Source organism: Loxodonta africana, chromosome 1, assembly GCF_030014295.1.
Source record: "Loxodonta africana isolate mLoxAfr1 chromosome 1, mLoxAfr1.hap2, whole genome shotgun sequence".
Taxonomy (NCBI): domain Eukaryota; kingdom Metazoa; phylum Chordata; class Mammalia; order Proboscidea; family Elephantidae; genus Loxodonta; species Loxodonta africana.
Genome location: NC_087342.1, coordinates 240,070,670 through 240,142,758, shown reverse-complemented (window position 1 = coordinate 240,142,758; position 72,089 = coordinate 240,070,670). Strand labels below are relative to the sequence as shown.

General features: G+C 39.1%; 1 pseudogene; it reads right to left on the bottom strand.

Annotated features, from left to right (window-relative positions):
- Positions 1–22,098: 22,098 nt before the first annotated feature.
- Positions 22,099–45,969, bottom strand: LOC135232924 (uncharacterized; annotated as a pseudogene).
- Between the last annotated feature and the right edge of the window lie 26,120 nt (positions 45,970–72,089).

Here is a 72,089-nt window from a genome sequence, read left to right as displayed (position 1 = left end):
ATTCTTGGCAGGGAATTTTTTTCCTTCGATTTTTTAAATATGTCATCCCATTGCCTTCTTGCCTGCATGGTTTCTGCCAAGTAGTCTGAGCTTATTCTTATTGGCTCTTCTTTGTAGGTGACTTTTCATTTATCCCTAGCTGCTCTTATAATTGTCTATCTTTGGTTTTGGCAAGTTCGATTATGATATGTCTTTGTGACTTTCTTCTAAGATCTACCTTATGTGGAGTTCAATGAGCATCTCGTATAGATATCTTCTCATTTTTCACAATATCAGGGAAGTTTCCTGCCAACAAATCTTCAACAATTTTCTCTGTATTTTCTGTTATCCCTCCCTGTTCTGGTACTCCAATCACTCGTAGGTTATTTCTCTTGATAAAGTCCCACATGATTCTCAAGGTTTCTTCATTTTTTAAATGCTTTTATCTGATTTTTCTTCAAATATATTAGTGCCAATAGATTTTTATTTGAGTTCAGAAATTCTAGCTTCTACTTGCTCAATTCTGCTCCTCTGACTTTCTACTGAGTTTTCTAATTCTGTAATTTTATTGTTAATCTTCTGAATTTCTGATTGCTGTCTATGGATTTTTCCAGCTTATTAAACTTTTCATTATGTTCCTGAATAATCTTTCTAATTTCTTCAGTTGCTTTATCTGTGTGTTCCTTGGCTTGCTCTGCATATTGTCTCATTTCCTTCCTGATGTCTTGAAGGGTTCTGTATATTAACTTTTGTATTCTGCACCTGGTAATTCCAGAAATGCACTTTCATCTAGAAGATCCCTGGATTCTTTGTTTTGAGAGCCTGTTGAGGTGATCATGGTCTGTTTCTTTATGTGACTTGATATTGACTGTTGTCTCCGAGCCATCTATAAGGTATTACATTAGTTTATGCTTGCTTACTGTGTCGTATCTGCTTGCTTTGTGTCGTTTTGGTATACCCCTATGGGTTGCCTGAGTGAGCTCTGATGTCCTGTCCCCAGCTGGCTAGGGCTGTTACCAGCTATATCAGCCTAGGAGTCATTTCAGTTTTCTTGAATGAATTCAGCTCTGGTTTCCAGGTAGCTGATCATCAAGTGCGTGGTACAGGCTCTGTCCTACAGTCTTAGAAGGGCAGGGGTGATTGGAGTATATACCGGTATCTGATTGCAGCAGGGGGTCACGCTCTGAACAAGGCAGGGGCTGAGAACCAACCCCCAAGTGTCTCTGAGGAAAATGCGTCTCTGTTCCCTAGAGCGTGCTGGTGGATGGGTTCTGCAGACAGACCATGGGAACCCAAAGTTTTTGGTTGTAAGGACTGGGAAGTACTAGCTATCTTTGGACCCCTCTTGCAGGTGGCTGGGTAACCATAGTGGAGCTACCAGTCCTTAGGTCTCTGATGTCGGTAGGTGAGGACTTTGTTTAATAGGCAAAGCAATGTGAAACATCAAACACCCACCTCTCCACTGCACAGGTGAAATGGTTGGAGTTTGCCAACAAGGGCCTATTCTTCTGAAATAGCCCCACACAGGTCCATGCAGAAGGGAAAGGTGCTCAGGGTCCATGGATGGTTTATGCCTGGGCAGGAGCCGCTTCTGTCCTTAGCTCCCCTGGTTAATGGAGGTAGCATATTATCTTTTTCCCCCAACTGCAAATTTTTTCCTTCCCCAAGGCCAGAGGATGGCTCTAGGTGCTCATCAGGTTCTATCTCAGGCCCAGGGATTCAGCTGCTGAATCCAGCTTGGGGGTTGGGGGAGGGGTGCAGTAAAATATATGCAAATACTTACCTTTTGCCCAGAACACCGTTCTCCTTAGGTTCCAGAGGTGTGAGTAGGCTGTGTGGCTGGCTGCTTCTCCCTGAGGAAACTGCGGCCGCAGGCTAGTACCAGCCCGCTGCCGCCACCGCCCCTCCGGGAATGGTACCTGAGGGCTCCCCACGATTTAAGTCCAGTAACTCCTCTCCACTTCTGAATGGCCTCTTCCTCCTCCTGCCCCTCAGTTCGTTGTCTAAGCTTGCCTTTGGTGCTCGGGGCTCCCAGCTTGTCACAAGTATACTGGTTTCACTTGTTTTTTCTTGTCTTTGTTGTAAAGAGGTCTCTCCGGAAGCGTCTGTCTATTCCGCCACTTGGCTCCTCCTCCCAGAATATTTTCTTAATGAACTTTGTTATTCCAATTGACCTAGATGTCCCCTGAAACCATGGTCCCCAGGTCTCTGCCCCTGCTACTCTGTCCCTCAAAATGTTTGGCTGTATTCAGGAATCTTCTCAGTTTTTGGTTTAGTCCAGTTGTGCTGACTTCCCCTGTGACGTATGTTGTCCTTCCCTTCACCTGAAATGTTTCTTGTCTACTACCTAATTAGTGAATACCCTTCTTCCTCCCTCCCCACCCTCATAACCACCAAATAATGTTTTCTTCTGTGTTTAAAGTTTTTATTACGTTCTTGTGATAGTGGTCTCATACAATACTTGTCCTTTTGCAACCGACTAATTTCAGTTAGCATAGTACCTTCCAGATTCTTTCATGTTATGAGATGTTACATGGATTCATCCTTGTTGTTTATCATTGGGTAGTATTCCATTGTGTGAATATACCATAATTTGTTTATCCATTAATCCTTGATAGGCACATAGGTCGTTTCCATCTTTTTGCTATTGTAAACAGTGCTGCAATGAACATGGGTATGCATATATCTATTCATGCGAGGGCTCCTATTTCTCTAGGATATATTCCAAGGGGTGGGATTTCTGGATCATATGGTAGTTCTATTTCTAGCTTTTTAAGGAAGCTCCAAATCGATTTTCAAAGTGGCTGCACCCTTTTACATTCCCACCAGCAGTGTATAAGTGTTTCAGTCTCTCTACAACCTCTCCAACTTTACTATTTTTTGTTTTTTGAATCTATGCCAGCCTTGTTGGGGTGAAATGGTATCTCATGGTAGTTTTGATTTGCGTTTCTCTAATGGCTAATGGTGGTGAGTATTTCCTCATGTATCTGTTAGCCTCCTGAATGCCCTCTTTGGTGAAGTGCCTGTTCATACCCTTTGTCCCTTTTTAAGTGAGCTATTTGTCTTTTTGTTGTTCAGGTTTTGCAGTATCTTGTAGATTTTAGAAATTAGACACTGATTGGATTTGGCATAGCCAAAAACCTTTTCCCAGTCTGTAGGTTTTATTTTACTCTTTTGGTGAAGTCTTTGGATGAGCATAAGTGTTTGATTTTTAGGATCTCCCAGTTATCCAGTTTCTCTTCTGGTGTTTGTGCATTTTTAGTAATGTTTTGCATACTGTTTATGCCATGTATTAAGGCTCCTAGCACTTTTCCTATTTTTTCTTCCATGATCTTTATCATTTTAGATTTTATATTGGGTCTTTGATCCATTTTGAGTTAGCTTTTGTGCAAGGCAGGACATATAGGCTGTGTTTCATTTTTTTGTGGATAGATATCCAGTTTTGCCAGCACAACTTGTTAAAGAGACTGTCTTTTTCCCAATAAAGCTACTCATAAATGGGTGAATTTATGCCTGGATTCTCAATTATGTTCCATTGTTCTATGTTTCTGTTGTTGTGCCAGTTCCAGGCTGTTTTGGTTACTGTGGTGGTATAATAGGTTCTAAAATCAGGTAGGGTGAAGCCTCCCTTCATTCTTCTTTTTCAGTAAGCTTTCCTTATCCAGGGCATCTTTTCTTTCCATATGAAGTTGGTGATTTCTTTCTCCTTCTCATTAAAAAATGCCATTGGAATTTGGATTGGGATTGTGTTGTATCTGTAGATCACTTTGGGTACAATAGACATTTTGACAATGTTGAGCCTTCCTATCCATGAGCAAGGTGTGTTTTTCCACTTATGGAGGTCTTTTTTGGTTTCTTGCAGTAGTGTCTTGTAGTTTTCTTTGTAAAGGGCTTTTACGCTTCTGGTTAAATTTATTCCTAAGTATTTTTATCTTCTTGGGGGTTATTGTAAATGGTATTGATTTGGTGATTTCCTCTTCGATGTTCTCTTTGTTGCTGTAGAGGAATCCAACTGATTTTTGTATGTTTATCTGGCACCCGGAAACCCTGATAGCATAGTGGTTAAGAGCTAAGGCTGCTAACCAAAAGGTCAGCGGTTCGAATCCACCAGGTGCTCCTTGGAAACTGTATGGGCCAGTTCTACTCTGTCCTATAGGGTTGCTATGAGTCAGAATAGACTCAACGGCAACGGGTTTGGTTTTAGTTTGGATCTTGCATCCTGATACTTTGCTGAAGTCATGAATTCAACTGATTTTTGTGTGTTTATCTTGCATCCTGATACTTTGCTGAAGTCTTCTATTAGTTCTAGCAGTTTTCTTATGGATTCTTTAGGGTTTGCTGTGTATAAGATCATATCATCTTTAAATAGAGATACTTTTACTTCTTCCTTACCAATTTGGATGCCCTTTATTTCTTTTTCTAGCCTAATTTCTCTGGGTAGGACCTCCAGCACAATATTGAATAAGAGTGGTGATAAAGGGCATCCTTATCTGGTTCTCATTCTCAAGGGGAATGCTTTCAGACTCACTCGTTTTAGGATGATTTTGCCATTGTCTTTGTATAAATAAGTGCTCTTTATTATGGTGAGAAATTTCCCTTCTATTCCTATTTTCTTGAGAGTTTTTTTCATGAATGGGTGTTGGACTTTGTCAAATGCCTTTTCTGCACCAAAGGATAAGAGCAAGTGGTTCTTGTCTTTTGTTTTATTTATGTGATGGATTACATTGATTGTTTTTCTTTAATTTTGAACCATCCCAGCATACCTGGTATGAATCCCATTTGGTAATGGTGAATTATTTTTTTATTATGTTGCCGAATTCTATTGGCTAAAATCGTGTTGAGGAGTTTTGCATCTAAGTACATGAGGGATATTGGTCTGTAATTTTCTTTTTTTGTGATGTCTTTACCTACTTTTGGTATCAAGGTTATTCTGGCTTCATAGAATGAGTTTGGGAGTGTTCCATCCTCTTCTATGCTCTGAAACATCTTTAGTAGTGGTGGTGCTAACTGTTCACTGAATGGTAGAATTCTCCAATGAAGCCGTCAGGGCCTGGGCTTTTTTTTGTTGGGGGTTTTTAATTACCTTTTCAATCTCTTCTTTTGTTATGGGTTTATTTAGTTGTTCTACCACTGTTCATGTTAGTTTAGGTAGGTAGTGTGTTTCTAGAAATTTGTCCATTTCCACTAGGTTTTCAAATTTATTAGAGTACAATTTCTCATAGTATTCTGTCAGGATTCTTTTAATTTCAGTCGGGCCTGTTGTGATATCGCCCGTCTCATTTCTTACTCAAGTTATTTGGTTCCTCTCCTGGTTTTCCTTTGTCTCTTTGGCCAATGGTTTATTGATTTTATTGATCTTTTCAGTCAACCGGCTTTTGATCTTGTTAACTCTTTCAATTGATTTTCTATTCTCCATTTCATTCTGCTCTAATTTTTATTATTTGCTTTCTTCCGGTGCCCAAGGGATTCTTTTGCTGCTCTCTATTTGTTCAAGTTGTAGGGTTAATGCTTTGATTTTGGCCCTTTCCTCTTTTTGGATGTGTGCATTTATTGCTATTAATTGACCTCTGAGCACTGCTTTCACTATGTCTCAAAGATGGAATGTGATTTCATTCTCATCAGATTCTATAAATTTCTTTATTCCTCCCTAAATTTCTTCTATAACCCGATAGCTTTTGCACAAGGTGCTGTTCAGTTTCCAACTGTTCAATTTCTTTTCCCTACTTTTTCTGTTATTGATTGCTATTTTATGGCCTTATTGTCAGAGAAGATGCTTAGTAATATTCCAATGTTTTGGATTCTGTTAAGGCTTTCTTTAACGCCTAATATGTGGTCTATTCTGAAGTATGTTCCATGCGCATTGGAAAAGAAAATATACTTGTCTGCTATTGGGTGGAGTGTTCTGTATATGCCTAAGGTGTCAAGTTGGTTGACTATGTTATTTAGGTCTTCTGTGAGCTTCTTTCTGGATGTTCTGTCCTTCACCAGAAATGGCATGTTGAAGTCGCCTACTGTTATTGTGGAGCTGTCTATCTCCCTTTTCAATGCGGTTTGTTTATGTAGTTTGGAGCCCTGCTGATAGGTGCATAAATATTTATTATGGTTATGTCTTCCTGGTGTATTGACCCTTTAGTCATTATATAGTGTCCTTCATTATTCTTAGTGATGGATTTGACTTTAAAGTCGATTTTGTCAGAAATGAATATTGCCACTTCTGCTCATTTTCAATTGTTGTTTGCTTGACATATTTTTTTCATCCTTGAGTTTTAGATTTTTTTTGTCTTTAAGTCTAAGGTGTGTCTCTTGTAGGTAGTATATATACAGATTGTGTTTTTTTAATCCATTCTGCCACTCTCTGTCTCTTTATTGGTGCATTTAGTCCAATTACATTCAGTGTAATTATTGATAGGTGTGAGTTTAGTGCTGTCATTTTTATGTCTTTTGTGTGCATGTTTTTGACAGTTTCTTTGCTCCACTTAATTTTTTGTGCTGAGTCATTTTTCTTTACCTATTTTCTGTTCCTCTTTTTCATTTTGATTTTGTATTTGCTGAGTCTTTACCTTTTTTTTTTTTTTTGCTGTGATGTGTATGGTTGTTGGTTTCCTTTGTGGTTATTCTAATATTTATCCCTATTTTTCTAAGTTTAACCACTCTTTTATTTCTCTATATTGCTTTGACTTCCTCGCCATATGGAAGATCTATGACTGCATTTTTTAATCCCTCTCTTTTGTTTTAATGTTGTCATCTTTTACACAATGAAGTCTTTTTTCTCCTGTTTTGAGCATTTTAGCTTTGATTTACTTTTATGGTTTCCCTATCCAGGTTGATATCTGGTTTCTTTGTCCTGTGTTCTAGCCTTGGGTTGTTATCAGGTGTTATTGATTTGCTAAACAGAGGACTCCCTTTAATATTTCTTGTAATTTTGGTTTGGTTTTTGTAAATTCCCTAAACTTCTGTTTATCTGGAATGTCCTAATTTCACCTTCATATTTGAGAGACAGTTTTGCTGGATATATAATTCTTGGCTGGCTTTTTTTTTTTTTTTTTTTCTTCAAGGCTTTATATATATCATCCCATTGCCTTCTTGCCTGCATGGTTTCTGCTGAGTAGTCTGAGCTTAATCTTCTTGACTCCCCTTTGTAGGTGACTTTTCATTTATCCCTAGCCACACTTAAAATTCTCTTTATCTCTGCTTTTGTTAAGTTTGATTATAACATGTCTTTGTGACTTTCTTTTTGTCTCTACCTTGTGTAGCGTTCAATGAGCATCTTGGATAGGTATCGTCTCATCTTTCATGAGATCAGGGAAGTTTTCTGCTGACCAATCTTCAACAGTTCTCTCCATATTTTCTGTTCCCCCTCCCCCCCTTTTGGTACTCCAGTCACTCTTAGGTTATTCCTCTTGATAGGGTCCAACATAATTTTTACAGTTTCTTCATTTCTTTAAAAATTCTTGTATCCGATTTTTCCTCAGATCTATTGGCGTCAAGGGCTTAATCTTTAATCTCGCTAATTCTGACTTCCATTGCCTCAATTCTACTCCTATGAGTTTCTATTGAGTTGTCTAATTCTGAAATTTTTTGTTGATCTTTTGGATTTCTGTTTGATGTCTTTATACAGATTCTTGCAGCCTATTAAATTTGTCATTATACTTTTCTCTATTCTTAAGTTCCTCTATTGCTTTTTCTCTGCGATGCTTGGCTTATTCTACATTTTGCCTGATCTTCCTGATCTCTTGAAGAGTTCTGTATATCAATGTTTTGTATTCTACCTCCAGTAATTCCAGAAAGTTCTCTTCATCTGGAAGATTTCTTGATTCTTTGCTTTGGGAGCTCCCTGAAGCCATCATGGGCTGCCTTTTTATGTGATTTGATATTAACTGTTGTTTCTGAGCCATCCAGTAGTTATCATATTTATTTATTTTATGTTTGCTTACTGTGTCCTAGCTTTTTCTTTTGTTTTGTTTGATATGCCCAAATAGGCTGCTCACATTAGCTACTTTGATTATTGATGCCTTTGAAGTGCTAAAGTCCTGTCACCAGGTGGTTAGAGGTGTTACTAGGTACGTAAACCAGGAGTCCATTTAATTTTCTTTTATGGATTCAGCTCAGGTGTCCAGTAGTTGGTTACCAATTGTGTGATGTAGGCTATCACCTACAGTCCTAGATGAGGAGAGGTGATTGGTGTAGGCACTGGTGTTTGGCTGCAGTAGGGGGTCATGTGCTGAGCAAACAAGGGACTGACAACTGCCCCGAGTGTCTGTGAGGAAAGCATGTCCCTGCTCCCTAGAATGCATACGTGGGTGTGTTTTGCAGCCAGACTATGGGTATCCAATGCTTTTGGCTCTAAGGACTAGGAGACACCACTTATTCTTGGACACCTGTTGCAGGTGGCTAGGTGATATGGGTGGACCCACCAGTACTCAGGCCCCTGATGTTGGTAGGTGAGGACCCTGCTTAATAGGAAGAGTGAGGTCAAATGTCATGAACTTGCCCTCTACCATATAGCTGAAACAGTTAAAGTTAGACTTCAGGTACGTACCCTGTTGTATTGTGCTAACGAGGGCCTACACTGTTGAAATGGGCGCACACAGATGTATGCAAGTGTGAAAGGCATTCAAAGTCCCATGGACCCCATATGCATGTGCCTAGGCAATGGAGCGCTTTCTGCCCTGAGGTCCCAGTTTAGGAGAGCCAGCAGATTATTTTCTCCCTGTTTGTTAATTTATGCCTCTCCATAGACAGAAGAATTGTTCAGGGTATGTGATGGGTCCTACTTCTGGAGCAGGGGATGTGGCAATCTCTGAAGCCAGCTAGGCCCCAGTGCAGATGGGGAAAGGGACAGGTAAGTGGGAGAGAGGTTTTTCCAAAAATGGTGTTTTTTGATCCATGCAGTAGGTTAGACACATGTACTTACCTTTGCCAATGGAGCACCACTTTTTGCTGATTCGGGAGGCATGAGTAGACTCTTCACGGCTTGGTCTCTCCCGATGTGGAAAATGCATCCTGAATTCTACTGCTTGCCTTACTGCTGTAGCTAGCCAATCCCACCTACAGGATGCCAGGTCCTGCCAGGTCAGGTCTGGCAACTCCTCACTGCTTCTGAACTGTCTCTCTCTCCCCCTGAAGCTCAATTCCTCAGCTTTGCCTTTGATGTTCAGGGCTCCTAGTTTGTCATATATAATTGATTCACTTGTTTTTTCTAGTCTTTGTTGTAAGAGGGACTGCAGGAAACATCTGACTACTTTGCTGTCTTGGCCCTGGGTCCTTGAATTTTTTCTTCAGTTCTTTCAGCTTAAAAAATGCTGAGTGTGCTCTTCCCTTTTGATTTTCTATCTCCAGCCCTTTGCACATGTCGTTATAATACTTTTCTTTGTCTTCTCTAGCTGCCCGTTGAAATCTTCTGTTCTCTTCTTTTATGTCATCATTTCTTCCTTTTGCTTTAGCTACTCAACCTTCAGAGCAAGTTTCAGAGTTTCTTCTGACATCCATTTTGATCTTTTTTCTTTCCTGTCTTTTTAATGACCTTTTACTTTCTTCACAGATGATGCCCTTGGCTTCATTCCACAACTTATCTGGTGTTCAGTCATCAAGTGTTCAAAGCATCAAATCTATTCCTGATATGATCTCTAAATTCAGGTGGGGTATACTCAAGGTCATACTTTGGCTCTCCTCAACTTATTCTAATTTTTTCAGTCTCACCTTGAACTTGCATATGAATAATTGATGGTCTGTTCTGAAGTCAGCTGCTGGCTTCATTCTGACTGATGATATTGAGCTTTCCCATTGTCTCTTTCCACAGGTGTAGTCAATTTGATTCCTGTGTATTCTATCTGGCAAGGTCCACATGTATAGTTACCCTTTATGTTGGTGAAAAAAAGGTATTTGCAATGAAGAAGTCATTGGTCTTGCAAAATTCTATCATGTGATCTCTGGCATATTTCTATCACCAAGGCCATATTTTCCAACTACCGATCCTTCTTCGTTTCCAACTTTTGCATTTCAATCCTCAGTAATTATCAATGCATTCTGATTGCATGTTTGATCTATTTCAGACTGCAGAAGCTGGTAAAAATCTTCAATTTCTTCATCTGTGGCCTTCGTGGTTGGTGGGTAAATTTGAATAATAGTTGTGTTAAGTAGTCTTCCTTGTAGGTGCATGGATATTATCCTATCACTGACAGAGTTATACTTCAAGATAGATCTTGAAATGTTCTTTGTGATGATGAATGCAATGCCATTCCTCTTCAAATCGTCATTTCCAGCATAGTAGACCAGAAGATTGTCTGATTCAAAATGGCCAATACCAGTCCACTTCAGCTCACTAAATGGCCTAGGATATTGATGTTTATGTGTGCCATTTCATTTTTGATGACTTCCAATTTTCCTAGATTCATGCTTTGTACATTCTACCTTCTGATTATTAATGGATGTTTTGCAGCTGTTTCTTCTCATTTTGAGTCATGCCACATCAGCAAATGAAGGTCCCAAAAGCTTGACTCCATACACGTCATTAAGGTTGACTCTACTTTGAGGAGGTAACTCTTCCCCAGTCATCTTATGAGTGCCTTCCAACCTTGGGGGCTCATCTTCTGGCAGTATATCAGACAATGTTCTTGTGCTTTTTTTTTGTTTAATTGTCTTTTAAGTGCAAGTTTACAAATCAAGCCAGTCTCTCATACAAAAACCTATACACGCCTTGCTATGTACTCCTAGCTGTTCTCCCCCTAATGAGACAGCACACTCCTTCTCTCCACCCTGTATTCCCCATGACCATTCAACCAGCTTCTGTCCCCCTCTGCCTTCTCATCTTACCTCCAGGCAAGAGCTGACCACATAGACTTGTGTGTCTACTTCAGTCAAGAATCTCATTCCTCATCTTATTGGCTAATTGTTTTCAGAAGTAGGCTGCCAGTTCCTTTTTCCTAGCCTGTCTTAGTCTGGAAGCTCAGCTGAATCCTGTTCACCATGGGTGTCCCTGTTGGTATCTGAATACCGAAGGCACAGCTTCCAGCATCATAGCAACACACAAACCCCCACAGTACAAGAAACTGACAGACAAGTGGCAGCAACAGGCCTTAGTCTTCTCCAATTTCAATAGAGAATGAAGAATTCTACTATGTCCTTCAGTTGCTTCTTTTTAGTGCTGTGATCCTAAAATTAATTGTTCAGAGATGGGGGAGTCTTCAATGTGTGTATTTTTACAAAACTTAATTCAGCGCAATTCTGTTAGTCTTTTTTTAATGAAAAATAAACACAATTAATGAACTGTTTGCTTTAGGAAGTGTATAGGTCCTAAAATCCTCAGCATTGGAGACACCAAGTCAATAGTTTATGTACTCTAGGAGTGAAACATGCACCAGTAGGCCATGGGTAAGATAGCATGAGAGGTTCTTCCCTCATCTTGATGTCTGTTTCTCTTTGTTTACATATCCACAATCTCTTGTAGTTGGGTAACAAGAAAAATATACTTGGTTGTCTGAATTACTTTTCTGTAAAAGCCTTTAGAAACCATTAAAAATAATATGCTTTACATCATATTATCCAAATTCCAAATACACCAAGTGGCTTAATGTATTTTTATCTGTTAAATTACAGACAGGGAGTTATATATGCTTTTAAACAATTTGCAAAGTTATGGTACACACACAAAAATCACAAGAATATAAAAGATATATGCTTTTCCAAATTTTTTATTCATTTTCAGTTAAATACATTTCTAATGAAACACAAGATCCCTAAATATTAATATTTATTTTGACTGTAGTCTGATTTTGCATAATGCAACATAAATCGATTTACTCTAAACTGGTCCCAAAGAATTCAATTAATATATATTTCCACTTTCATCAAGATATTCAAGTTTGCCTATAGGTATTTGCCTGAATGGACACAAAAATAGACAGTGGAAGGAAGGAGTGTGCTGTCTCGTTAGAGGGAGAACAACTAGGAGTATATAGCAAGGCGTATATAAGTTTTTGTATGAGAGACTGACTTGATTTCTAAACTTTCACTTAAAGCACCGTAAAAATTAAAAAAAAAAAAAGTCAAGGCCAGAAAAAAAAAAAACCTGAAGTTCATATTTCCAAGTTAACTTTAAAATTCATTATAATAATAAGTATAAAAGCCATCTTCTTCCTCGAAAGCCTTTGTGAAGCACATGTGACATAGACAGTAGTCTGTCCTGTAAAATACCACTGCTAATATATGTTAATGTGTGTTAATGATGTCCATCATTTCTTCTTTCTTGTGCTTCTTCAGACACTGCCCCACAACTCTATTCTTACCCTTCGCCTTAAATACACTTCAGTTATAGTTCTATCACTTTCCTCCTTTTCACAACCAGACTTCTCACAAAGTTAGCTCTATCCACTGTGTCAGTAATGATGGTTTTCATCTTTGCAAACACAGACACAGAAGCACACTCACAATGGTTTAAACAAAAAAGAGACTTTTTCTTTCTTTTTTCAGGTAACAAGAAATCCATAAGTAAGCAGTTCAGGCTCAAAGAATTCAGCCCCAAATCAAGCTCCGTCCAGCCACCTGCCCCACCATCACTAGCATCCTGCACCTGTCCTTATAGCTGATTGCAGCTACTGCACTTGCAGGCTTTGCGATCGCATTCCAAGTGGGAATAAGGGGGAAGAGCAAGGGGCAAAAAGTAAGTGCTAGTTGAAAAATTTATCTCAGGAGAAAAGTAGCTTTCCAAAATGCCATATGTTTATGTGTCATTGGCCCAAACTGTGCCAAAATTCCACACTTTGCTGCAAAAATACCTAGGAAATTTAGCTTTTTCCAAAATTTTATTAATTTTAATTTTTTTTAACCTGGACACTTTGTTGCCCCTAATAGGAAGAGGATTTGATTAGTAAAGAATAATAAAATTTACGGCATAGCCACAAGCAGCATTCTGAAACATGTGCTCCATGTCCTGATCGCCTGTCCACTCCTCAACCTACTCCAAGGTGGCTTCTCCTCACGACTCCACAAAAATACCTTTTGATGGGGTTCCAGTGACCTCCCAGCCTATGACTGTATGGGCAGTTTCAAGTCTCATCTTACTCAACCTCAGCAGCAGCATTGGAGACTATTATTAATCTCTCCTTCTAAAAATACACTTTTCATTTTCCTCTCAGCACACATTTCCCTTGTTTTCTGACACTCTTAGGTTTCTCGTTTTCCGTTTTCACTAAACTCTTATCTTTCTCTTCCCACTTGTGTGCCTGTCTGTCTGCACTGGGGATGCAGATAGGCTGTGCTTCAAACTTCCGGGCAGATGTAAGGCTGCTAGGAATGAGATGCATACGCCCACTGACATCAACCATCCCATGGGTGCTACGTTCATCTCTGATCGAGATGGACGCGCGAGACACTGAAGCATTGTTAGCAAAGTGGAAGTCATCATTATTATTTATAGAAAGCAAACAGTAAACAATAATAACAGATTCTCAAAGAAGAAACGTTCACCCTTCCCCAAATTGCCCACGTCCATTCTTATGTTGCTGGGCAGGCACGCACTGTTTCCAGTCAGATGTTGTGTTCAAGTCACTGCTGCCTCCAGCTACCACCATGCTGCCTGAGGCTTCTGCTATGTCACTGTTGGGAAGACCTCTGCACAGGACCTCCCAAGCCTCTGTGCTGGTCTGGTCCCTTCTAAGCGTCTGCTACCAGCCCCGCTGTGCTACCTGGGCCTGCAGTGCTCTCTTATTACCTGACTCCCCCCTGCCCGGAGTGTGGGGGGAGGTGTGCAATCCCTGCAAAGGGTGCACTCAGGCCTCTCTTACCCTACACAAGCAAGTGTTACATCTCTTTTAGCTCTGCTGGCAAGTCTCCTTCCCAAAAGCACTCAGCTCTCCCTCCATGAGCCAGCAAGTCTGTTGACTCTTGTCATCTTGTGCTGTTTTCAGCGTTAAAGCTCTTTTTTCTGGATCTAGGAGGTTCTTAGTGTAGGGTCTTTGGTCCACAGGAAAAGCTATACTCTAGAATCTCTTGATGGTAGTGAGGTCCCTCTGAACCTCTGTGGAATCGGTCTTGTCAAATTCAAGGTGTGGTCCTCCCACAGGGACCACACAATCCCCGTAGTACACCAGAAATCACTCTCTTTGCAGAACAATAGATCAATCCCTTGAAAGATTGTGGCCCAGCCAATCATTCTGTGGGAATTACAAGACCATGGCTCAAAAGGCGATATAAAATTGATCCATTCTGCACTAGTCATAAAATGTTAGTTTCTCAAGTCTCTGGCCTATGCTATATTCTCTTTCAAATACAGACTCTCTCTGGACAATCTTGTCCATGTCCATGATTTATTGTCTACTAGCAGAGAGTTTACAATGGGACTCTTCAGTTTACACCTCTACTCTGAGTTCCAGAACCACATATCCCAATGGATACTTGACATTTCCATTTGGTTCTCTCAAAGGCACTGCACAAATGGAAAATAATTTCACTCTCTCCCCTATACTAACCTATTTTGCACTTTCTAGTGTTTTCTTTACAAAATTTTGGCGCAAACCTTCATTAAACCATTCAAGCCAGAGACACAGCAGTCATCTTTTTACTTGCCCTTACTGCACCCTCCCATACCCACCCTATAACCAAATTGTTATGGGGTGAATTGTACCACCAAAAAGATATGTGGCAGTCCTAATCCCTGTACCTGTGAATGTGACCTTGTTTGGAAATAGAGCCTTTCTCTGAATTTGTTATCAGTTTACCTGAGTGAATACCTGAGTAGGGTGGGTCCTAAGCCCTTTTGTGTTGTGTCTTATAAAACAGAACAGATAGAGTCACAGAGGGAGAAGGCACTATGTGAAGATACATTGACAAGCCAAAGAATGCCAAGGATTGCTGGTCATCTTCAGAAGCTAGGAAAGAGGCGTGGGACTGATTCTCCTTCAAAGCCTCAGAAGGAATCAATGTGGCCAAGGCCCTGATTTGGACTTCTAGCTTCCAGAACTGTGAGACAATAAATGTCTGTTCTTATAAGCCACCCAATCTGTGGTATTTTGTTAGAGCAGCACTACTCCTGCCAAATGTCTCTTTGCAAAATCTCTCCAAGTCTTTTAAAATGATCTCGCATCCATTACTACCACTCTAGTCCAAACTTCCATGAGATCACTTCCTAGGCTCTTGCTCTATTCTTGTATTGATTCCATCTGCACTTGCTCCCTTGCTCCAAGAGCAAGAGGGCTCCTTTTAAACAAAAATCTGATGAGACCACACATCTTCCTCTTTTCATGGAGCTTCCATTACCCTTCGAAAACTGGTGAAAATACTTTACATAGACTACAAGGCCATACGTGATGGGGTCCATTCTCACTCCTACAGCCACATCTTGTATTTCTCTGCTCCCACCTTTCTGAAATACAACTGCACCAATAACCGGTGTTTTTACAAGAAGAGGGAAATTTGGACACACGAACACACAGGAACAGCACAATGTGATAACAGAGGGAAAGAGTGGAGTGATGTGTCTATAAGCCAAGGAATGCCAAGGATTGCCAGCAACCACCAGAAGCTAATAGAGGCATGAACAGATTCTTCCCCTAGAGCCTTCAGACAGAGCATGGCTCAGCTGACACCTTGATACTGTGAGTGAATAAATTCCCATTGTTTCAAGCTGCCCAGTTGTGGTACTTGGCTACGGGAGCCCCAAGAGACTAGTGCAGGCCAGATTCGCTCCTTCCACTATGTGTCATTTTATATGTCTGTGACTTTCTCTGAATTTCTGATCAGAAAGTGGAAGTGGAAGGATGAATGATTTAGAGAAGTGAGCTTGGCAGATAAGGCAGACACATGGTAGATGAGGATACCTGGGTGGTGCAAACACACTTGGCTGCTAACCAAAAAGTTGGAGGTTCAAGTCCACCCAGAAGCACTCAAAAGGAAGGCCTGGTGACCTACTTCTGTGAAAAATCAGCCATTGAAAACCTTATGGAGCACAGTTCTCTGATAACACCTGGGGGTGGACATGAGTTGAGGTGGAGTCAATGGCAACTGTTTTCAATGGTAGATGAAGGGTGTACATTCCTAGAGAGAGAAAGGTGCTGCAAGGAGGCAGCTTGGTGGTGTGGAAGGGCAATGAGGAAAGCCTACTGATGGGCCCCTTTCTCCTTAGCTGACCAGAGATTTATTACCCATGTTCTTGCTCTTATGAATTAGTCATTACATTGTTTTTGAAAAACGAAGGCTAGAGGGTGTAAATCTGAAAACTTTTTTTGTCCCAAACAAATTTCTAATGCATGCTAGACATGGTCAAATTATGTCTACTTTTTTTCTCAGAAAACATGGATGAGTATCCTTTGCTTGTAGAATCTAGTAGAAAATCCTTAATCTGGCATTCACATATTTTTCAAGCAGCCCTCAATCACCTTTCTAGGTCCATTTTGTGTAAACCTCATTACATTGTCTACGATACAGCTTCTCTGACTTAGTGCCATTCCTCAAATACTCCCCTTGCTTTTGCATCCTGTTTCTATTCAGTGAGGACATAGCCATCTGCTGATAGGGTGGGAGCCAAACTGCTCCATCAGAAAATGCTTTATTTTCCTTCTGGTTTATTTTCTATCCAATCTTCGTATTAGCAATTGAAAAACATGAACAGCTGGACCATATCGTTCAGTTTCTGTGTAAATAACGTTTTCAGCAGGAACTTTGTGGGATGCCTTTGCATATGCACACTTTTCCAGGGAAAGGAGAGGTAGGACATGGTTTGGTGAACTACCAAAATTTCTAACATGTTAGCACACCACAGCTGAAAAATGAATCTGTAACCCAGCTTTCTTTTGCCTGAGATGTGGGCCACATGCTAAAAACAAAACCAAAGTATGTTCCCATAGCTCCCCCAAAATGATTATTGCTGTTATTTCAATTTTCTTCTGAGTTTCTAAGCAGATAGAGTGTATCATGCATTTGAGCAGTCAAATTTATTTTCTTATGTTGTGCTCATGTGTTTTGAATGCCCTGATAACATTTTACAAATTAACCTGTAAGTTCCTTACAAACAAGGTCTTCTTTATGGGAAGCACATGATAAACTTTAGTGGGTGTTTATTTAACAACAGCTGGGGAACATGCAGCCAGGAAAAAAAAGATCATTGCCATCATCAAATTTTCACTAACTTTGAGTATTCTTTGACCTTCTGCAGTGACCTTATTTATAATTTTCCTTGACTGACTTCCAAATCTTTAAGTCTGGTGGAACTGAAACACTTATCCCTACTTGTTTCTGAATTATCATAGGATAGGGTGGCGCCTGGCTTCATCTCAAGTTGCCCAATATGTTTGGTTTGTTCGTTTTTCCTGAATATGCCAAGGCCAACCTTCCCTCAAGAAAAACTTAGAAATTTACATGACTGATTTATGATTATGTTTTAGTCCTGTAGGACTGCCATAAGAAAGCTCCACAAAGCAGTGGCTTCAAAGAACAGAAATTTATTTTCTCAGCATTCTGGACAGCAAAAGTCCAAATCAGGGTATCAGCCATGTTGATTCCTTCTGAGGCTTTGAGAGAGGAACTGTTCCACATTCATCTCTCTGCGCTTCTGGTGACTGCCAGAGATCCTCGGTGTTCCTCGACTGCTTATAGTTGCATCTGCCTCCATTGTCACATGGCGTCTTCCCCCTGTGTGTTACTCTGTTTCCATATCTGCCCTTCTCTTTTATAAGAACTCAATCAGAAGAGATTAGGATTAGGACCCATCCTATTCCAACATGACTTCCTTATTTAACTTGCAACATCTACAAAGAAAAACCTTATTCCCCCAAACAAGGTCACATTCACAGGTTAGCACTTCACAGGCTAGAACTTTTAGAGGGACATGATTCAATCCCTAACAGAAAGTAAAAGAAAAAAATAAGGAAATGGACACTTTATTGGGGCCATCTATTCTTAATCACACTTAATCGTCATGATAGGCATTATTAGGTCCATTTTCAGAAAGGAATGTTAAATTTACATAAATAATTTTAGCACGTTCTTGGTAACAAATAAATATTTATTGTTGCTTTATTTGAGCCCATTGTTGCAACCACTGTGTCACTCCATCTTGTCAATGGTTTTCCTCTTTTTTTTTATGACCTTCTACTTTACCAAGCATGTTGTCCTTATCTAGGTACTGGTCCTCCTGATAACATGTCCAAAGTACATGAGATGAAGTCTCGCCATTCTCCATTCCAAGAAGCACTCTGGCTGTACTTTTCTAAGACAGACTTGTTAGTTCTTCTGGCAGTCCCTGGTATATTCAATATTCTTTGGCAACATCATAATTCAAAGGCATCAATTCTTTGGTCTTCCTTATTAGGGAATTTAAAGAATTTTCCCCAAGATCTTTTAGTAATGAATGTACAGTAATTGCACACAGTTTGAACTGTTAGTAGTCTGGATATAAAGAGAGGGCTCTTTCTTCTTTAATGCACTGACCTCGAGGTTGAATTCTTTCATAACCCCAAGTGGCTCTTTGGAGGTGGGCAGTCACATAGTTTTCTGAGTTTGCAGTTCAGTGATTATCTGGGGTCAACATGAAGAATTCCAGAAGAGAAGCAGCTGGGGTATCTTGGTCAATTCCCAAGTACTATAGCAACAGTATATTCATTAAGGTCTATGATGATGGTCAAAATTCCTTCAAGGGGCTGGGAGAACTCGGCTTGACCACAGACTCTGGATGCTGCTTCATCAGTTCAGCTGAAGCTACTCTGGGCTAGTACATCATCTCCAGATATGGAATTGAGAAGCCAAAGGATCATATTACTTGCTCAAAGCCACCCAGCACACTCAGGATGGAACTGCTGTGGGGACTCAAGTCCTACTGCCCAGTCTCTTGGATAATGCAAGCTGCTGTAACAGACTTACTAGTGGGCAAAGATTACTCTGCAATTTGACTTGTTGATAAATCTAAGTTTTTCCTTCTAAAAATTCTATTTTTTCATCGCTTCTGAAATGCACATTTTTTAATAAAAATGTCAGCATCAGTTACTTTTGTTTGTTCCCATGTACAAAATTTATGTGTCTGTAAAAAAAGGTAACTTATATAAGCTAAATATATTGTGGGAATGATAGATTCGTTACAACTCAGGATAATACTAATCTTTGATGGAAGGAAGGAAAAGAGATTTGGGAGACACTCATGGTCATGGTTTAAACTGGAAGCTTAATTCTAACATAACTATGTTTCACTGATCAAAATGCTCCCCTAACACCCTGAAACAACTATTTCAAAACATTTGCCGTTCTCTGAATTCAGTCACTTCACCTCTGGAATTTTGTTTTAATCCACATAGTTTGTGGTACTTTGTTATGGAAACACTAGAAAACTAAGAAGCCCTGGTGGTTCAGTGGCTAAGTGCTCAGCTACTAACCTAAAGATCTGCCATTCAAATACACCAGTAGCTAGGTGGGAGAAAAGACCTAGGGATTTGCTCCAGTAAAGATTACAGTCTACGAAATTCCACAGAGCAGTTCTGTTACAAAGGATTGCTATGAGTTGGAATTGATTTGATGGCACACAACAACAACAAGAACTAATATAACAGATAAATTTATATTTGAAGGGTACATATGAACAGTGAGTGAGCAGGGATAGTTGGGTTGCAAAATGGTAAACTAGAGTGTGTACTTGTCATTTTGGGGATGTTATAATGTGAATGAGTGTGAGTGCATGTGTGTACATGTGTGTATAGAAAGAAACTAAGAGACACAAAGGAATTGGAAGACAGAAATGAGTAACAGTCTCTGGAATCTGCTGACCTTAGTTTATACTATATCAATGCAGCGCTGAGTAGTGAGTAAAACTTGATTTCTAGAGCCTTTCACCCTCACTGAAACCTCCTTGGCTGCATGGGTTTTTTGTGTTCATCCCAACCTCCTGGGATTTTCCAGTTTGATGCCTAGCTTGACCCACCCTCCCTTTGCAAAGCATTGCATCCTGGACCTATCCTGTCTTCCTAAATACCCAACTCACACTCCTATTTATGCTGCACATGCAGGTATATACTAACCAAGCCAAGAGAACTGCTACACTAGCGTAGTGCTTCTCTGATAATATTTTGATTTTAACCAAGGATACCGTTTCTCTAGCCTACATCAACAGGAGATGTAGGATAATAATAAACATGCCAGCCATTTGGTAAGTATCATTTAACCAAATCTTCATGTTTCTTTTAGCACCAGATCCCTAAGTAGTTCCTCAATTTGCTCCCGATTAAAAAAAAAAAAAAGATCAAAGCATGTTACCCAGCAGTCCAGCCAGGCTGCTATGACACCACTGAGGGAAAGCTGATCTGCTCAAGGAGAAGGAGTGTACTCTTGCAAACACTGGAACATAATTTTATATGTTGCCCTTGTCTCTCTACCATTTTGTATGTGCTACTGTCTTTGGAAAGGAGCCCTGGTGCCACAGTGGTTAAGTGTTTGGCTGCTAACTGAAAGGTTTGAACCCAACATCTGCTCTGCAAGAGAAAGACTGGGCAATCTGTTTCTGTTACGATCACAGACTAGAAAATCGTATGAGACAGTTGTACTCTGTCCTATAGGATCTCCATGAGTCAGAATCTACTTGACTGCAATGTGTTTGGTTTTTGGTTTATTGTTTTGAGGGCAAAGAGTCTCAAGTTTAAAGAACAACATTTCACCATGGTGTACCTCCTGCATTTGAATCGACGCATTTGAATGATGATGTTGGTGAAGAATATTGAATATACCATGGTCTGCCAGAAGAAATGAACCCATTTGTTTTGGAAGAAGTACAGCAAGAATGCTTCTTAGAAGTGAGGATGGAGAGACTTCATCTCATGTACTTTGGACAAGTTATAAGGAGATATCAGGAGAAGGACATCATGCTTGGTAAAGTAGAGGTAAAATAGAGGATCAGCAAAAAAGAGGAAGACCTTCAATGAGATGGATTGACAGAGTGACTGCAACAATGGGCTCAAACATAACAATAATTGTGAGGGTGGCACAGGACAGCATTTCTTTATGTTGTTCATAGGGTCACTATGAGTCGGGACCAACTTGACAGCACAAAAACAACAACATTTCACTTAAGGCCACTGTCTTAACCTGGGTTCTCTACAGGAGCAAAACCAGTAAAGCATATGAACAGACATATATAGAGAGATTTATATCAAGGATGGCTCAGGAGGTTGTAGAGGCTGGAATGTCCCAAATCCATGGGTCAGGATAGAGGCTTATCCTGAGTCACATAGCCACAGGAGCTGGCAAAGCCAAGATTGGCAGGTCAGAGAGCTCACAGGCTGTGAAGATTGATGAATCTCAAGATTGGCTGACAAGACTGCAGGTAAGCTGCTAGCTCAAGTCCCAAGAACCAGAGGTCAGATGAACAGGAGCCAACTGCAGGATCCAGCATGAGCAAAAAGCTCCCAGCCTTGCCAGAACATCGGCTTATATCTGATGCCGGCCACATACCCGAGGAAACTCCCTTTCAATTGATTGGTTAATCAGAGCAGATCCCATCACAGAGTTGATCACATACCAAATCTCAACAGGGAAGTGACCACAATATTATACAACTGCCAAAACACTGAAAATCATGGCCCAGCCAAGTTGACACACAATCTCAACCATCACAGTCCACCCCTTGTCAACTTAGCACCTGAACACATCTCCTTAAACCATCCATAATATCTGATTAAAGACAATTATACAGTCATACTTGCACCTAACATGATACAAAGACCATACATACAACAGAAAATGCACTAGCCTTGTTTATATCATATATTTTAAATGTGAAGAAAACAAAAATATTTGATGCACACATACAAAGCAGAAATACTCTTAACTATTACTGCCCTCATTTCCACAACTGGTCACTTGGTGGTAACCGGTATTTAGAACTGCCTTCTTTCACCACCCATTCTGTATTCTCTTTACCCTCAGCAAACATCTCTGTGTGTGGCGGAGTGACCCAAACATTCATTCCTGAAGGGTATGGGCCATTAGTAGTCATGTGGGAATTGGGTTGCTGTAGTTTTCCATTGATTTTAATCACAGGATGTGGTAGTACTAAGAAATGCCCTAAGGGATCTCCTGCATTCCAGACATACTCTTCTTTACCTCCATTATGTAATATCAATCTGATATCCTCTTGGTAATAAGGATCAATCACAGTAGCTTGTGTACCTTTGCCTGTTGATCCAGAAGCAAAAGGAGCCCAAAGTGGCTACGTGGCATTCTTAGCTTCCAGTTCAATGGAATCAGTGATGTGTCTGCAGGTTGGAGCATTCCTCCCTTTGGAACTAAGACCTCTAGACTCACAGAGCACAAGGTCACAGGGATAGGAAGCAAAAATCTTGTGAGTGGGTCACTAGGGGTAATAGTGAATGGTGCCACTCCTACTTCTACCCCTGAATTCCTGGAACCATGTATCCTGGCTATGGGAGAAAGAGTACCATATATTGCACACTGGGTTAGAACATATACAGCCTCCTGGAGAACAGTGTCCCACCCTGCAGGATTTTGTCACCTAGGTGCTACCGAAATTGTGTCTTTAGAAGGCCATTCAATCGTTCTATCAAGCCAGCTGCTTCAGGATGATAGGGAACATGCTAAGACCAGTGAATTCCATGAGCATATTCACATTGTCACACATGATTTGTTGTGAAGTGAGTTTTTTGATCAGGAGCAATGCTGTGTGGGATACTGTGATGGTTAAGATTGTGTATCAACTTAGCCAGGCCATGATTCTCAGTGTTTTGGCAATTGTATAATGTTGTGACCACTTCCCTGGTGAGATTTGATATGTGATCACACCCATGATGCGATCTGCTCTGAGTAGCCAATCAGTTGAAAGGGAGTTTCCTGGGGTGTGTGGCCTCCATCAAATATAAGCAGATGCTCTGGCAAGGCTTGGGGATTTTGCTTATGCTGGATCCTGCAGCTGGCTCCCATTTTTCTGACCTCTGATTCTTGGGACTTGAGCTAGCAGCTTTCCTACAGTCTTCCTTGCTGATTTTGGGATTCATTGATCTCTGCAGCCTGTGAGCAAGAGTCCTGATCTCTGACCTGCCAATGTTGGGTTCTCTAGCCACTGAGGTTATGTGAATCAGGAGAAGCCTCTATCCTGACCCAGCAAGTTGGGACGTTCCAGCCACTTCCTTGATATAAATCTCTCTCTATATATTTATATGCTTTACTGGTTTTAATCCTCAGGAGAACCCAGCATAAGACATACCACGACGGTGGATAAGGCATTCTGTAAATCCACAAATAGTAGTTCTGGCTGATGCATTGTGTGCAGGGAAGGCAAATTCAAATCCAGAATAAGTGTCTATTCCAGTAAAAGTGCTTCCCTTTCCATGATGGAAGTGGTCCAATATAATCAACTTGCCTCCAGGTTGTTCACTGATCACCTGGAGTGATGGTGCCATACTGGGGACTCAGCATTGGCCTTTGCTGCTGGCAGATTGGACACTCAGCAGTAGCTGTAGCCAAGTCAGCCTTGGTGGGTGGAAGTCCATGTTGCTGAGTCCATGCATAACTTCCATACCTGCCACCATGGTCACTTCATTCATAAGCCCATTAAGCGATGACAAGAGTAGCTGGGGAAAGAGGATGACTGGTTTCCACAGAATGTGTCATCCTATCCACTTGATTGTTAAAATCCTCCTCTGCTGAGATCAAACTTTCATGAGCATTCACATGAGACACAAATACCTTCATTTCTGTGGCCTATTCTGAGAGGTCTATCCACATACCTCTTCCCGATAAATTCTCATCTCCAATTTTCCAGTCTTGTTACTTCCAAGTCCCTGACCATCCAGCCAAACCATTAACCAAGCCCATGAATCAGTATACAGTCTCACATCTGACCATTTCTCCTTCCAAACAAAGTGAACAAGCAGGTGCACTCCTCGAAGTTCTGCCCATTGGAAGGGTTTCCCTTCACCACTGTCCTTCAGGGAGGTCCCAGGAAGGGGATATAGCGCTGCTGCTGTCCACTTATAAGTGGTGCCTGTATATCGAACAGAACCATCTGTAAACCAAGCGTGAGTTTTCTCTTCTTCAGTCAATTGATTATAAGGAACTCCCCATGAGGTCAGAGGTGCAGACTGGGAGATGGAAGTTAATGTGAGAGGAGTGGAGACCATGGGCATTTCGGCCACTTTCTCATGCAATTTTCTTGTGCCTTCAGGTTCTGTTCTTGATGTAGTGCTGCTGCGCATGTCTAACTTTATGGCTCTGTGGGTCAGACAACATCCAGGTCATGATGGGCTTCTCAGGCCACAGGGGGACTTGGTGGCTCATGGTTAAGTGTTCAGTCTCTACTAAGGCCCAATAACAAGCCAAAAGCTGTCTCTCAAAAAGAAAGTAGTTGTCTGTAGAGAATGGCAGGGCTTTGCTCCAAAATCCTGTGATTCTGCTCTGTGATTCACCAGTAGGGGCTTGCCAAAGATTCCAAACAGCACCTCTATCTGCTATTGACACTTCAAGCACCATTAGATTAGCTGGATCATATGGCGCAAATGGAAGAGTAACTTGCGCAGCAGCCTGAACCTGCTGCAGGCTGGGCCCCACTCAAAAGCAGCAGCTTTTCAAGACATTTTATAAATAGGCTGGAGTAGCATACCCAATTGAAGTATATGCTGCCCCCAAAACCCAGAGGCCCAAAGAGGCAGAGCCAAGATGGCAGAGTAGTCAGAAGCTTCTGGTGATCACTCTTACAACAAAGGCCCCCAAAAAACCCAAGTGAAATGATTATATATGACAATCTAGCAGTCCTAAACATCAAAGGCAATGTTAGAAAACAGACTGAGTGGAAAGGGGGAGGGAGAGATGGCTCAGAAGTGGTGAGGAGTTGTTGGACCTGAATCGCTGGGACCCTCATTCACCATTCCCCGGAGTGACCGCAGCGGGGCTGGTGGTAGCATCACAGATGCAGTTTTCTCAGGGAAAGACAGTGAGCTGCATAGCCTAACACACCTCTGGAACCAAAGAAGAACAATGCTTTCAGCAAAAGCTAAGTAATTGCATTTATTTTACCATGTCCCCAGTCCCCAAGCCAGCTTCCATGGCTTTCAATTTCCCTGAGCCTGAGATAGGTCCTACTGAGAGCTCTGAGCCATTCTCCCAGCCTTGGAGAAGGAATAAAATCACAATTGGGGGAAAAGATAATCTGCCAGATCCACTAAGCTGGGGAGTTCAGGACAGAAGCTGCTCCTCTCTGAGCCCAAATGGTCCACAGACTTTGAACACTTTCACCCCTACATGGACCTGTGCGGACCCATTTCAGGAGAATAGGTCCTTGCTGGCAGACTGCAACTGTTTCAGCTGCGCAGTGGAGAGATGGGTGTTTGATGTTTGACAACAATTTGCCTATTTACAGGGTCCTCACCTACCCACATCAGGGAACTAAGGACTGGTGGCTCCACCAAGTCCTTACAACCAAAAGCATTGGAAGCCCCTGGTCCGGCTGCAGAACCCAACCACCTGTGCACTCTAGGGAGAGCGGATGCGCTTTCCTCACAGACACTTGGGGTATGGTTGTTAGCCCCTTGCCTTGTTCAGGGCGTGACCACCTGCTGCAACCAGATGCCTGTATCTACACCAATCACCCCGCCCCTCTAAGACTGTAGGACAGAGCCTGCACTACACACTTGATGACCAACTATCTGGACACCTGAGCTGAATCCATACAATAAAAGAGAATGGATTCCTAGGCTCTAGCCATCTGGTGAGAGGACTTTAGAGCTTCAAAGATGAAAATAATCAGGCTAGCTAACAAAAGCAGCCTATCTGGGCATATCAAAATAAAACAAAGCAAGAACCTAGGATACAGTAAGCAAACATAAAATAAACCAATAAAATAACTTATAAATGGCTCCGAGACAATAGTCAATATCAAATCACATAAAGAAGCTGACCATGATCACTTCAACAAGCTCTTAAAACAAAGATCAAGGAATCTTCCGAATGAAGGTGTCTTCCTGGAATTACTAGATGCAGAATACAAAATATTAATATACAGGACTCTTAAAGACATAATGAACAAGATCATGAAGGAGATCAGGCAATAGGCAGAGCAAGCCAAGGACCACACAGATAAAGCAGTTGAAGAAATTAAAAAAGGTTAATGAAAAAAATAATAAGCTGCAAGAACCCATAGGAGACAGTAGTCAGAAATTCAGAAGGTTAACAGTAAAATTACAGAATTAGACAACTCTATAGAAAGTCAGAGGAGCAGAACTGAGCAAGTGGAAGGCGGAATTAGAGAGAATGAAGATAAAAAACGTGAAACCAATATATTAAAAAAAAAAATCAGAGAAAGGAATTAAAAAAATGAAAAAACACTAAGAATCACGTGGGAATATCAAGAGAAATAACCTACGAGTGATTGGAGTATCAGAATAGGGAGGAAAAACAGAAAATACAAAGAGAATTGTTGAAGATTTTTTGGCAGAAGACTTCCCTGACATCGTGAGAGATAAGTAGATATCTACCCAAGATGCTCATCGAACTCCACATAAGGTAAATCTCAAAAGAAAGTCACTAATACATATTATAATCAAACGTGTCAAATACAAAGGCAAAGAGAGAATTTTAAGAGTGGCTAGGGATAAATGAAGTCACCTACAAAGGACAGTTAATAAGAATAAGCTTGGACTACTTGGCAGAAACCATGTAGGCAAGAAGCCAATGGGATGACTTATCTAAAGTGCTGAAGGAAAAAAAAATTGCCAGCCAAGAATCATATATCCAGCAAAACTGTCTCTCAAATATGAAGGTGAAATTAGGACATTTCCAGATAAACAGAAGTTTAGGAAATTTGTAAAAAACAAATCAAAACTATAAGAAATACTAAACGGAGTTCTCTGGTTACAAAATCAATAAAATCAGATGTTGAACCAAGATTAGAACACAGAACAGAGCAACCAGATGTCAACCCAGAAGTGGAAATCACAAAAATAAATCAAGATTAAAAAATGCTCAAAAGCAGGAAAAAGCAAAGTCATTATGTAAAAGAAGACAATATTAAAACAATAAAGAGAGACTAAGAAATGCTGTCATAGATCTTTCATACGGAGAGGAAGTTAAGGCGATATACAGAAATAAATGTTAGGTTAAAACTTAGAAAACTAGAGGTAAATATTAAGGTAACCACAAAGGAGACGACCAATCCTACTCATCAAAAGAAAATGCAAGAAAAAAATAAAGCCTCAGCAAAAACAAAATCAACAACAGCAAGTTAGGGGAAAAGACAATATATAAACATATAAACTACTCAGCACAAAAACTTAAGTGGGAAAAAGAAACCCTCACCGAAGACAAAAGTAGACTTCAAAATGACAGCATTAAACTCATATCTATCTAGAATTATGCCGAATATAAATGCACTAAATACACCAATGAAAAGACAGAGAGTGGCAGAATGCGTAAAAAACCACGATCCGTCTATATGCTGCATATAAGACACACATATTAGACCTGTTGTTAGGTGCCTTTGAGTTGGTTCCGACTCATAGCAGCCCTATGCACAACAGAACAAAACACGCCCGGTCCTGCGCCATCCTTACAATCATTGTTATGCTTGAGCTCATTGTTGCAGCCACTTTGTCAACCCACCTCCCTGAGGGTCTTCCTCTTTTCCGCTGACCCTGTTCTCTGCCAAGAATGATGTCCTTCTCCAGGGACTCATCCCTCCTGAACAACATGCCCAAAGTATGTAAGATGCAGTCTCACCATCCTTGTCTCTAAGGCACATTCTGGCCGCACTTCCTCCAAGAGAGATTTGTTCTTTCTTTTGGCAGTCCATGGTATATTCAATATTCTTCGCCAACACCACAATTCGAAGGTGTCAATTCTTCTCTCTTCCTTAATCATTGTCCAGCTTTCATATGCTTATGATGTGATTGAAAATACCATGGCTTGGGTCACGCACACCTTAGTCTTCCTGGTGACATCTTTGCTCTTCAGCACTTTGAAGAGGTCTTTTGCAGCAGATTTATCCAATGCAATGGGCCTTTTGATTTCTTGACTGCTGCTTCCATGGGTGTTGATTGTGGATCCAAGTAAAATGAAATCCTTGACAACTTCAATCTTTTCTCCGTTTATCATGACATTGCTCATTGGTCTGGTTGTGAAGATTTTTGTTTACTTTATGCTGAGGTGCAGTCAATACTAAAGGCTATGGTCTTTGATATTCATTAGAAAGTGCTTCAAGTCCTCTTCACTTTCAGCAAGCAAGGTTGTGTCATCTGCATAACGCAGGTTGTTAATGAGTCTTCCTCCAATCCTGATGCCCCGTTCTTCTTCATATAGTCCAGCTTTTCTGATTATTTATTCAGCATACAGATTACATAGTTATGGTGAAAGAATACAACCCTGACACACACCTTTCCTGACTTTAAATCAATCAGTATCCCCTTGTTCTGTCCGAACAGCTGACTCTTGATCTACGTAAAGGTTCCTCATGAGCACAATTAAGTGTTCTGGAATTCCCATTCTTTGCAATGTTATCCATAATTTGTTATGATCCACACAGTCAAATGCCTTTGCATAATCAATGAAACACAGGTAAACATCCTTCTGGTATTCTCTGCTTTCAGCCAGGATCCATCTGACATCAGAAATGATATCCCTGGTTCCATGTCCTCTTCTGAAACCGGCCTGAATTTCTGGGAGTTCTCTGTTGATATACTGCTGCAGACGTTTTTGAATGATCTTCAGCAAAATTTTGCTTGCGTGTAATATTAATGATATTGTTTCTATAATTTCCACATTCGGTTGGATAACCTTTCTTGGGAATTTTTTTTTTCTATAATTTCCACATTCAGTTGGATTACCTTTCTTGGGAATAGGCATAAATATGGATCTCTTTCAGTCATTTGGCCAGGAAGCTGTCTTCCATATTTCTTGGCATAGACGAGTGAGCACCTCCAGTGCTGCATTTGTTTGTAGAAACATCTCAGTTGATAGTCCATCAATTCCTGGAGCCTTGTTTTTTGCCAAAGCCTTCAGAGCAGCTTGGACTTCTTCCTTGAGCACCATTGGTTCCTTATCATATGCCACCTCTTGAAATGGTTGAATATCGACTAATTCTTTTTGGTATAATGACTCTGTGTATTCCTTCCATCTTCTTTTGATGCTTCCTGAGTCATTTAATATTTTCCCCATAGAATCCTTCACTACTGCAACTCAAGGCTTGAATTTTTTCTTCAGTTCTTTCAGCTTGAGAAACGCCGAGTGTGTTCTTCCCTTTTGATTTTCCATCTCCAGCTCTTTGCACATGTCATTATAATACTTTGTCTTCTCGAGATGACCTTTGAAATCTTCTATCCAGTTATTTTACTTCATCAACTCTTCCTTTTGCTTTAGCAGCTCGACACTCAAGAGCAAGTTTGAGAGTCTCCTCTAACATCTGTCTTCATCTTTTCTTTCTTTCCTGTCTTTTCAGTGACCTCTTGCTTTCTTCATGGATGATGTCCTTGATGTCATTCCACAACTCGTCTGGTCTTCGGTCACTAGCGTTCATTGCGTCTAATCTACTCTTCAGGTGGTCTCTAAATTCAGGTGGGATATATGCAAGGTCATATTTTGGCTCTCATGGACTTGCTCTGATTTTCTTCAGTTTCAGCTTGAACTTGCATATGAGCAATTGATGGTCTGTTCCACAGTCGGCCCCTGGCCTTATTCTGACTGATAATACAGAGCTTTTCCATCATCTCTTTCCACAGATGTAGTCAATTTGATTTCTGTGTGTTCTATCTGGTGAGGTCCACATGTGTAGTCACCGTTTATGTTGGTGAAAGAAGGTATTTGCAATGAAGAACTCGTTGGTCTTGCAAAATTCTATCATTCGATCTCCAGCATTTTTTCTATCGCCAAGGCCATATTTTCCAACTACTGATCCTTCTTTTTGTTTCCAACTTTCACATTCCAAACGCCAGTAATTATCAATGCATCTTGATTGTATGTTCAATCAATTTCAGACTGCAGCAGCTGATAAAAATCTTCTATTTCTTCGTCTTTGGCCCTAGTGGTTGGTGTGTAAACTTGAATAATAGTCACATTAACTGGTCTTTCTTGTAGCCGTATGGATATTATCCTATCACTGACAGTGTTATACTTCAGGATAGATCTTGAAAAGTTCTTTTTGATGATGAATGCAACACCATTTCTCTTCAAGTTGTCCTTCCCAGCATAGTAGACTATATGATTGTCCGATTCTAAATGGCCAACACCAGTCCATTTCAGCTCACTAATGCCTAGGATATCGATGTTTATGCATTCCATTTCATTTATGACATTTTCCAATTTTCCTAGATTCATACTTTGTACATTCCAGGTTCTGATTATTAATGGATGTTTGCAGCTGTTTCTTCTCATTTTGAGTCATGCCACATCTGCAAATGAAGGTCCCAAAAGCTTGACTCCATACACGTCATTAAGGTCGACCCTACTTTGAGGAGGCAGCTCTTCCCCAGTCATCTTTTGAGTGCCTTCCAACCTGGGTGGCTCATCTTCCAGCACAGTATCAGACAATGTTCCGCTGCTATTCATAAGGTTTTCACTGGCTAATGCTTTTCAGAAGTAGACTGCTGGGTCCTTCTTCCTAGTCTGTCTTAGTCTGGAAGGTCAGCTGAAACCTGTGCTCCATGGATGACCCTGCTGCTGTCTGAATACTGGTGGCATAGCTTCCAGCATCACAGCAACATGCAGGCCCCCACAGTATGACAAACTGACAGACACGTGGGGGACTGGGTTATAAAGGACATTAAGAATGGAATAAAGAAATTCATAGAATCCAATGAAAATGAAAACATTTCCTATCAAAACCTTGGGACACAACTAAAGCAGTGCTCAGAGGTCAATTTATAGCAATAAATGCACACATACAAAAAGAAGAAAGGGCCAAAATCAAAGAATTATCCCTACAACTTGAACAAACAGAGAAAACCAAAAGAAACCTTCAAGGAACAAAAGATAGCAAATAATAAAAATTAGAGCAGAACTGAATGTAATAGAGAACAGAAAAAAAATTGAAAGACTTAACAAGGCCAAAAGCTGGATCTTCTTTTTTTTTTAATTGTTCTTTAAGTAAAAATTTACTAATCAAGTCAGTCTCTTATATAAAAAGTTATATACACCTTGCTATATGCTCCTAATTGTTCTCCCCTTAATGAGACAGCACACTCATTCTCTCCACTCTCTCTTTTGATGTCCATTCAGCCAGCTTCTGGTCACTTCTCCCCTCTCATCTCCCCTCCAGATAGGAGATGTCAACATAGTCTTATGTGTCTACTTGATCCAAGAGGCTCATTCTTCACCAGTGTCATTTTCTATCCCATTGTCCACTCCAATCCCTGTGTGGAGAATTGGCTTTGGGAAGGGTTACTGTCTTAGGCTAACAGAAGGTTTGGGGACCATGATCACAGGGATCGTTTTAGTCTCAGTCAAACCAAGTCTGGTCTTTTTATGAGAATTTGGGGCTGCATCACAGAGCTCTCCTGCTCCCTCAGGGCTTCTCTGTTGTGTTCCCTGTCAAGGCAGTCATTGGTTGTAGCTGGGCACCGTCTGTTTCTTCTGGTCTCAGGCTGATGTAGTCTCTGATTTATGTGGCCCTTTCTGTCTCTTGGGCTCATAATTACGTTGTGTCTTTGGTGTATTTCATTCTCCTTCACTCCAGGCAGTTTGAGAACAATTGATGCATCTTAGATGGCTGCTTGCTCACGTTTAAGACCACAGATACCACTCTCCAAAGTGGGATGCAGAATGTTTTCTTAATAAATTTTATTATGCCAATTGACTTAGATGTCCCCTGAAACCATGGTTCCCAAACCCCTGCCCCTGCTATGCTGACCTTTGAAGCATTCAGTTTATTCAGGAAACTTCTTTGCTTTTGGTTTAGTTCGGTTGTGCTGACAACACCTGTATCGTGTGTTGTCTTTCCCTTCACCTAAAGTAGTTCTCGTCTACTAATTAATGAAAACCCCTCTCCCTCCCTCCCTCCCTCCACCATCTCATAACCATCAAAGAATATTTTCTTCTCTGTTTAAACTATTTCTCGAGTTCTTATAATAGTGGTCTTATACAATAATTGTCCTTTTGCAACTAATTTCACTCAGCATAATGCCTTCCAGATTCATCTATGTTATGCAATGATTCACGGTTTCATCATTGTTCTTTATGTGTACTATCCCATTGTGTGAATATACCATAATTTATTTATCCATTCATCTGTTGATGGGCACCTTGGTTGCTTCCATCTTTTTGCTATTGTAAGCAGCTATGCAATGAACATGGGTGTGCCTATATCTCTTCATGTAAAGGCTCTTATTTCTCTAGGATACATTCCAAGGAGTAGCATTGTTGGATCATATGGTAGTTCTATTTCTAGCTTTTTAAGGAAGTGCCAAATCGATTTCCAAAGTGGTTGTACCATTTGACATTCCGACCAGCAGTGTATAAGTGTCCCAGTCTCTCCACAACCTCTCCAATATTTATTATTTTGTGTTTTTTGGATTAATGGCAGCCTCGTTGGAGTGAGATGGAATCTCATTGTAGTTTTGATTTGCGTTTCTCTAATAGCTAATGATCGTGAGCATTTTCTCATATATTTGTCAGCTACCTGAATGTCTTCTTTAGTGAAGCATCTGTTCACATCTTTTGCCCATTTTTAATTGGGTTATTTGTCTTTTTGTAGTTGAGTTTTTGCAATATCATGTAGTTTTAGAGACCAGGTGCTGATTGGAAATGTCATAGCTAAAAACTTTTTGCCAGTCTGTAGGTAGTCTTTTTACTGTTTTGGTGAAGTCTTTGGATGAGCATAGGTGTTTGATTTTTAGGAGCTTCCAGTTATCTAGTTTCTTTCCTGCATTGTTGCTAATTTTTTTTATACTGTTTATGCCATGTATTAGGGCTCCTAAAGTTGTCCCTATTTTTTTCTTCCATAATCTTTATGTTCTTAGATTTTATATTTAGGCCTTTGATCCATTTGGAGCTCATTTTTATGCATGGTGTGAGGTATGGGTCTTGTTTCATTTTTTTGCAGATGGATATCCAGTTATGCCAGCACCATTTGTTAAAGACTGTCTTTTCCCCCATTTAACTGTTTTGGGGCCTTTGTCAAATGTCAACTGCTCATATGTGGATGGATTTGTCTGTATTCTCAATTCTGTTCCATTGCTCTCCGTATCTGTTGTATCAGGCTGTTTTGACGACTATGGCAGTATAATAGGTTCTAAAATCACTTAGAGTGAGGCATTACACTTTGATGTTCTTTTTCAGTAATGCTTTGCTTATCTGAGGCCTCTTTTCCTTCCATATGAAGTTGGTGATTTGTTTCACCATCTCATTAAAAAATATCATTGAAATTTGTTTCGGAAATGCATTGTATCTATAGATCACTTTTGGTAGAACAGACATTTCTATAATATTAAGTTTTCCTATATATAAGCGAGGTATGTTTTTGCACTTCTGTAGGTCTCTTTTGGTTTCTTGCAGTAGTGTCTTGTAGTTTTTTTTGTATAGGTCTTTCACATCTCTGGTAAGATTTATTCCTAAGTATTATTTTATCTTCTTGGAGGCTTCTGTAAATGATATTGATTTGGTGGTTTCCTCTTCGATGTTCTTTTTGTTGATGTAGAGGAAGTCAACTGATTTTTGTATGTTTATCTTGTATCCTGATACTCTGCTGAACGCTTCTATTAGTTTCAATAGTTTTCTTGAGGATTCTTTAGAGTTTTCTGTGTATAAGATCATGTCATCTGCAAATAGAGTTAATTTTACTTCTTCCTTGCCAATCCATATGCCCTTTATGTCTTTATCTAGCCTAATTGCTCTGGCTAGGACTTCCAGCACAATGTTGAATAAGAGTGGTGACAAAGTGCATCCTTGTCTGGTTCCCTTTCTCAAGGCCAATGCTTTCAGACTCTCTCCATTTAGGATGATGTTGGCTGTTGGCTTGGTATAAATGCCCTTTACTATGTTGAGGAATTTTCCTTCTATTCCTATTTTGCTGACAGCTTTGTCATGAATGGGTATTGAACTTTGTCAAATGCCTTTTCTGCCTCAGTTGATAAAATCATTTGATTCGTGTCTTTTGTTTTATTTATATGACAAAAAAAAATATGATGGATTACATTAATTGTTTTCTAATGTTGAACCATCCCTGAGTACCTGGTATGAATCCCACTTGGTCTTGGTGAATTATTTTTTTGACATGTTGTTGAATTCTACCGGCTAGAGTTTTGTTGAGGATTTTTGCATCTAAGTTCATGAGGGATGTGGGTCTAATTTTGTGTGTGTGTGTGTGTGTATGTGTGTGTGGTGTCTTTGCTTGGTTTTGGTATCAGGGATATGCTGGCTTCATAGAGTGAGTTTGGGAGTATTTAGCTCTTTTCTATGCTCTGAAATACCTTTACTAGTAGTGATGCTAATTCTTCTCTGAATGTTTGGTAGAACTCTGCAGTGAAGGCATCCAGGCCAGGGCTTTTATTGGTTGGGAGTTTTTTGATTACCTTTTCAATCTCTTCTTTTGTTATGGGTTTATTTAGTTGTTCTACCTCTGTTTGTGTTAGTTTAGGTAGGCAGTGTGTTTCTAGAAATTCTTTCATTTCTTCTGTGCTTTCAAATTTGTTAGAGTACAATTTTTTATAGTAATCTGATATGATTCTTTAAATTTCTGTTGGGTTTGTTGTAATATTGCCCATCTCATTTCTTATTTGGGTTATTTGCTTCCTCTCCAGTTTTTCTTTTGTCAGTTTGGTCAATAGTTTACCAATTTTGTTAATTTTTTCAAAGAACCACCTTTTGGTCTTGTTAATTCTTTCAATTTTTTTTCAGTTTTCTATTTCATTTAATTCTGCTCTAATTTTTGTTTTCTTCTGGTGCCTGAGGGTTTCTTTTGTTGCTCTCTTTCTATTTGTTCAAGTTGTAGGGATAATTCTTTGATTTTGGCCCTTTCTCCTTTTTGTATGTGTGCACTTATAGGTATAAATTGACCTCTGAGCACTGCTTTTGCTGTGTCCCAAAGGTTCTGATTGGAAAGGTTTTCATTCTCATTGGATTCTATGAATTTCTTTATTCCATCCTTAATGTCTTCTATAATCCAGCCTTTTTTGAGCAGGGTATTGTTCAGTTTCCCAGTGTTTGATTTCTTTTCCCTGCTCTTTCTGTTATTGATTTCTACTTTTATGGCCTTATGGTCAGAGAAGACGCTTTGTAATATTTCAGTGTTTTGGACTTTGCTAAGGTTTGCTTTATGACCTAATATGTGGTCTATTCTAGAGAATGTCCCATGTGTACCAGAAAAGAAAGTATGTTTGGCTGCTGTTTGGTGGAGTGTTCTGTATATGCCTGTAAGGTCAAGTTGGTTGATTGAGGCATTTAGATCTTCCGTGTCTTTATTGAGTTTCTTTCTGGATGTCCTGACCTTTGCCGAAAGTGGCATGTTGAAGTCTCCTACTATAATTGTGGTGCTGTCTATCTCACTTTTCAGTGCTGTTAGAGTTTGTTTTATGTATCTTGCAGCCCTGTCATTGGATGCGGAAGTATTTAATATGGTTGTATCCTCCTGGTATATTGTATATATCCCTTTAATCATTATATAGTGTCCTTCCTTACCCTTTTTGGTGTATTTAACTTTAATATCTATTTTGTCAGAGATTTATATTGCCACTTATGCTCTTTTTTGACTGTTGTTTGCTTGATACATTTTTTTCCATCCTTTGAGTTTTAGTTTGTGTCTCTAAACCTGGGGTGTTTCTTTTCTAGGCAACATATAGACAGATCGTGTTTTTTATCCATTCTGCCACTCTCTGTCTCTTTATTGGTGCATTTAGTTCATTCACATTTGGCATAATTAAGGATAGGTATGAATTTAATACTGCCGTTTTGATGTCTTCTTTTGTGTTTTTTTGACTGTTCCTTTTTCTCGCTTAATTTTTTGTGCTGAGTAGTTTATCTAATTTGCTGTTGTTGATTTTGTTTTTGCTCAGTCTTTATTTTTTTCTTGCATTTTCTTTTGATGAATAGGGTTGGTAGTCTCCTTTGTGGTTACCTGAATATTTTCCCCTAATTTTCTAAGTTTAAACCTAACATTTATTTCTTTATATCACCTTGCCTTCCTCTCCATATGAAAGATTTATGACTACATTTCTTAGTCTCTCTTTATTGTTTTAATATGTTCTTTTATATATATATATATATATATATATATATATATATATATATATATATAACAACATCGCTGTTTCCCTGTTTTGAGCTTTTTTTTTAATCTTGATTTATTTTTCTGATTTCCCTGTGTTGATATCTGATTGCTCTGTCCAGTGTTCTAGTCTTGTGTTGATACTTGATATTATTGATTTTCTAACTGAAGAACTCCCTTTAGTATTTCTTGTAGTTTTTTTTTTTTTTTTTTTTTTTTTTTACAAATTCCTTGAACTTCTGTTTATCTGGAAATGTCCTAATTTAACCTTCATATTTAAGAGAACGTTTTGCTGGATATATGATTCTTGGCTGGCAATTTTTTTCCTTCAATACTTTATATGTCATCCCATTGCCTTCTTGCTTGCATGGTTTTTGCTGAGTAGTCCGAGCTTATTCTTATTGACTGTCCTTTTTAGGTGACTTTTCGTTTATCCATAACTGCTCTTAAATTCTCTCCCTATCTTTTGTTTTGGCAAGTTTGATTGTAATATGTCTTGGTTACTTTCTTTTAAAATCCACCTTATGTGGAGTTCGATGAGCATCTTGGATGGATATCTTCACATCGTTCACTGTATCAGGGAAGTTTTCTGCAAACAAATCTTCAACAATTCTCTCTGTACTTTCTGTTATCCCTCTCTGTTCTGGTACTCCAATCACTCGTAGGTTATTTCTCTTGATAGAATCCCACATAATTCTTAAGTTTTCTTCATTTAAAAATTTTTTTTATCTTATTTTTCTTCGGATATACTTGTGCCAAGTGTTTTATCTTCAAGTTCATCAGTTCTGCCTTCCAGTTGCTCAGTTATGCTTCTTTGACTTTCTATTGAGTTGTCTAATTCTGTAATTTTAATGTTAATCTTCTGAATTTCTGATTGCTTTCTGTGGATTCTTGTAGCTTATTAAATTTTTCATTATGTTCTTGAATAACATTTTTAATTTCTTCAGCCGTTTTATCTGCGTGTTCCTGTGGCTTTTTCTGCATATTGCCTGATCTCCTTTCTGATGTTTTGAAGGGTTCTGTATTTTAATCTTTTGTTTTCTGCATCTGGCAATTCCAAGAAGGCACTTTTGTTAGAAGATCCCTTGATTGTTTTGAGAGCTTGTGATTTGATATTGACTGTTGTCTCTGAGCCATCCATAAGTTATTGTATTAATTTAGTTTGTTTACTGTATCCTAGCTTCTTGCTTTGTTTTGTTTTGATATGCCCAAATGAGTTGCTTGAGCTAGCTTATTTTTGCCTTCAAAACTCTGACTTCCTGTCACCAGATGTTTAAAGCTGTTATTTTTTATATCACCCTAGGAGTCCATTCACTTTTCTTGTATGGATTCTGCTCAGGTGTCCAGGTAGTTGGTCATGAAGTGTGTGGTACAGGCTTTGTGTTACAGTCTTATAGGGGCAGGGATAATTGGTGTGGATACAGGTATCTGATTGCAGCAAGGGGTCATGCTCTAAACGAGGCAGGGATGGAGCTGTGAATCATCCCCCAAGTGACTCTGAGGAAAGTGGGTCCCTCTTCCCTAGAGCATACAGGTGGGTGGGTTCTCCAAACAGACCATAAGCACCCAATGCTTTTGGTTGCAAGGACTGGAAGGTACCAGTTATCCTAGGACCCCTTTCGCCACTGACTAGGTTTCCTGAGTGGAGCCATCAGTCTTTAGGCCCCTGATGTGGGTAGGTGAGGACCCTCTTTAATAGGCAAAGTGGTGTCAATCATCAAACGCCCTCCTCTCTACCACACAGCTGAAACAGTTGCAGTCTACCAACAAAGGCCAATTCTCATGAAATAGGCCCCATAGGTCCATGGTGGGGGTGGGGAGGAATGTATTCAAAGTCCATTGACCATTTACGCTTGGACAGGAGTCACTTCTGTCCAGAGCTCCGCAGGTTATTGGAGCTGGAAAATTATCTTTTTCTCTACTTGATAAATTATTCCTTCTCCAAGGCTGGGAGAATGGCTCCAGGCACTCAGAAGGGCCTATCTCAGCCCCAGGGAAACCAACAGCCTCTGAAGCAGGCTTGGGGGTGGGGTGCATGGTAAAATGTAAGTAAGTACTTTACTTTTGCTGAGAGAGCTGTTCTTTTCTAGTTCTGGAGGTGTGTGTAGGCTGTGTGGCTGGCTGCTTCTCCCTGAGGAAACTGTGGCCAAATACTACTACCAGCCTGCCACAGCTGCTCCTGGAATTAGTGCTTGGGTGATCCCAGTGATTCAGGTCCGGCAACTCCTCTGCACTTCTGAACCATCTCTCCCTCCCCGCCTCTCAGTCCATTTTCTATCTTTGCTTTGATATTCAAGGCTTCTAGCTTGTCATAAATATAATCATTTCACCTGTTTTTTTTTATTGGGTCTTTGTTGTAAGAGGGATTACAGGAAGTGTCTGGCTATTCTGCCATCTTGGCCCTGTCTCCCAGCCCAAAAGTTGGTCCTTTGAAAAAATTAACAAAATTGATGAATCATTGGCCAAACTAACAAGAAAAACAGAAGAGAAAGCAAATGATGTGAATAAGAAATGACGGGCCATATCACCACAGACCCAACTGAAATTAAAAGAATCATCAGATTAAGTAGAAGAAATGGATGAATTTCTAGAAACACACTACTACCAAAACTAAAACAAACAGAGGTAGAAAAACTAAATAAACCCATAACAAAAGAAGAGATTAAAATTTAATTAAAAAACTCCCAACAACAACAAAAAAAGCCCTGGCCCAAACAGCATTACTGAGAGTTCTACCAAACTTTCAGAGAAGAGTTAACACCACTACTACCAAAGGTATTTCAGAGCATAGGAAAGGATCAGATACTCCCAAATTCGTTCTATAAAGCCAGCATATCGCTGATACCCAAACCAGGTAAAGACACCGAAAAAAAGAAAGAAAAGAAAATTACAGATAAATATCCCTCATGAGCTTAGATACAAAAATCCTTAACAAAATTCTAGCCAATACAATTCAACAATAATTCACCATGACCAAGTGGGTTTCATACCAGGTCTGCAGGGATGATTCTACATTAGAAAAACAATTAATGTAATCCATTATAAATAAAATGTAAGACAAGAATCATATGATTTTATCAATTGTTGCAGAAAAGGCATTTGACATAGTTCAACACCCATTCATGATAAAAACTCTCAGCAAACTAGGAATAGCGGGAAAATTCCTCAGCATAATAAACGACATTTATACAAAGCCAACAGCCAACATCATCCTAAATGGTGAGAGTCTGAAAGAATTCCCCTTGACAATGGAAACCAGACAAGGATGCCCTTTCTCACACTCCTTTTCATGATTGTGCTGGAGATACTACCCAGAGCAATTAGGGTAGATAAAGAAATAAAGGACATCCATATTGGCAAGGAAGAAATAAAAGTATCTCTAATTGCAGATGACTTGATCTTATACACAGAAAACCCTAAAGAATCCTCAAGAAAATTACTGAAACTAATAGCAGAGTTCAGCAGAGTATCAGGATACAAGATAAACACACAAAAATCAGTTGGGTTCCTCTACACCAATAAAAAGAACATCAAAGAGGAAATCACAAAATCAATACCAATTACAGTAGGCCCCAAGAAGATAAATACTTAGGAATAAATCTTACCAGAGATGTAAAAGACCTTTACAAATAAAATCACAAAACACTACTGCAAGAAACCAAAAGAGACTTATGTATGTGGAAAAATATACCTTGCTCATAGATAGAAAGACTCAACATTATAAAAATATCTATTCTACTAAAAGCAATCCGTAGATACAATGCAATTCCATTCCAAATTCCAATGACATTTTTTAATGAGATGGAGAAACAAATCACCAATTTCATATGGAAGGAAAAGAGGCCCCAGATAAGTAAAGCATTACTGGAAAGAAGAACAAAGTAAGGGGCCTCACAGTACCTGATTTTAGAACCTATTATTATATATATATATATATATATATATATATATATATATATATATATATATATATATATATATATAAAAAATACCAGCACAGTAGTCAAAACAGCCTGGTACTTGTATAGCAACAGATACATAAACAAATGGAACAGAATTGAGAATCTAGTCATAAATCCATCCACATATGAGCAGCTGATATTTGACAAAGGCCAAAAATCAGTTAAATGGGGGAAAAGACAGCCTCTTTAACAAATGGTGCTGGCATAACTGGATACCCATCTGCAAAAAAATGAAACAGGACCCATACCTCACACCATAAACAAAAACTAACTCAAAATGGATCAAAGACCTAAATATAGAATCTAAAACAATAAAGATCATGGATGAAAAAATAGGGACAATGCTAGGAGCCCTAATAAATGGCATAAACAGTATACAAAACATTACTAACAATGCACAAACACCAAAAGACAAACTAGATAACTGGGAGCTCCTAAAAACCAAACACTTATGCTCATCCAAAGACTTCACCAAAACAGTAAAATGATTACCTACAGACTGGGAAAAGGTTTTTAGCTATGATATTTCTGATCAGTGTCTGATCTCTAAAATCTATATGATACTGCAAAAACTCAACATCGAAAAGGCAAATAACCCAATTAGAAAATGGACAAAGGATACGAACAGGCACTTCACCAAAGAAGACATTCAAGCAGCTACAGATACATGAGGAAATGCTCACAATCATTAACCATCAGAGAAAAGCAAATCAAAACTATAGCGAGATACCATCTCACTACAACAAGGCTGACATTAAGCAAAAAAATACAAAATAATAAATGTTGGAGAGGTTGTGGAGGGTCTGGAATAGTTATACACTGCTGGTGGAAAAATGTAAAAAGTACAACCACTTTGGACATTGATTTGGCACTTCCTTAAAAAGCTAGAAATAGAGCTACCATACATCCGGCAATCCCACTCCTTGGAATATATCCTAAAGAAATAAGAGCCTTTATGTGAACAGATATATGCACGCTGTTCATTGCAGCACTGTTTATAGTAGCAAAAAGATGGAAGCAACCAAGGTGCTCATCAACAGATGGATGGATAAATAAATTATGGTATATTCACACAATGGAATACTACGCATCGATAAAGAACAATGATGAATCCGTGAAATATTTCCTAACATGGAAAAATCCAGAAGGCATTATGCTGAGTGAAATTAGTCAGTTGCAAAAGGATAAATATTGTATGAGGCCACTATTATAAGAGCTCAAGAAATAGTTTAAATAGAGAATAAAATAATCTTTGATGGTTATGAGAGTAGGGAGGAAGGGAGGGAGAGGGTATTCACTAATTAGGCAGTAGTCAAGAACTGTTTTAGGTGAACGGAAAGAGAACACACAATACAGGAGAGGTCAGCACAACTGGACTAAACCAAAAGCAAAGATGCTTCCTGAATAAACCAATCACTTCGAAGGCCAGTGTAGCAGGGACGGGAGATTGGGGACCATGTTTTCAGGGGACATCTAGGTCAATTGGCATAATAAAATCTACTTAGAAAACGTTTTGCAACCCTCTTTGTAGTGTGGCATCTGGGGTCTTACACGCTAGCAAATGGCCATCTAGGAAGCATCAACTGGTCTCAACACACGTGGAGCAAAGGAGAATGAAGAACACCAAAGACACAAGGTAATTAAGAGCCCAAGAGACAGAAAGGGCCACATAAATCAGGGACTACGTCAGCCTGAGACCAGAAGAACTAGATGGTGCCCAACTACAACCAATAACTGCCCTGACAGGGAACACAACAGAGAATCCCTGAGGGAGCAGGAGAGCAGTGGGATGCAGACTTCAAATTCTCATAAAAAAAAAAAAAAAAAACAGACTTAATTGTGTGACTGAGACTGGAAGGTCCCCAGACCGTCTGTTAGCCCAAGACAGGAACTCTTCCCAAAGCCAACACTTCAGACGGGGATTGCACTGGACCATAAGATAGAAAATGATACTGGTGAGGAATGGGCTTCTTGGGTCAAGTAGATACATGAGACTATGTGGGCAGCTTCTGTCTGGAGAGGAGATGAGAAGGCAGAGAGGAACAGAAGCTGGCTGAATGAGAGAAGGAGCATTCTGTCTCATTAGGGTTAGAAAAAAAATAATTTTTTTTTTAGCAAGGTGTATATAAATTTTTGCATGAGATACTGACTTGACTGGTAAACTTTCACTTAAAGCATAATAAAAATTTTTAAAAAATCCAGTTGCCAACTAGGTTTTGTACTTCCTTTTTAATCGTGGGAGAAGCAAGATGCAATAAATTTTCGTTCACTTTAGAAGGAGCATCTTGACATGCCCCACACCACTGAATCCCTCAAAATCTCACTGAGGTGGAAGTTGCCTGAATTTTTGTGGGGTAATTTCCTCCCTTCTAGCAAGAAAACGTTTTACCAATAAGTGCAGGGTAATTAACTTTTCTTCCTTACTAAGTCCAATCAGCATAATGTCATCCATGTAGTGGACCAGTGTGATGCATTGTGGAAGGGAAAGGCAATCAAATTCCTTGTGGACTAAATTATGATGTATGGCTGAAGAGTTAATGCAGCTCTGAGGTAGGCAACTGAAGGCGTATTCCTAGGCTTGCTAGCTGAAAACAAACTGCTTCTGATGGTCCTTCAAATCAGGTATGGAGAAAAAGATATTAGCCAGACTGATATCTGCATACCAGGTACCAGGAGATGTATTTATTTGCTCAAGTAATGAAACTACATCTGGAATAGCATGTGCAATAGGAGTCACTGCCTGGTTAAATTTTTGGTAATCCACTGTCATTCTCCAAGATCCACCTGGTTTTTGCACAGGCCAAATAGGTGAGTCAAATAGGGATGTGGTGGGAACCACCACCCTTGCATCCTTCAAGTCCTTGATGGTGGCTGTAATCTCTTCAGTCCCTCCAGGAATGCAGTATTGCTTCTAGTTTACTATCTTCCTAGGTAGGGGTAGTCTTAATTGCTTCCCCTTGGCTTTTCCTACCATAATAGCCCTTATTCCATTTGCCAGAGATCCAGTTGGGGATTCTGCCAGTTGCTGAGTATATCTATTCCAATTATGCATTCTGGAACTGGGGAAATCAGTACAGGATGGATTCAGAACCCACTGGACTTACTATGAGACAGACAGGAGCTAAGACTCCATTAATAGCCTGACCTCCATATGCCCCCACTCTTACTGGTGGGTCACAGTGATGTTTTGGGTCTCCTGAATTAGTGTCAGTTCAGAGCCAGTATCCAGTAATCCCCGAAAATTCTTATCATTTCCTTTTTCCCAATGAACTGTCACTCTCCTAAAAGGCTGTAGATCCCTTTGGGGAAGGTTAAGAGAAAGATTAATAGTATAAATTTTCAGCAGTGTATTGGAGTCCTTTCTCAAGGGCACCCAGCCTCCCCTTCGATCAAGGAGTTTTGAGCCTTTAAACTTGATCAAGTCTGGGAATTGATTGAGGGGCTGTAACTCTCTATTCTGGTGATTCAGGTTAGACTGCTGTTAGCTTCACCTAGAATTCTTCCTCTTGTACAGATCAAGCTAATATTTAGCAGATTTCCTATCTGTTTCACTCCTAGGGACACCAAGACTAAGTAGCCAATACCATAAGTTCGTGCAAGTCAGACTATTCTGAGTACTGCTTTGACTCAGCTCTCCATTATGGTAACCATGCCCACCTTGTCTTTGTCTACTGAGTGCCACCACTGAGTCAGTTCTGACTCATAGCAGCCCAATGTACAACAGAAGAAAACACTGGCCGGGGCTGTGCCATCCTCACAGTTGTAGCTATGCTTGAGCCTATTGTTGCAGCCACTATGTCAATCCATCTTATTGAGGGTCTTCCTGTTTTTCACTGACCCTTTACTGAGCATGATGTCCTTCTCCAGGGACTGATCCCTCTTGAAAATATGTCCAAGGTATATGAGACATACTCTCACCATCCTTGCTTCTAAGGAGCATTTTGGTTGTGCTTCTTCCAAGACAGATTTGTTCATTTTTTGGCAGTCCATTTTATATTCAATGGTGTTCTCCAACAACACAATTCAAAGGTGTCAATTCTTCTTAGGTCTTCCTTATTCATCGTCCAGCTCTCACATGCCTACGAGGCGATTGAAAATACCATGGCTTGAGTCAGGCACACCTTAGTTTTCAAGGTGATATGTTTGCTTTTCAACACTTTAAAGAGGTCCTTTGAAGCAGATTTACCCAATGCAATGTGTCTTTTGATTTCTTGACCTCTGCTTCCATGGGTGTTGATTGTGGATCCAAGTAAAATGAAATTTGTGACAACTTGGAAGACTCATTAAAGGCCTGCATTATGCAGATGACAATTGTAATTAGGTGTCTTAATTCAGTTACGGCAGGTCCCACTGTCACATATACTTACATAAAATAGCAATCAGAGAACTCTTCAAGGATTCTGGGCAACCCTTCATAAATTGTTCTTCACTGTTGTGGTAAAAGATGTGTCCTTTGGGCACTAAATGTGTGGATCTGTTGTTCTAACTTGGTAAATCCACTCTAGCATGCCAATTTCTCTAAGCCTTTGGATACCTTCTTTTATAGTATACCAAGGTAGGTCTGGTACTTCAACTTGATTTAGGGTAGGCCACCACATATTCCATGCTTCAATAACCCAACCAAATAAACTATTATATCCTTTCCTAACTTCTCAAGCTGAAACACTGAAAGAAGGATATGTGCTTAGTGGGCCCATGTCAATAAACTCAGACTGATCCATCTTCATGTTCCTTGCACCCTTATCCCATAGCCTTAATAGACTTTCCCACATGTATTACCCAGGTTTCTTTTTGTACATATTAGAAAAGTCAAGCAGTTCTTTTGCAATGTAGTGTATCTCTTCTTAGATCACACTTTGTACTTCACCTTTTGGGGCCCCTTGGGACTTAAGTCTAGTTATAGATCTAGAAGTCAAAATCGGTAGTGGGGGAGTGTTTTGAGGCTATGCAGCGTTGTCTTATAAAACATCTGCCTCAGGTGATGCCTCAGGCAATGACTCAAAGGTGTTTTAGACGCAACTGGGCTAATCTTATTAGGTGGGAGTGGAGGGGCTAATGTTTTTACTGGGCAGGGTGGTTTAGCAGACGTACATGGACTAATTTTCTCAGATGGGAGGGAGAGGGCTAGGTAAGTTCTCTAGAAAAGCAAAACTAATAAAATGTGTAAATATATATATAAACAGAGGTTTATATCAAGGAAATGGCTCATGTAGCTGTAGAGGCTGGAATGTCTCAATTCCGTGGGTCAGGACAGAGGCTTCTCCTGATTCATACAGCTGCAGGGAGTAGCGAACCCAAGATCTGCAGGACAAAGAGCAGAGCTCTTGCTCACAGGCTGTGAAGATTGATAAATCCCAAGATCATCAGGCAAGACCGAAGGTAAGCTGCTAGCTCATGTTCCAAGAACTGGAGGTCAGACAAACAGGAGCCAGCTGCAGGATACAGAATGAGCAAAAGCCCCAAGCCTTGCCAGAACTTCTGCTTATATTTGCTTCAGGCTATATGCCCAAGGAAACTTCCTTTCAACTGAATGACTACTCAGAGCAGATCCCATCATGGGCGTGATCACATATCAAATCTCAACAGGGAAGTTATCACAACATTATACGACTGCCAAAACTCTGAGAATCATGGTGCAGGCACACTGACACACAACCTAAAGCATCACAGCCACTTTACCTCATGAGTGTTCATACACAATTATTTTACAAATGTTAATTATTGAGATGACAGTTACAATGCACAATCTCCCTTTTGTAGAATGTCCTAACTTGAATGCAGAAAAAAGTGTTTCAGGGAGATTGTAAACTTTAACAGTGAGGAGTTATTTACAAGAACTACAATAAACTGTCTTTACCTGTTCATTAAGACTATGTTTTAACAGATAAAAATTTTAGCTCACTTTAAGTTTCTATTTCCAGGAGGTAATAGAACTTCATTACTTTTGTGAATTTTTTAAAATTCAGATTTCGCAGATTAACACAAAAAATCTGTTTCCTCTAGGTGGTATTTTATGTATATGTGTGATATCTAGAAATTTCTCTTAAACAATGAAAAATAAGTTATTTTCAATTGACACTTACATTGATAAATATATAAAATAATTAAATATAAAATGGCACTATTCTCAGATAATTTGAGTGTGTTCATAGAAAAGAGGAAGAATGTAAAAATAGACTATAAGGTCAACATACAGAATCAATTGTATTTTTATATACCAACTCCACCACCAATGACAAAAAAATAAAATTTAAACAGTGATAGCATTTACAGTCAACAGTTGAAATCCACCAGTCACTCCGAGGGAGAAAGATATGGCAGTCTGGTTCCGTAAAAGTTATAGCCTTGGAAACCCTATTGGGGCAGTTTTACTCTATTCGAAAAACCCTGGTGGCATAGTGGTTAAGTGCTACAGCTGCTAATCAAAAGGTCAGCAGTTCAAATCCACCAGGTGCTCCTTGGAAACTCTATGGGACAGTTCTACTCCATCCTATAGGGTTGCTATGAGTCAAATTTGACTTGGTAGTAACAGGTTTGGTTTTTTGATTTGGCTAGGTTCACTATGAGTCAGAATTGAGTCAGTTACAATGGGTTTGGTTTGGTTAACATTTACAGTACTATCAAAAATTCAATAGAATTATAAATATGTGCAAAACCTCTACACACACACACACACACACACACACACAAACACCATGGACAGAAATTTAAAAAACAAATTATGGAGATATATAGCATGTCCATGGATTGATCTGTAGATTCAGGAAAACCCCAATCAATATCTCAGCAGTTAATATTTCTGCCAAAAGAGATTATTATAAAATATAACGGGAATTTAAAGATCCAAGAATAGATAAAGCAATCTTGAAGAAGAAAAACAAGCTGAATTACTTATTCTATAAGATATGGAGACTAGTTATAAAGATGAAGTCATTGATCTTCACGGCGTGGTATTGGCACAAGAATGGACAAATGGGCCAATGAGACAGAATAGAGTGTAGAAAGGGACCCATGCACACAGGCACGCTGATTTATGACGAAGACAAAGCTCTGATAATTTGGCCCTATGTAGAGAAAAATGTAAATTCTGTCCTCTCTTCACCTCATAACCCAAATTTAACTTCAGGTGGATTTTAGGCTAAAATTAAAAGGTAAAGAAAATAAAGCTTTTAGAATACATCATAGAAGAATATTTTCATGACCTTGTGATAGGAAAAGATTTATTTAACCAGACATACAGAGTATTAATAACAAACGAAAAAAAAGATAAATTGGATTGTATAAAAATTATTATAATTTTTCATCCAAAACCCCTACCAAGAGAAGAGTTATAAGGGCAAGCCACAGAAGAAGATAATTGTCACACACACTTGTATCCAGATCATATAAAAACCCTAAATATCGAGTATAAAAAGACAGAAAGTCCAAGAGGAAAATGGACAAATATTGGATCATTCCAACAAACATATGAAAAGATGTTCAACCTCAACATTCTTCAGGGAAAAGCACACTGTATCTATAATTAGATATCTCTGTACATCCACCAGGGAGGCTAAAATTCAAATGATTAACAATAAAAGTCAAGACGAGGGTACAGAGCAACTGGAACTCTCAAACAAACACTATTTGTGGCAAATTGGTATTACTATTCTGGAAAAGTGTTTGGTGTTATCTATTAAAATTGAACATACACATACACTACTACCAAGAAATTCCACTTTCAAGTAAATGCCAGTTTTGGGATAGATTGCCCCAGAAGTTGACCTTGACCCAAGGATTCGAGTTTAAGTGATCTATTTAAAAATGTTCCCAAGAGAAACTGAGTGGAGCATATGGAATAATAAAATGGAAAATCCAAGTATGGTTGAGATTTCAGGTGAAGTCCCAGTCTTAGCTTGATTCATCCATGTATATATATATATATATATATATATCTATGTATACATATGTATATTTCCTTTTGCCTTTTGGTTAGGAGTACAAAAAGGGGCCCTGGTGCCACAATGATTAAACACTTGGCTGATAACTGTAAAGTTGGTGGTTCAAGCCCACACAGCGGCTCTGTGGCAATATGCTTCTGTAAAGGTTACAGCCAAGAAAACTTACGGGGCAGTTCTACTCTGTCACATGGGGTCATAAGGAGTCAGAGTTGACTCAACAGCACCCAACAACAAGAACAGGAATACAAAAGAGCATTATAACCAATAGACGTGTCACTAACTCAATTCATCAGCTGTTCTGGACACAAGGCATTCTGAGAGTGAGTTGCATGACTATTGCTGGACTTGTTCCTTCTGACATCATTGAAAGTAATATTTTGGAGGGATGATAGAAATAGATGCTAAAATGGTGTCTGGCAGAGCAACGCTCAAAAGTGACCAAACCATCCACACTCGGCCAACAGTTTTTGTGGCCTGAATTCTGTGTCTCAAGCTATGTAATCCAGCATTATCTGTTTCGAAGAGATGTACACACTGTTTAAATGAAATGACACCTGTGTCAAAATGTCTGGCTACATGGAGCTCAAAGCCAAGACCTCAGTCAGCACTGGAGTCCCAGCTTCTCTTGTACTCTAATGTCCTTCTTCAGGTTGAGTCATTCACTCAGAGCTCAGCAGAACATGATGTTGTAAACACCTACTCATTGGAGGTGCCTTGTGGATTGCATCATTGGTCTCCAGGAAGCTGACTCAGAGTCCATACTCAACCATCAGTGTGATCTCAGCCTGACTCACCCTCAGGGTCAGGCTCATCCAAACATCCTCAGGACCTCATCCAGGCCCACTTTTTATCTGATCACTGAGTTCCTGTGTGATTAAAGGCATAGGCTACTTCTTGGTGACAGCAGAGAAATCTCAGGTATTGCTTCCTTCTAAGAGACTCCAGTTTGGCACATGCTAATGAACCAAATCTCTTTAAGAAAATAACCTACATCTTCCCTCCTTCTTATCTCTCCCCTGAAAATCCAGTGTGAATCCAATGATCATATTCCATTGTTCTGAAAGCACATGGAATGTCATATTTATTATGAACACTAGGAAATTTAGAAAAAAGCTACTTGGCCAACTGATTGGAAGAGATCCATATTTATGCCTATTCCCAAGAAAGGTGATCCAACTGAATGGGGAAATTATCAAACAATATCATTAATATCACACCCAAGCAAAATTTTGCTGAATATCATTCAAAAGCGGCTGCAGCAGTATATTGACAGAGAACTGCCAGAAATTCAAGTTGGATTCAGAAGAGGACGTGGAACCAGGGATATCATTGTTGATGTCAGATGGATCCTGGCTGAAAGCAGAGAATGCCAGAAGGATGTTTACCTGTGTTTTATTGATGATGCAAAGGGATTCGACTGTGTGGATCATAACAAATTACAGATAATATTGTGAAGAATGGGAAATACAGAGCACTTAATTGTACTCATGAGGAACCTGCACATAGATCAAGAGGCAGTCATGCAGACAGAACAAGGGAATACTGCCTGGTTTAAAGTCAGGAAAGGTATGTGTCAAGGTTGTATTCTTTCACCGTGCCTATTCAATATGTATGCTGAGAAAATAATCTGAGAGGCTAGACTATATGAAGAAGAGTGTAGCATTAGGATTGGAGGAAGACTCATTAACAACCTGAGTTATGCAGATGACACAAACTTGCTTGCTGAAAGTGAAGAGGACTCGAAGAACTCAGTGATGAAGATCAAAGACCACAGCCTTCAGTATGGATTACGCCTTAACATAAAGAAAACAAAAATCCTCAGAACTGGACCAATAAGCCACATCATGACAAATGGAGAGAAGATTGAAGTTGTCAAGGATTTCATTTTACTTGGATCCACAATCAATACCCATGGAAGCAGCAGTCAAGAAATCAAACGGGGCATTGTATCGGGCAAACGTGTTGCAAAGGATCTCTTTAAAGTGCTGAAAAGCAAAGGTGTCACCTTGAAGACTGAGGTGCTCCTGACCCAAGCCATGATATTCTCAGTCACCTCATATGTGTGCGAAAGCTGGACAATGAATAAGGAAGACCAAAGAATTGAGGCCTTCAAATTGTGGTTTTGGCAAAGAATATTGAATGTAACATAGACTGCCAAAAGAATGAACAAATCTGTCTTGAAAGAAGTACAACTAGAATGCTCCTTAAAAGCAAGGACGGCGAGGCTACGTCTTACATAATTTGGACATGTTATTAGCAGAGATCAGTCCCTGGAGGAGGGCATGATGGAGTAAAAGAGGAAGACCCTCAACGAGGTGGATTGATACAGTGGCTACAACAACCGGCTCAAGCATAACAAAGATTGTGAACATGGCACACAACAGGGCAGTCTTTGCACCAAAAAGAGTTGGTCAACTTTCAAACATTTCAGGAGGTATCATATCATCAAGAACTGATGGTACTGAAGGAAGAAGTCCAGGCTTCACTGAAGACATTGGAAAAGACTAGGCTCTGAGAATTGTTGGAATACTGCACATTGGGGAATGAGGACTCAGAACAGTTACTGACATAACAAGTGTTCAAATAAGGTTTATTGGATAAATATCAGTCAGCTTTTTTTTCTCAACTGGCCCCTCCCTAACAGCATTACACTTGCTGATAGCTAACACTGTTCAGGCACCAGAAGTCAGCTCTCTCCCTGAACCTGGAATCCCTTTGCGGCATGCAACCAAACTACAAAAAAGTTTCAAAGATAACCTTAAATTATTTTGTAGATATTTGAGTACTAAACCCAAACTTTGACGTGATAGAAATGGATATGAAATAACCAATACTTGGGAAAATTAGTTACCTATTCCATCAGATGTCCTGGAAACCCTGCAAATCTAAAAATGTATCTTAATATATAATCACATCCAAAGATGTGAATATTTAGGAGACTTCCTGACTAGTTATAGTTCACTTTATTGAAAATACTGGAATTCATAGGTCTGAGGCATTTTAATGTTTGAGAAACAATGCTACTGACCTAAACACGTCAAAAGAAAATTTGCTTTTGCAATTCACCCACGTTTGTTAGAAAGAATTATGAACTTGGCGTAAAGTTTTGGAAACAGACACTGACGTAGAATAACTGTGGGTAAAAAGTTTACTGAACAAATATTTGGAAGAGATTATGGGGTAAAATACACTAGCTACAAAAAATAATAGAGCCTAAAATTTTTATAGACATCTTGGAAGGATGGTGAGCTTGAAGACTTTCTGCTTCCTGAAAAACTTACATTTGGTAAACGTGTGTTTATGAAAGCGTCTTTGGCTAAGTAGCCTTTACTCAATTTAAGTAATGAAACTACAATTTAGAAGAGTGTGAAATGGGAAAAATGGCTGCACATGAAAGAAAGGTTTGGAAAAGTCAAATGGAAACAAATTTTGGAGGAATATAAGGAGAGGGTGAAGTGGGTTTATATGAGATATATAAATACAAAAAATAAATGGGAACATTGTATTTCAAGGTTCTGAGTTTATGCAAGAAGGATGATGTATAAGAGGGAAAAAAAAATTCTGTCCTGAAATACATGAGTTTGATTTTTCAACAGCATGATTAAATCTTCTTTGAAGTCAACATCCAAAATTAATAACATCATTATATAAATCGAGAAAATTCTTATTGTTCATCTTAAACAATAAGGAAATTCTTAGGACTTTAATGTTGGGAGGGACAATCAAGACACTTATATAAATTCTATTTATCAGAATTTATTGCAAGCCCTTTTAAACCATAAAGGATTACAGGTTTAAAAAGGCTTCTCTATTACATTTTGAACAATGAAATCCAAATTAAATTTACACGAAGATTTGTATTTTTTCTTTATCTTTTTTTTTCCCACTATCAGCATCCATATTTCATTTCAAATCCCTAAGGAAGACCTTGGGCTTAACCACTTTGCTTCTTGGTTTCATCGTTTATTTATTTATTCTTTTAGTGAAAGAATACACAGCCAAATATATACAATGTCAGCAATTTCTATGTGTACAATTCAGCGACATTGGTTACATTCTTCAAGTTGTGCTACCATTCTCACTATCCTTTTACAAATTATCACAGCACCATCAACTTAAACTCATTGCCGCTAAGTTTCTCTTTCCAATCTTTTGAGTTACCATTGTCGTTTTGATCTCACATAGGTAATTCTTTAAAAGGATACAATGCTCAAAGCAGATGTGCTTTACTAATTAAGATAAACCGATTTTTTTGGTACTTCAGTTTTTTTTAATGTTTAAAATTTAAAGATTATCTCAGAGGAATAGTTCTGGGGACTCATCCTGCCTCAATGGCTCCAGAAGGTCTGCATTCCATTGAGATTTTGAAATTCTGTTCTGTATTTTCCCTTTTTGGGGTCATGATGCTTCTATAGAATCTTTGACCAAAACATTCATTAAATGTAGTCAGGCACCATCCAGTTCTTCTGGCCTCATGACAAAGGGGGCAGTTGTTCATGGAGGTTTCATTTTGACCTTCCATACTTAAACAACCTAAATTACTTAAGAGTTGTTCAAATTGATAAATAAGATTTCAGCTTGTTTCCATATGTGTTTAAAAATTAAAGTATAGCTGATTATACATGGAAAAATTGATGAACTGACAAATGTTTTGTTATATATATTTTTACCACAATAAAAAAATTAATTAAAGTGACCAAAGGTTTTGGATTAATACCTTAGACAAGAGTTTAAAATTTGCTAAGAAGTAAAATATATATATATATATATATATACACACACAATGCATTTAATCACAGTGTTCGGAGAATAATTTTACTCATAAAATTGAGGAAGAAAATTTGATTAAAACAGAGGATTCATCTTAGAAAAACATGTATTATGTAATTTATATCCTGCTTGGAGCCCTGGAGGCACAGTGGTTAAGAGCTTGGCAGTTGACCAAAAGGTCAGCAGTTTAAATCCACCAGACACTCCTTGGAAACCCTATACAGAAGTTCTATGCTGTCCTATAGGGTTGCTATGAGTTGGAATAGACTTGACAGTGATGGATTTGGTTTGGTGGGTATCTCTCAAGGTTTTCTGGGAAGCAGATGCCAAGACAGAGTTAAAAGTACAAAAGGCTCCCCAGGATCCAATGCCTACAGAAAATAACAGGAAGAGGGAAGGGGGCCAGGGAAGTCTCAGATCGAGGTGCAGCCATCAGACTTGTGAAAAAGGTGGAGTAGAATGGAGGATTTGGTAGATGGCAGCTCAGGCTGCAGTGCAGCTACTAAAAGGAGTCCCATGAAGTATCTATGGGGCATGTACAGAGAGATGGAACACGAACTCTGAGGTGGGATAACATGTGCTTCAGTTTCTTAATATTTTTCTTAGTTTTCTAGTGCTGCTGTAACAGAAATACCACAAGTGGGCGGCTTTAACAGAAATTTATTCTCTCACAGCCTAGGAGGCTAGAAGTGTGAATTCAGGGTGCCAGCTCCAAGGGAAAACTTTCTCTTTCTGTCGACTCTGGGGGAAGGTCTTTGTCAGCAAACTTCCCCTGGTCTAGGAGCTTCTTAGCACAGGGAACCTGGTCCAAAAGATGCACTCTACTCCTGGCTCTTCTTGCTTGGTGTTAATGACATCCCTCTCCTCTCTGCTCACTTCTCTCTTTTAGATGTCAAAAGAGATTAGCTCAAGATACAATCTAATTTTATAGATTGTGCTCTGCCTCATTAACATAACTACCTGTAATCCTGCCTCATTAACATCATAAAACCCATTGCTCTTGAGTCAATTTCAACTCATAGTGACCCTATGTACAACAGAACGAAACACTGCCTGGTCCTGTGCCATCCTCATGATCATTGTTACACTTGAGCCCATTGTTGCATCTCATTGAGGGTCTTCCTTTTTTTCACTGACTCTCTACTTTACCAAGCATTATATCCTTCTCCAGGGACAGGTCCCTCCTCGTAACATGTCCAAAGTATAGGAGACAGTCTCACCCTCCTCACTCCTAAGGAGCATTCTAGTGTACTTCTTTCAAGACAGATTTGTTTGTTTTTCTGGGAGTCCATGGTACATTCAACACTATTCACCAACACCGTAACTCAAAGGAGCCTATTCTATTTCAGTCTTCCTTATTCATTGCCCAGCTTTCACATGCATAGGAGGCAATTGAAAACACCACGGCTTGGGTCAGGCACACCTTAGTCCTTAGAGTAACATCTTTGCCTTATAACACTTTAAAGAGGTCTTTTGCAGCAGATTTACCCAATGCAATGCATCCTTTGTTCTGTTGACTGCTGCTTCCATGAGCATTGATTATGAATCCAAGTAAAATGAGATCCTCGACAAGTTCAGTCTTTTCTCCATTTATCATGATGTTGCTTATTGGTCCAGTTGTGAAGATTTTTGTTTTAAGTTCAGGTGTAATCCATACTGAAGGCTGTAGTCTTTGATCTTCACCAGTAAGTACTTCAAGTCCTCTTCACTTTATCACAGTGTATTGTTTGTTCCCAAAATTAAATACAGATACATGACCGGTTGCTGTTCAGTCAACTCTCACTCATAGCAACCTACACGTGTCAGAATAGAACTGTGTTCTACAGGGTTTTCAATGCCTGATTTTTTAGAAGTAGATCACCAGGCCTTTCTTCTGAGGTGCCTCTGGGTGGACTCGAACCCCCAACCTTTCAGTTAGCAGCTGTGTGCGTTAACCAATCACACACCCCAGGGACTCACAGATACATTACTCACTCTAACTCTGCCGGTGAAGCAGGTTGCAAGTTATGGTTTCAACTTCCAAGAGTACATTACGAAGAGGGTGGATAAAAACTTGTGAATTGCTGTAACCAGGGTGGATGCAGGGTGTTCTGAAGCCCCACACCCATCAGCTTAGACCAGCCTGGACAACAAGAGAAGGTGGTCATATTCAGTTTAAACAAGTCCCAAAACTGCAGTATTGCCACATTTTATCCATATGCTGCCCCAGAACCTGAATTCCACTGAAAATGGAATTAAAGTTTATTTTTTAAATAAATTTAAGAGAACACAAAGTATATTAAAAATTAGTCTTCTTTCTCCCCGCTGGACATCTGCAGTTTAAACCCAGGATCCAGCCCATTTGAACAGGAATCAAATCCATTTGGATTATTTTTATCCTGATAAAATGGTCTGCCAAAGCTCGAAGGCCTATTTTGTTTCTAATTTGAACACACATCTTTCCAGATATAAGAAATCTGAAGCCCACATCCCCCAACGGTGCCATAGCTTGTGTTCCAACTTCTGGAGAGAGAAATTTCAACCTTGTGGGAATGTTCTATAGCCTGGTTTCTCTACAGGAGAAACCCCCTTGGGCTGAGGATTTTACTTCGTCTTCTTTCAAAGGAGTTATCTAGAACACCACTATTAATCTTTTATTTATATATTTATTTTTTATATCCAGCTGAGCTGATTATTTAAAAACTGCACATGGGTTTCAACAGGAAATAGTTTGAATACTTGATTTATTTTTGAGGAAAATAAAGGACGGGTTCTTTAGTTCATTCCCAAAATTACATCTAGTACACAGAGCCAAGAGGCAAAGCATTTAGCTGAAGAAAAATTAAAGCACATTTTCCCCATCTTCTATCATTTTCTTGTCCTCTTCAGTATGGAAACTAGCCCAGCAAGCAAAGCCTTGAAATGTTAAGGTTATATGTAACTGGGGTACCATCTCCCAGGTCTATAGTGTTCTCATGGGTACACCCACTCTTGCTTATCAATTTCAACAGAAAATGTAATCAAAACTTTTTCATGCAAATGAATATAGACACTTCACCAAAGAAGACATTCAAGCGGCCAACAGGTGCATGAGGAAATGCTCGTGATCGCTAGACATTAAACTGAAAAAAACCAAACCCATTAGAGAAATGCAAATCAAAACCACAATGAGATACCATCTCACACTGGCATTACTGGCACAAATCAAAAACACAAGAAATAACAAATGTTGGAGAGGCTGTGAGGAGATTGGAACTCTTACACACTGCTGGTGGGAATGCAAAATGATACAACCATTTTGGAAAATGATATGGCACTTCCTTAGAAAGCTAGAAATAGGAATACCATATGATCCAGCAACCCCACCCCTAGGAATATATCCTAGAGAAATAAGAGTTGTCACACGAATAGACATATGCACACCCATGTTCATTGCAGCATTGCTCACAACAGCAAGAAGATGGAAACAACCTAGAAGCCCATCAACAAATGAATGGATAAACAAACTGTGGTACATACACACAATGGAGTATTACTCAACTATAAAGAACAACGATGAATCTGTGAAGCATCTCATAACATGGATGAATCTGGAGGCCATTATGCTGATTGAAATAAATCAATCACAAAAGGACAAATATTGTATGAGACCATTACTGTAAACACTCATGAAAACATTTACACACAAAAAGAAACAATCTTTGATGGGTATGAGGGAGGGGAGAAGTGGGGTTGGAAAAACACTAAATAGACAATAGAGGACTGATAACTTTGGTGAAGGGTAAGACAGTACACAATACTGGGGAAGCCAGAACAAACTTGTACAAGGCAAGGTCATGGAAACTTCACGGACACATCCAAACTCCCTGAGGGACTAAATTTTTGGGCTGAGGGCTGTGAGGACCATGGTCTCGAGGAACATCTAGCTCAACTGGTATAACATAGTTTATAAAGAAGATGTTCTACATTCTACTTTGGTGAGTAGTGTCTGGGGTCTTAAAAGCCTGTAAATGGCAATCTAGGATGCTACACTGGTCTCACCCCTTTGGGAGCAAGGGAGATTGAAGAAAACTAAAGATACAAGGGAAAGATCAGTCCAAAGGACTGATGGACCACATCTACCACAGCCTCCATCCACCAGACTGAGTCCAGTACAAATAGATGGTGCCCGGCTACCACCACTGGCTGCTCTGATCAGGATCACAATAGAGGGTTCTGGACAGAGCTGGAGAAAAATTTAGAACAAAATTCGAAGTCACAAAAAAAGACCAGACTTACTGGCATGACAGAAACCCTAAGAGTATGGCCCCCAGACACCCTTTTGACTCAGTACTGAAGTCAATCCTGATCATGCTTCAGCCAAAGATTGGACAGGCCCATAAAGCAAAACCAGACTAAAGGGCACACCAGCCCAGGGGCAAGGACTAGAAGGCAGGAGGGGACAGAAAGCCTGGTAATAGGGAACCCAAGGTTGAGAAGGAAGAGTGTTGACATATGGTGGTGTTGTTAACCAATATCATAAAACAATATGTGTACTACCTGTTTACTGAGAAACTAGTTTGTTCTGTAAACCTTCATCTAAAGTACAATAAAAAAATAAATAAATAAGAGATTGGCTTAAGACACCCCCCCCCAAAAAAAAAAAGTTTTCCATGCTAGGAACTTACTACATTCAAAGAACTACAAAATAATATTAAACTTGAAGAGGAACTTTGAGGTGCTTCATGTTAGTCGTTTTATTATATAAGTATCAAAACAGAAGCCTGCATCAAAGTAGGGATTTAACAAAAAATCTGTAGGTATTTGATGACAATGGAAAAAAAAAGAAAAAGAGGGTTTCCAATAAAAGGTTTTGGCTTATCTGTTTTTGGTATTACAACCAAAAAAAAAAAAATCCCAAACCCGTTGCCATCGAGTCGGTTTCAACTCATAGTGACCCTGTAGGACAGAGTAAAACCTCTGTAAAGACTTTCCAAGGAGTGGCTGGTGAATTTGAAAGGATAATCTTTTTGTTAGCAGCTGACCTCTTAACCGTTGCACCACCAGGGCTCCATAATGTATTATAAAACTATAGTAATTCAAGTAGTTTGGTACAAGGACACAAATTGAGTGGATAGATAGATCCAGAGAGGTAAATATATATATTAGAAGTTGATTTTATCAAGGTTAGCATTAAAAAGAACAAGGAAATATTGTATCATTCTCTGGAAAACTGAACAAACTTTGGATAAAAATTAAAGTTACACCATACACAACTACACTTCAAATGAACTAAGATTTTACCGTAATATTTAAATTATGAAAGTACCAGAAGCTGATTTAAGTTGATATTTATGTAATCATCTATTGGAGACAGCAATGGTATGAATTATAAAGATGTTAAAATAGGTTTGATTGTATACACACATCATAGCTTTCTGAAAAAAAAAAGAACAAAACATTAAATGTCAAATAAATTGGAATACAAGCTATTAATCCAGTATAAAATATAGTTGTCCAAAAAATGAACGTAAAATTCAAAAAAGCCAAAAGTGCATATTAAAAAAAATCCTATAATTTCTCATAAAAACCTATATGTCAAATACGGAAAAAATAACAGTGACAGCATTATTGAATGTTTGGTGAATATTGGCAAATAATACTTTGATACACAATTGAAGGAAATATAAAATTTTGAGAGCAACACAGAAGTTTATAACATAGTAAACCTAATTCAGTGAATTTATCCTGTAATTACATAATAATTAGAAACATCCCAAATATCATCAATTAGATGCTCAGCTAAAGAAACTGTGGTTGAACCATGAAGTTTCAGAAGAATATTTTGTGATATGGGAAATATTCCAATATATTGATAACTAAAAAAGAGTGTATTAAAAAGAGGATAAGTGTAATTTTGTTGAATATATATTCAATATATAAAAATCATTTACATTTTTATGCTAACTTGAAGAAGATAATTAAATTTATTAATATGTTCTATTGATAACATTAAAATATCAAGAAACCAGGTGTATGTTGAGCAAAAGTTGTTCAAGGGTTCTGGTGCAGAAAACTATATATAAATCTGCGTTGTGTTTAACTGTCATGGATTGAATTACATCCCCCCAAAATATCTGTCCACTTGGTTAGGCCATGATTCTTAGTATTGTGTGATTATCCACCACCTTGTCATCTAATGTGATTTCCTTCATGTTGTAAATCCTATCTCTTTGATATTGATGAAATGGGATTAGTAGCAGGTAGGGTCATGAGGCAGGACTCACTTACAAGATTAGATTTTGTCTTTAAGTCAATCTCTTTTGCGATATAAAAGAGAGAAGTGAGCAGAGAGACATAGGAACTTCATACCACCAAGAAAGCAGTACCAGGAGCAGAGTGCATTCTTTGGACCTGGGACTCCTGCACAGAGAAGCTCCCAGACAAAGGAAAGATTGATAACAAGGACCTTCCTCCAGAGCTGACAGAGAGAAAACCTTCCCCTGGAGCTGGTACTCTAAATTCAGACTTGAGAGAATAAACTTCTGCTTGTTAAAGCCATTCGCTTGTGGTATTTCTGTTATGGCAGCACTAGATGACCAAGACAGTAATTAAAGGAGATCGAACTAAAGGAAAATATGCCACAGATCGCGAGAGTTCATCTTGTGAAAATATCAACTCATCTTCACACTGACTTAAAAGTCAATGTTCCGTTTGGTCAGATTTCAGTGATGTTTGTGTGTACGCGTGTGTACCCTCATGTGTGTCTATGCTAACAAGTTGATACTAAGACATATGGAGATCAAAGGGCCAATAATTGGCAAGACACTCTTGAAGAAGAATAAGAAGATAGAAAGGCTTGCTTTTCTGGGTATCGGAATTTATCATAAAACTGCAATAATAAGGACAATTTGGCATCGACACACAAACAGTTAACCAGGCTATGAGAGAGAACCCAGATCCAGAAACACACTCTCCCACAAATAAACACTTGATATATGACAAAATTGCAGCACAGAGCCGTAAGAAAACAATGGTCTTTTCCTAAATGGAACTGAAATAACTGTGTATTCATATGGAGGAAAAAAGAGAAATTTTATGCTTACTTTACATCACACATAAAATCCAATTCTATGTGAATCATAGACCTAAATGTTAACCTCAGAACAATAAAGCTTTTAAAAGACAATATTGAAGAATTTTTTTCATGGCCTTGGAGTAGGGGACAACGTTTTTAAACAAGACAGAAAGAAGCTAATCATAGAAAGAAAGGACAAATCGGACAATACTAAATCAACCTGTGCTGAACCAAAGACACCATTATGGACTGAATCGTGTCCCCCAAAAATGTGTTTCAACTTGGATAGGCCATGATTCCCAGTATTGTGTGGTTGTCCACCATTTTGTCATCTGATGTGATTTTCCTATGTGATGTAATTCCTACCTCTATGATGTTAATGAAGTGGGAATAGTGACAGTTATGTTAATAAGGCAGGACTCAATTTTCAAGATTAGGCTGTATCTTAAGTCAATCTCTTTTGAGATATAAAAGAGAGAACTGAAAAGAGAGACATGGGGACTTCATACCACCAAGAAAGCAGAGCCTGGAGGAGAGTGAATCCTTTGGACCCAAAGTTCCTGGACTTAGAAGCTCCAGGACCAAGGGAAGACTGATGACAAGACCTTCGTCCAGAGCCCACAGAGGGAGAAATTCTTCCTCTGGAGCTGATGCCTGAATTTGGACTTCTAGCCCACTAAACTGTGAGAGAATAAACTTCTGTTTATTGAAGCCATCCATTTGCTGTTCTGTTCTAAATTTTTTTTTTTTTTTTTTATAGCAGCACTAGATAACTAAAACAGACGCCATAGCGAAGTCACATCACAGATGGGGAGAAAAAAGTACTTGTAATACATACAAAAATGAAGTGTTTGGTTTGTGTCCACAATATACAAAGTCTTACAAATTGATAAGCAGACAAGACTTCAGTAGAAAAATGGTTAAGAAATTTCATCTAGCACTTTTACAGAAGAGGAAATCCAAATGGCTAATAAGTGCACGAAAAAGTAATCAACCTCAATAGTAATTAGTAAAATGCAAATCGAAGCCACACTTAGATACTAATAGAAACAGGAGATAAAACTAAAAATATTGTTACAGTGATGAAAAGGATGAGGAGCCTGAGAAACCTCCAGTATCTCTGATAAAAAATAGGAGAGTAAAATGCTGCAATCACTACGGAAACCTGATTTGTATTATCTGCTAATTTTAAGGGGATATGTCCTGGGGAGCCAGCAAATGTTGTTTTTTTTTATATATATATATAATTTTTATTGTGCTTTAAGTGAAAGTTTACACATAAGTCAGTCTCTCACACAAAAACCCATATACACCTTGCTACACACTCTCAATTACTCTCCCCCTAATGAGACAGCCCACTCTCTCCCTCTACTCTTCTCTTTTCATGTCCATTTCTCCAGCTTCTAACCCCCTTCACAATCTCATCTCCCCTGCAGGCAAGAGATGCCAACATAGTCTCAAGTGTCCACCTGGTCCAAGAAGCTCACTCCTCACCAGCATCCCTCTCCAACCCATTGTCCAGCCCAATCCATGTCTGAAGAGTTGGCTTCAGGAATGGTTCCTGTCCTGGGCCGTGACCACCGGCGTCCTTCTAGTCTCAATCAGACCATTAAGTCTGGTCTTATGAGAATTTGGGGTCTGCATCCCACTGCTCTCCTGCTCCCTCAGGGGTTCTCTGTTGTGTTCCCTATCAGGGCAGTCATCAGTTGTAGCCGGGCACCATTTAGTTCTTCTGGTCTCAGGATGATGTAGTCTCTGGTTCATGTGGCCCTTTCTGTCTCTTGGGCTCCTAATCACCTTGTGTCCTTGGTGTTCCTCATTCTCCTTTAATCCAGGTGGGTTGAGACCAATTGATGCATCTTAGATGGCTGCTTACTGGTGTTTAAGACCCCAGACGCCACTCTTCAAAGTGGGATGCAGAATATTTTCTTAATAGATTTTAATATGCTAATCGACTAGATGGTCCCCTGAAACCATGGTCCCCAGACCCCTGCCTCTGCTACGCTGGCCTTCAAAGCATTCAGTTTATTCAGGAAACTTCTTTGCTTTTGGTTTAGTCCAATTGTGCTGACCTCCCCTGTATTGTGTGCTGTGTTTCCCTTCACCTAAAGTGGTTCTTTTCTACTATCTAATTAGTGAATGCCCCTCTCCCACCCTCCCTTCCTCCCTCCCTCCCTCCTCATAACCACAAAAGAATGTTTTCTTCTCAGTTTAAACTATTTCTCAAGTTCTTATAATAGTGGTCTTTTACAATATTTGTCCTTTTGCAACTAATTTCACTCAGCATAATGCCTTCCAGGTTCCTCCATGTTATGAAATGTTTCACAGATTCCTCACTGTTCTTTATCAATGGGTAGTATTCCATTGTGTGAATATACCATAATTTATTTATCCATTCATTCAGTGATGGGCAGCTTGGTTGCTTCCATCTTTTTGCTATTGTAAATAGTGCTACCATAAACATGGCTGTGCATATATCTGTTCGTGTAAAGGCTCTTATTTCTCTAATATATTTTCCAAGGAGTGGGATTGCTGGATCGTATGGTAGTTCTATTTCTAGCTTTTTAAGGAAGTGCCAAATCGATTTCCAAAGTGGTTGTACCATTTGACATTCTCACCAGCAGTGTATAAGCATTCCAATCTCTCCACAGCCTCTCCAACATTTATTATTTTGTGGTTTTTGGATTAATGCCAGCCTTGTTGGAGTGAGATGAAATCTCATCGTAGTTTTGATCTGCATTTCTCTACTGGCTAATGATCGTGAACATTTCCTCATATATCTGTTAGCTACCTGAATGTCTTCTTTAGTGAAGTGTCTATTCATATCTTTTGCCCATTCTTTAATTTGGTTATTTGTCTTTTTGCAGTTGAGTTCTTGCAGTATCATGTAAATTTTAGAGATCAGGCGCTGATCAGCAATGTCATAGCTAAAAACTTTTTCCCAGTCTGTAGGTAGTCTTTTTACTCTTTTGGTGAAGTCTTTGGATGAGCATAGGTGTTTGATTTTTAGGAGCTCCCAGGTATCTAGTTTTTCTTCAACATTCTTTATAATGTTCTGTATACTGTTTATGCCATGTATTAGGGCTCCTAACGTTTTCCCCATTTTTCCTTCAATGATCTTTATCATTTAAGATTTTATATTTAGGTCTTTGATCCATTTTGAGTTCGTTTTTGTGCATGGAGTGAGGTATGGGTCTTGTTTTATTCTTTTGCAGGTGGATATCCAGTTATGCCAGCACCATTTGTTTAAAAGATTGTCTTCCCCATTTGACTGTTTTAGGGCCTTTGTCAAATATCAACTGCTCATATGTGGATGGATTTATGTCTGGGTTCTCAATTCTGTTCCATTGGTCTAGTATCTATTTTTGTACCAGTACCAGGCTGTCTTGACTACTGTGGCAGTATAATAGGTTCCAAAATCAGGTAAAGTAAGGCCTCCCACTTTGTTCTTCTTTTTCAATAATGCCTTACTTATCCGGGGCCTCTTTCCCTTCCATATGAAGTTGGTGATTTGTTTCTCCATCTCATTAAAGAATGTCGTTGGGATTTGGATCGGAATTGCATTAAATGTATAGATCGCTTTTGGTAGAATAGACATTTTTATAATGTTAAGGCTTCCTATCCACGAGCAAGGTATGGTCTTCCACTTATGTATGTCTCTTTTGGTTTCTTGCAGAAGTGTACTGTAGTTTTCTTTGTATAAGTCTTTTACATCTCCGGTAAGATTTATTCCTAAGTACTTTGTCTTCTTGGGGGCTACTGTAAACGGCATTGATTTGGTGATTTCCACTTCGATGCTCTTTTTGTTGGTGTAGAGGAATCCAACTAATTTTTTTATGTTTATCTTGTATCCCAATGCTCTGCTGAACTCTTCTATTAGTTTCAGTAGTTTTCTTGAGGATTCCTTAGGGATTTCTGTGTATAAGATCATGTCATCTGTAAATAGAGATACTTTTACTTCTTCCTTGCCATTCTGGATGCCCTTTATTTCTTTATCTCGCCTAATTGCTCTGGCTAGGACTTCCAGCACAATGTTAAATAAGAGTGTTGATAAAGGGCATCCTTGTCTGGTTCCTGATCTCAATGGGAATGTTTTCAGGCTCTCTCCATTTAGGGTGATGTTGGCTGTTGGCTTTGTATAAATGGCGTTTATCATGTTGAGGAATTTTCCTTCTATTCCTATTTTGCTTAGAGTTTAGATCATGAATGAGAGTTGAACTTTGTCAAATGCATCAATTGATAAAATCATGTGACTCTTGTCTTTTGTTTTATTTATGGGATGGATTACTTAATTGTTTTTCTAATGTTGAACCATCCCTGCATACCTGGTATGAATCCCACTTGGTCATGGTGAATTATTTTGTTGATATGTTGTTGAATTCTATTGGCTAGAATTTTGTTGAGGATTTTTGCATCTACATTCATGAGAGATATAGGTCTATAGTTTTCTTTCCTTGTGGTGTCTTTACTTGGTTTTGGTATCAGGGATATGGTGGCTTCATAGAATGAGTTTGGTAGTATTCCCTCCTTGTCTATGGTCTGAAATACCTTTAGTAGTAGTGGTGTTAACTCTTCCCTGAAAGTTTGGTAGAACTCTGCAGTGAAACCATCTGGACCAGGGCTTTTTTTTGTTGGGAGTTTTTTGATTACCTTTTCAGTCTCTTCTTTTGTTATGGGTCTATTTAGTTGTTCTACCTCTGTTTGTGTTAGTTTAGGTAGGTAGTGTGTTTCTAGGAATTCATCCATTTCTTCCAGGTTTTCAAATTTGTTTGAGTATACTTTTTCATAGTAATCTGATATGATTCTTTTCATTTCAGTTGGGTCTGTTGTAATATCACCCATCTCATTTCTTATTCGGGTTATTTGCTTCCTCTCCTGTTTTTCTTTTGTCAGTTTCGCCAGTGGCCTATCAATTTTGTTGATTTTTTCAAAAAACCAGCTTTTGGTCTTGTTAATTCTTTCAATTGCTTTTCTGTTTCATTTATTTCAGCTGTAATTTTTATTATTTGTTTTCTTCTGGTGCCTGTGTATTTCTTTTGTTGCTCTCTTACTATTTTTTCAGGTGATGCGGATAATCCTTTCATTTTGGCCCTTTCTTCTTTTTGGATGTGTGCATTTACTGATATAAATTGGCCTCTAAGCACCATTTTTTCTGTGTCCCAAAGGTCTTGATAAGAAGTTTTTTCATTCTCCTTGGATGCTCTGAATTTCTTTATTCCATCCTTAATGTCTTCTATAATCCAGTTTTTTTTTTTTTTTTGAGCAGGGTATTGTTCACTTTCCAAGTGTTTGTTTTCTTTTTCCTGCTTTTTCTGTTATTGATTTCCACTTTTATGGCCTTATGGTCAGAGAAGATGCTTTGTAATATTTCAATGTTTTGGATTCTGCTAAGGCTTGCTTTATGACCTAATATGTGGTCTATTCTAGAGAATGTTCCATGTGCACTAGAAAAGAAAGTATACTTGGTTGCTGTTGGGTAGAGTGTTCTGTATAGGTCTATGAGGTCAAGTTGGTTGATTGTGGCATTTAGATCTTCCGTGTCTTTATTGATCTTCTTTCTGGGTGTCCTGTTCTTCACTGAAAGTGGTGTGTTGAAGTCTCCTACTAATATTGTGGAGCTGTCTATCTCACTTTTCAATGCTGATAGGGTTTGTTTTATGTACCTTGCAGCCTTGTCATAGGGTGCATAAATATTTAATGTGGTTGTATCTTCTTGGTGTATTGCCCCTTCACATCATATAGTGTCCTTCCTTCTCCTTTCTGATGGATTGAACTTTAAAGTCTCTTTTGTCAGAAATTAATATTGCCATTCCTGCTCTTTTTTGATTGTCGTTTGCTTGATATATCTTTTTCCATCCTTTGAGTTTAGTTTGTTTGTGTCTCTAAGTCTAAGGTGTGTCTCTCGTAGGCAGCATATAGACGGATCTTGTTTTTTAATCCATTCTGCCACTCTCTGTCTCTTTATTGGTGCATTTAGTCTATTGACATTCAGGGTAATTATGGTTTTTTTTTTTTTTATGAATTTAGTGCTATCATTTTGATGTCTTTTTTTGTGTGTTGCTGACAGTTTCCTTTTCCCCCTTGATTTTATGTGCTGATTAGATTTTCTTTATATATTGTCCTTTCCTCATATTTGTTGTTGTTGATTTTGTTTCTTCTGAGTCTGTATTTTTCCCTTGTATTTTATTTTGGTGTGAGGGATAGCTTGTCTCCTTTGTGGTTACCTTATTATTTACCCCTATTTTCCTATATTTAAAACTAACTTTTATTTCTTTGTATCGCTGTATCTTCCTCTCCATATGGAAGGGGTATGAATACATTTCTTAGTCTCTCCTTTTTATTTTAATTTTGTCTTTTTTTATATAATAACTTCACTGTTACCCTGTTTTGAACTTTTTTTTTTTTTAATAATCTTGCTTTGTTTTTTTGGATTTCCGTACCTGGGTTGACTTGTGGTTGCTCTGCCCAGTGTTCTAGTCTTGGGTTGGTACCTGATATTATTGATTTTCTAACCAAGGAACTCCCGTTAGTATTTCTTGTAGTTTTGGTTCATTTTTTACGAATTCCCTAAACTTGTGTTTATCTGGAAATGTGTTAATTTCACCTTCATATTTAAGAGACAGTTTTGCTGGATATATGATTCTTGGCAGGGAATTTTTTTCCTTCAATTTTTTAAATATGTCATCCCATTGCCTTCTTGCCTGCATGGTTTCTGCCAAGTAGTCTGAGCTTATTCTTATTGGCTCTCCTTTGTAGGTGACTTTTCGTTTATCCCTAGCTGCTCTTATAATTGTCTATCTTTGGTTTTGGCAAGTTCAATTATGATATGTCTTTGTGACTTTCTTCTAAGATCTACCTTATGTGGAGTTCGATGAGCATCTCGTATAGATATCTTCTCCTTTTTCACAGTATCAGGGAAGTTTTCTGCCAACAAATCTTCAATAATTTTCTCTGTATTCTCTGTTATCCCTCCCTGTTCTGGTACTCCAGTCACTCGTAGGTTATTTCTCTTGATGGAATCCCACATGATTCTCAAGGTTTCTTCATTTTTTAAAATGCTTTTATCTGATTTTTCTTCAAATATATTAGTGCCAATTGATTTATATTTAAGTTCAGAAATTCTAGCTTCTACTTGCTCAATTCTGCTCCTCTGACTTTCTACTGAGTTGTCTAATTCTGTAATTTTATTGTTAATCTTCTGAATTTCTGATTGCTGTCTGTCTATGGATTTTTCCAGCTTATTAAACTTTTCATTATGTTCCTGAATAATCTTTCTAATTTCTTCAGTTGCTTTATCTGTGTGTTCCTTGGCTTGTTCTGCATATTGCCTCATTTCCTTCCTGATGTCTTGAAGGGTTCTGTATATTAAAGTTTTGTATTCTGCATCTGGTAATTCTAGAAACGCGCTTTCATCTAGAAGATCCCTGGATTCTTTATTTTGAGAGCCTGTTGAGGTGATCATGGTCTGTTTCTTTATGTGACTTGATATTGACTGTTGTCTCTGAGCCATCAAGTCATTGTATTAATTTATGCTTGCTTACTGTGTTGTATCTGGCTTGCTTTGTTTTGTTTTGATATACCCTTATGGGTTGCTTGAGTGAGCTAGCTTGATTATTTTCACCTTTGGAGCTCTGGTGTCCTGTCCCCAGCTGGCTAGAGCTGTCACCAGGTGTATTAGTCTGGGAGTCCATTCAGTTTTCTTGTATGAATTCACCTCAGGTTTCCACATAGCTGATATCAAGTGTGTAGTGCAGGCTCTGTCCTACAGTCTTAGAGAGGCAGGGGTGATTGGTGTATATGCCGGTATCTGATTGCAGCAGGGGGTCACACTCTGAACAAGGCAGGGGGCTGATAACCAACTCCCAAGTGTCTCTGAGGAAAACACATCTCTGTTCCCTAGAGCATGCTGGTGGGTGGGTTTGCAGAGGGACCATGGGCACCCAAAGCTTTTGGTTGTAAGGAATGGGAGGTACCAGTTATCTTTGGGCCCCTGTCGTGGGTGGCTGGGTGACCTGAGTGGAGCTACCAGTCCTTAGTTCCCTGATGTGGGTAGGTGAGGACCTTGTTTAATAGGGAAAGCAATGTCAGACATATAACACCCAAGTCTCCATCTTGCAGCTGAAATAGTTGGAGTTTGCCAACAAGGGCCTATTCTCTCAAAATAGGCCCACACAGTTCCATGCAGAAGGGAAAGGTGCTCAAAGTCCACAGACGGTTTATGCCTGGAGTGGATCCACTTCTGTCCTGGGCTCCCCCAGTTAATAAAAAAAAAAAAAAAAAAAAAACTATAGAGGTAGCAAATTATCTTTTCCCCCCAGTTGCAAGTTTTTTCCTTCCCCAAGGCCAGGATAATGGCTCTAGGTGCTCACCAGGGTGTATCTTAGGCCCAGGGATTCAGCCACTGAAGCCAGCTTGGGGGTGGGGGGGGAGCGGTAAAATATATACAAGTACTTAGCTTTTGCCGAGAGCACCATTCTCCTCAGGTTCTAGAGGTCTGAATAGGCTGTGTGGCTGACTGCTTCTCCCTGAGGAATCTGCGCCCGAATGCTAGGACCAGCCTACCACTGCCGCGGCCACTCCAGGAATGGTGCCTGAGGGCTCCCTGGGATTCAGGGCGGGTAACTCCTCTCCACTTCTGAATGGCGTCTTCCTCCCCCTGCACCTCAGTTCGTTGTCTAAGCTTGCCTTTGATGCTCAGGGCTCCCAGCTTGTCACAAATATACTCATTTCAGTTGTTTTTTTGGGCCTTTGCTGTAAAGAGGGCTCAATGGAAGCGTCTTGGCTCCACCTCTTGTTGTTGTTGTGTTAAGGTGCCTGCCAGTCATCTCAGACTCATAACTACCCTATGTGTAACATAACAAAACATTGCCTAGTCCTTTGCTGTCCTCACAATATCAGGTATGTTTGAGCCCATTGTTGCAGCCACTGCATCAATTCATCTTGTTGAGGGTCTTCCCCTTTTTTTGCCGACCCTCTGCTTTGCCAAGCATGATGTCCTTCTCCAGGGACTGGCCCCTACTGAAGTACGTGAGACCTAATCTCGCCATCCTTGCTTCTAAGGAGCATTCTGGCTGTACTTCTTCCAAGACAGATTTTTTGGTCCATCTAGCAGTCTGTGGTATATTCAATATTTTTCAGCAACGCCACAATTTGAGTGCATCAATTCTTCCATGATCTTCCTTTTCATGGTCCAAATTTTTATGCAGATGAGGTAATTGGAAATACCATGGCTAGGGTCAGGCATACAGGCATACCTTAGTCCTCAAAGTGACATCTTTGCTTTTCAATGCTTTAAAAGGTTCTTTTGCAGCAGATTTTCCCAGTGCAATACATTAGTTTGATTTCTTGAGTGTTGCTTCCTTGAGCGTTGATTGTGGATCCCAGTAAAATGAAATCCTTTTCTCTGCTTATCATGATATTACTTATATGTCCAGTTGTTAAGATTTTTTTCTTTATGTTGAGGTGTAACCCATATTGAAGGCTGTAGCCTTTGATCTTCATCAGTAAGTACTTCTGACAATTGTACTTCTTGGTAAAAATCCAGGAGAAACACCACTCCTTTCATCAGGGGGCAAGTACAAGAAAGTTCGTGGTAGCAGTGTTTGTGGTATCTGGAGATAAACGGAATGTTCATCAGCAATAGAGTGGATAAGTATATCATTGCTGAATATTATGGATTATGCTACATATCAATCAAAATGAATGAATGGTGATTATATGGAATAATATGAATTAATCTCACATATACAACATGGAGCTAAAGAAGCTAGACATAAAGAACACATTTTAAAATTCCATTATTGAGAGGGCAAAAATAGAGAATACCTAAACCAGTGGTAAAGGCACATAGTTATGTGGTAAAATTACAAAGAAAGGCAAGAAAATTATTACCAAGAAAATAAGGGCAGGCATTACCTTAAGTGGGGAATGGATTCTAGGATACTTGTGAGGTGACTGGAAACTTCTAATTTCTTGACTTAGTTGCTGGTTACATAGGGTATTACTTTATAAAGTAATATTTGATATTAAATACTAATATTTGATATTAAATACTAATATTTGATATTAAATATAAATATTTAATAATATTTATAAAGTAATAACAGAGTTCTACTCTGTCCTATAGGGTCACTATGAGCAGTGGGTTTAGCGGATTTATTTGAGCTCCACTATTCTGTTCTACCCCAACTCATCTGTCAGTTTGTCCTACTGTGGGGGCTTGTGTATTGCTGTGATATTGGAAGCTATGCCACCAGTATTAAAATACTAGCAGTGTCATTCATGGGAGACAGGTTTCAGCTGAGCTTCCAGACTAAGACAGATTAGGAAGAGGGACCCGGAGATCTACTTCTTAAAAGAATTAGCCAGTGAAAACCTTATGAATAGCAGCATAACATTGTCTGATACCATGTCAGAAGATGAGCCCCTGAGGTTGGAAGGCATACAAAAGATGACTAGAGAAGAGCTGCCTCCTCAAAATAGAGTCTACCTTAATGATGTGGATGGAGTCAAGCTTCCAGAACCTTCATTTGCTGATGTGGCTTGACTCAAAATGAGAAGAAACAGTTGGAAATACTGATTAATAACTAGAAAGTGGAATGTATGAAGTAAGAATCTAGAAAAATTGGGAATCATTAAAAATGAAATGGAACATATAAACATCAATATCCTAGGCATTAGTGAGCTGAAATGGACTGGTATTGGCCATTTTGAGTTGTACATTCATATGGTCTACAATGCTGGGAATGACAAATTGAGAGGAATGGTGTTGCATTCATCGTCAAAAAGAACATTTCAAGGTCTATTCTGAAGTACAACACCGTCAGCGATAATATCCATACTCCTACAAGGAAGGTATGTAGAATAATATGACTATTGTTCAATTTTATGTACCAACCACTAAGGCCAAACAGGAAGAAACTGAAGATTTTTACAAACTTCTGCAGTCTGAAATTCATTGAACATGCAATCAGGATGCAGACAATTACTGGTGATTGGAATGAGAAAGTTGGAAACAAAGAATAAGGATCGGTAGATGAAAATACGGCCTTGGTGATAGAAATGAAGCCAGAGATCGCACGGTAGAATTTTACAAGGTCAACAACTTCTTCATTGCAAATACCTTTTTTTCACCAACATAAATGCCAACTATACACGTAGACCTTGCCAGATGGAATACATAGGATTCAAATGGACTACACCTGTGGAAAGAGAGGATGGAAACGCTGAATATTGTCAGTCAGAACAAGGTCAGGGGGCAACTTCAGAGCAGACCATCAATTGTTCATATGCAAGTTCAGGTTGAAACAGAAGACAATTAGAGCCACAAAAGCCAAAGTATGGGCTTGAGTATATCCCATCTAAATTTGGAGGCTGTCTCAAGAATAGACTCGACAGTTGAACACTAATGACAGAAGACCAGATGAGTTGTATGGAATGACATCAAGGACATCATACATAAAGAAAGCAAGAGGTCATTAAAAAGACAGGGAAGAAAGAAAAGACCAAAATGGATGTCAGAAGAGGCTCTGAAACTTGCATTTAAACATTGAGTAGCTAAAGCAAAAGGAAGAAATGTTGAAGTAAGAGGGCTGAATAGCAGATATCAAAGGGTAGCTCCAGAAGACAAAATAAAGTATTATAAAGACATGTGCAAAGATCTGGAGATAGAAAACTGAAAGGGAAAACAGGCCAGCATTTCTCAAGCTGAAATAACTGAAGAAAAAATTCAAGCCTAGAGTTGGAATAGTGAAGGATTCTCTGGACAAAATATTAAAAGATACAGGAAGAATCAGAAGAAGGTGGAAGGAATACACAGTCACTACACCAAAAAGAATTGGTCAACGTTCAACCATTTCAGGAGGTAGAATATGATCAGGAACAGACGATACTGAAGGAAGAAGTCTAAGCTGCATTGAAGACAGTGGTGAAAAATGAGGCTCCGGGAATTGGTGAAACACCAATTGAGATATTTTAACAAACAAAAGCAGTGCTGGAAGTGTATGCCAAGAAATTTGGAAGACAGCTATCTGGCCAACCAACTGGAAGAGATCCATATATATGTCTATTCCCAAGAAAGGTGATCCAACCAAATGTGGAAATATCAAACAATATCATTAATATCACACTCAAGTAAAATTTTGCTGAAGTTCTTTTGAAAGTGGCTGCAGCAGTATATGGACAGGGAACTGCCAGAATTTCAAGCCAGATTTGAAAGAGGACATGGAACCAGGTATATC